The sequence below is a fragment of the Cenococcum geophilum genome, assembly GCF_001692895.1.
Source record: "Cenococcum geophilum 1.58 unplaced genomic scaffold K441scaffold_38, whole genome shotgun sequence".
Taxonomy (NCBI): Eukaryota; Fungi; Ascomycota; class Dothideomycetes; order Gloniales; family Gloniaceae; genus Cenococcum; species Cenococcum geophilum.
In genome coordinates this window covers 1508520-1565519 of record NW_027137596.1, presented here as the reverse complement: position 1 = coordinate 1565519, position 57000 = coordinate 1508520, and the positions used below count along the sequence as shown (strand labels likewise).

Sequence of the window (57000 nt, the reverse complement as noted above, 5' to 3'; positions counted from 1 at the left end):
TGCTCCAGCTGGTCAATAGCCTGTCTCTCATCTCTTGCTGTACCGTCTTCTACGCGCCGTCTTATATCCTTAATTATCCTACGGCGACGGCTATAAAACATAGCCTCGCCGTCAACCCGCCAGCGCGCCCCCCAGCAGCGATCAAGAGCTTCGATTGACGGCCCACCCGCTAGCCCTAAAGTCCACTCAGCCCAGAGCTAGAATACCGAATTGCCGCCCCGAAGCATCTTATATTTTCTTAGCGGCGCCTGCGGGTCAAGGATAAATAGGAGAGGTGGTTAAGTATCTGCTTGCGCCTGCGCTAGCGGGGGCGGCGCGGATATAGTAGACAGCTGAGCGGGGGGTGCGGATATAGCAGACAGCTGAGCGGGGGGTGCGGATATAGCAGATAGCGGAGCGGGGGGTGCGGATATAGCAGACAGCTGAGCGGGGGGTGCGGATATAGCAGATAGCGGAGCGGGGGGTGCGGATATAGTAGACAGCTGAGCGGGCGGTGCGGATATGGTAGATAGCTGAGCAGGTGGCGCGGATATGGTAGACGTTATGGTAGACGTTATGGTAGACGGTGGATGTACGGACTCCGTAGGCCCTATCCAGATGCCCGTCTTTCCTTGCTGGATCNATATAGGTGCAGGTGCGAATGATGCTGATGACCTTTCCATCTCGCTAAGGCGTTCTAAGATCGTATGTACGTGCAACTGAACCCCCTTAATCTCTGAGATTGCGGCCTCGTGTCTTAGCTTAGCTACGGCCTCATGGGCGGGCCAGTATTTCCGCATTATTAGTTCATTCGGCGTAACTACGTTAGCTAGCGAGCTTTCTACCCGCGCGGCGAACCTCTGGTACTCCTCGCAGCCAAAGAGGGAGTCCTTCCATAGGGGGTAGAGCGGGAACTGCTTACGTAGGATTACCGAGTCCTGTAATAGGATTACCCTAAGCGCACGGAGGAGGCGTAGAAATCCTGAGCCCGCAAGGTCAAGCCGTACNACCTCATTATCGGCCCTGTCTGGGTGGTAGGTCTCCATGCGTTTTAGCCAGACGTCAGTCTCGGGCCATATCTTTGAGCAGAGGGCCTCCTCTGGCACCTCCCGCGCGCGGGGAAGAAAGTAGCCCTTTCCCTCCTTTGGGAAGCCGGCGATCGACCGCATAAACGCACGGGGTAGGTAGCTAAGGTAGGCTCCCGTNATCGCGTCCGTATTNNAGCGTCCGGCCCGTCTAATTTGGGTCTCCTTAACGCCGCTAAGCTCGGCGTGCCGGACGCTCTGCTTACGGGCGCTATGGGTTTTCTCTTTTGAGTAAATCCCTACCCCCTGGAACATCTTCTTATTCCATTCAAACTGCGTATGATAGCTTAGCGGCCGTTGCGGTACTTTAATGCTGCCAGGGAAGACGTATAGGTTGTAGTAGTCCTCTGGCTGCCGAAAGGATGGGAAGCTCTCAGCGCCGTCCTTACCCCAGCGGTTAAAGAAGTAGAAGGCTATTGCAGAGAGAGGGCAGAGGATGGGGTCAGTATTGCGCATACAGCCCATATACTCAACCTTGCCGTGCTGATTCTGCTTCCCCTGTGTCATCGACATAATCATACACGGCGCTGGCTCGTCCGGTTTAGGCCCTTCGTTCTCTAGTTCAATAAGGACGAGGTCAGCAAGCTGAACGTCCCGTCTACTTTCACCCCGGGTAACGGTAGTATGGCCTAAGGAAAGGAACAGGTTAGAAAACGGTAGCCGTANGGACCAGTAATATACGAACCTAATAAATGCTCGGCCGCAGTTCGAAGGTAAGACTCGACTGAACCCGGCATTTTAGAGCCCGTCTCCCAGCACCAAGTGATCGCCCTTTTAAGCCCTTTAACGTCGTAGCCGCCAGTAATTGTAAATAGGCCTCGGTCGATAAAGTTAACGCGTCGAATCCGGTCCTCGTCGCGGCGGACGCTGTCTAGTATCGCCGAGAGCTTCGCCCCCCGCAGCGGCTGCGAGGCCTTGCCTTCCGATTGCCATGNATAGAGCTNAGTAATAGCGGAGACGTAGCTATTTANAACTGAGTATNGGACTGTCTCGTTGAAAAGGGCGTCTAGGGCCTCCTCGTCCCATATCTCTCCTTCCTCGTCCTTTATGGCTTCTTCCCCTACAGCTGCGGCTGCCCCTGCGGCTGCCTTCCCCCCTAGCTGCCCTCCCGCCTTAGCCGTCTTCTGCCTCTTCTTCGCCCGCTCGCCATCTTTCCACATCTCTTTCCGTTTCGACTTGCGTTTTTGATAGCCAGCGGCCCGTGATTCTCGGTTGACGACTTGCTGCTCTAGAAATAGGCAAAGCTTATCTTCCGTTACCCGGGCGCCGTCCGTATTGCCTTCCAGTCTCGCGCACNAGTCTTCCCACTCTTTCTGCTTTGGCTCGTACGCCCTCGTAGTATTCTTCGAGCGCTNGGCCTTATAAATATCCTGTAGCCGCGCCGTCTGGGCCTTNAATTCGCTCTGGAGGCTATAGGGGGGGGAGGCTGGGGGGGCTTCCTTTGGCCGTAAAGTGGACCGTAGGGTAAGAAGATTCTTAAAAGACTCCATATCCGCAAGAGGTAAGGGGGAGACGCGTNAGCGCGGCGCGGGTAAATAAAGCCACCGAACGCGTAAATATCACAGGAGAAGAAGAAGAGAGCTCTATATTATAGAATTAGAATTGCGGTAGGCCTTTCTATATAAAATCAGAAGCCCCGCGCGAGCCATCGCGGGCACGAGAACAGTAGAGGGTTGGAAAATGGATTGTCGAGGCGACGATGAGGTCGAAGGCGCGCTGAGGCCCTCCATACTAACCCAGTACTAACCTAGGCCTCAAAAACGCGTCCGAAAAGTAGGGGCCACCACCTAGGGGGGGTGCGATATTTGGACGATATGTCAAGGACCTTGGGGGCTCGTGCGTAACCCGAGGTTATGCCAAGCCTAACCCGGACCTCCGATACCTCATTATCACAAGACGACCCTGATCGAAATCCTACCTCAATTGTCACAGGACGAGATTCCACGAGATTCCACGAGATTCCACGAGACTCCACCTCAATCGTCAAAGGACGATCCTAATGACAAGGACGATCCTGCGACAAGGACGATTCTAACGACGAATTCCATCTTAATTCCCATCTGCCTATCAGTCAAATGACTTCACCGACGTCGAGTTCGTTAAATACGATCATCCTTAATAAGCTAGAAGACTAGGAGCAATGGATCTGGCAACTATAAGCCCTCGCGGATAAACGAATTTGGGCCTACGTTGACCCAGACAATATAGTACCTCAACGAGGTCTACTATAAGAACCACCCTATCTAGAAGTTATAGATTTTAATGAGAATGCAACCTTATATGCATAGCTCTCGACAAATTAACAGAGGGCGTACGAGAATAGCAGACGATACTACGACTAGGATATAAAGTATTTCCTAAAATAAGAAGAGTACCTTTAATAGATCCGTACCTAAATTACGTCTATAGTATTAATTTAGAAGAAGCTACTGCTTAACCCTTCCTTAATAGTTAAAGAATGGCTATTTTAACTAAAGGAGAACACGGAATCTACCTTATTATTTATTAGAAAGAAGATATAACACTAGTATATAGAAGCCCTTAAGGGGTTTAAACACTTATTAAAATTAAATTAATAGTTAGATTAATAGGAACATATAATAGTACTAAGAGAGAAGTATAAGATCCCTTAAATATCCAATAAAATCTAGCTTTAAGATTTAGTAAAAGTTATTTAACCTTTTAGCGACGCCTACTATATAAAGTATGCTACCGAGTTAAATAACCCGTAGAAGTTAAGATCTTCTAAATACCGTAAAGTAGTAAAGGAGCTATAAGAAGGACTTAGAATACCCTTAAAGAAAGCTAATACTACTATAAGAGGGAGTACCTTTAATGCAGACTTCGCAGAGCAAGCTATTAAGGATTACTCTAATACTACTAAAGGTTTATAAAAAGGAAGAGCCTTAGCATATAATAGACGCTTAAAGAGAGCTAGAATATTAGTGGATAAAAAGACGTCCTATAAGAAGCTAATGCCTAAGTACTTAGTGTATGGAATACAAGGACACTCTCTATAGGACTATTAGTGTTTATTTAAAGATAAGAGACCTGTAAAAGTTATAATAGGAGATGCGCGCATTAATAGGGCACTAAAGAAGGTAGAAAAGAATAAGAATTTTATTAACTAAGTTATAAAGATCAGACTTAAAGAATAGGAAGATAAGGCTTAACAATAATAGGACGAGAGTTAGGAAGTTAAGATTAAGGAAGAAGCTAATACGATATTCCTAGAATCGTATTATATAGGTTAAATCTATTTACTAAAGCTATTAACTATTCTTAACTTAGGAACCACTCTCTATATCTTTAATAACCTCTCTTATTTCTATAACTTTAGGAAAGCTTTAAGACTTAAATACGTCATCGCCGGTAGCTTAGAAGTGCCTATACTAGGCTATAGTAATATTACTATCTAAGTTACAAAACTAGACAAGAGTAAGGGAATCCTACGTCTTAAGGACGTTACCTTTTATATAGACTTTAATATAAATCTAGTGTTATTCTATCTACTTTAAAAATAAGGGTACTACTAGAATAATAAAGGAGAGAATAATCTTCTAGTTTAAAAGAATAACTTAGTCCTATATTAAATGGAAGAATGTTATAGATAATAGACTATTAAATACGTCTAATTAGGAAGTCTATTAGCGTTTAATATAAGCCAACTACTACACTAATAGAAGCGTAGAGCATTATTAAGAGACGCTTGTCTAGATTTAAAAGGAGATATATATTTATAGTATCTGCGTCTATGTTATCCAGGACCTATAAGCCTTTATTATTTAGATCTTAATACTTTAGGAGTTAAGCTTTAAGGCCTAAAGATAACGGAATATTAATATTACAGTCTCGCCAAAATTAAGCGTTAGGTCTTAAGAAGGTTCTTAAAATAAAATATTAATAAACCTTATCTTAACCTCTATATTAACTGGACTGACCTTAAGGAAGCATATACTGGATTTATATAAGTTATATTTATCTATAACACCTTCTTAGGAAGAACCTTCCCATATTTTATAATAACATATAGTAAAGAAAAGGAGACACTATAAGTGCTTAAAGATTTTACCTAATAGATTCGTCTAAGGTATAACCTTAAGGTTAATACTATTAGATTAGATAATAAGCTAGGGAAAAGGAGAACCCTTAAATAGCTACGGACTTAAGGAATTATATTTAAGCCTTTGGCGCTATATACCTAAGCTTAAAACAATACCGCCGAACGCTTAGGGGGTATAATCGTTAAGAGATTATAAGCAATAAGAATTACTGCTAATTTACTACACGACCTATAGAACGAGATAGTTAACTATATAGTCTACCTTTAAGATTAAACGCCACTAAAAAGCAATAGTTGGAAATTGCTATATAAGAAGTTCTATACCTTCCTAGCTAATAGGTTAAGAAAGCCGCAACTAGCGCACCTAAAAGCCTACGGCTGTAGGGCGTACGCGATAACGTTGGACGCCTAGCTAAAAAAGAAAAGGCTAAGTAAGCTAAATCCGCGAGCCTATATTGGCTACCTTATTAGCTATAACTCTACTAATATCTATAGGATCTAGATCCTATATAAAGGTATCGTCATCTCTACTAGGGACATTATCTTTAATAAAAAGATATTCTTTAACGGTAAGCGAACGGACATCTTAAAGGACCTATACGCTAAGTTAGATACGCTAATTAAGAAGATTTAACTACCTAATACCCAGACTAAGAATAAGGTCCTTCTAGAAGACAATAAAGAAGTATTTAAACCGCCAATTTAAAAGGAAGACGATAACGTTAGTAAGCCAGTTTAAGCCTTTAATAAGTTAGTAGATCTTAAGCTTGCAAGAGCTCTTAAAGATATATACTATACACCACCTCTAATAAAAGAAGACGAAGAATCTCTATATGCCTTTTACGTTGAGTATCTTATAAAGTCAGATATATAAGGTACTAATTAAAACGTCGCTTATTAAGCAGAAGATGCGTTTAATACTTAGGGGGTGTCTAATAACTTAGTTAAAGACTTATTTAAGGAAGCCAGCGATAATAGGTTTAAAGACTTTATTACTAAAAGGATCACGTTAGCCTATTACGGCGCCTTCTTAGCAGAAAGGAAGTTTAACCTTAATAGTTAACTTAACGATAGTAAACTAAAATTAGGTAAAATACGCGATGTTAGATTATATAGGAAGAACCTACCTCCGTTACCCTAGTTAATTTAGGACCTTAATACGTATCCTCTTTAAGATTAGTTCTAAGAGGCTTAATAAGCCTATCTCTAATCTCATTATTAAATGAGGTCGTTTTAAGAAATAGATAAGAAGTATGTAAAGGACAGTAGGTCCTTAGCTTAATATGGGTATTTATTTACAAGATAGATAAGTATAGATTTCTCTAGAAATGCAAGGTACGCTTAGTAGTCTACGGAAATTAATAAGCCCCAGGAGACCTACCTATAAGAGCTACTATATTAGCTAGTATAACCTTCCAAACCCTTATAGCGATTACTATAAAATTCAACCTAAAGATAATATAGATAGATGCAGTTAATACGTTTATCTATTATAATCTTAACGAGGTTGTCTATATAAAGCTACCGCTAGGGTTTAATAAAGAAAAGACAGATAAAGTACTACGCTTAAGAAAAGCCCTATACGGACTATAACGATTACCACTATTATAGCAAAAAAATCTCACGAGCTTATTAAATGAATTGGGTTTTAAAGAAGTATCCTAGGAGCTATATGTCATGCTAAAAAGTAAAATAGTAGTCTTCTTTTACGTTAACGATATTGTCTTCTGCTACTAAAAGATAGATAAGAAGAAAGCTTAAAAAGCAATTAAGGAGCTAAGCAAAGAATATTAGATAAGTACCCTTAGCGAGCTAAAATAGTTCCTAAGAATCTACGTACTACGCAATTATAGCTAGAGGCTCCTATAGCTATCCCAAGAAGCCTATATTAAGAAGATAGCTAACTAGTATAAGATAGATCTTAAAGGGCGTCTTTTGGACACTCCTATAGCAGAATCGGAACTCCTCCCTACTAATTACCGTATAATCTGTCTACCGCGTTCGTCCCCTAATATAGACCTATTAGTCCGTCCAATATCCCTACTAGCTTCTATAATGCTATATTAGAGAAAACTGGGTTTAGTACTCTATATAGCTACTACAACGCATTTAGATATTACCTTTGTAGTATTACGGCTAGTAAGGTTTAATTAGGACCTAAGCTAAGAGCACTATTAAGCGGTAAATAGAGTTATTTAGTACCTATATAGCATAAGGAGTAAAGCAATCTACTATAGAGGAGATAAGGAAGGAATAAACGGTAGAGGGAGAGATAAAGGAATACGCGATAAAGGACAAAACGATAGAGGAGACGGTAAAAGTAAAGCGCAATTATTTATCTATACTAGCGACGCATTATTTACGGACAACTTTATTAACAGAAAGAGCTTATAAGGATATATTATAAAGCTATTTAGGGGACCGATTGCCTGGAGAGCAAATAAGCAGGGTACTATTATAACGTCGAGTATAGAAGCCAAGTTATTAGCCCTATTATGGACAGTAAAGAAAGCTATCTTTATTAGTAGGTGTTACGAGATACCCCCGTAACACCTTACACACGTCCACCTGTTTCTACTAACTTAGCAATTAGAGACTAACCGCGAAATGGTAATCTAATGGCAATCTGATGGCAATCTAACGGTAATCTACGGCATTCTGCTATATTCTGCCAAGTTCCACCAAATTTTACCAAGTTCTGCCAGGACTACGACCTAAACCCTATTCTACCTATATATATATTGACTAAGTAACTAAGTTAACGATATATGCCCTTTCTTCCTATTTCCCTACCTTCTTTTCTTATACAACGTCTTAACTTTATTACGCAGTTTATATACATAGCTTAATAATACCTACTTCGCTATATATTATTACCGCTTATGCTCACTCCATAACACTACGTTGCGTTAAAAACTTATACTACCCTCTGAAAATGCAGAATGACCCTAAAGCCCCCACAACGGCCGACGCTATTATAGCCGTACTTTAAGAATAATTAGTAGGTATATAGAAGTCCTTTACAAACGCCCTTATATAGTACTAAGCTACTTTAACTTAACAGTAAGCTAAATAAGAAGCATAATAACAATAATTGATTGAAGCACTTTAAAAAGAAGTCCGCATCCTTAAAATGCCTATATTAAGGCCCTAAGACTAAACACTATCTCCGGAGATAAACACGCGAAACATAAGCCCCGAATTAGTAGTAGTTACTTACCCTATAGAGCCAACTACCGCACTAAAACGATCCGAGAAACTACTAGACCCCCTAGTATTTACTAGTAAATGATAAAAGCTTTGGTTATTTTTAAGCCGGCTTAAGAATAAGCTAACTAGTAATGCTAACCGCTACCTAACTAAAGCTAACCGACTCTATTACGCCCTAAGTTAACTAAGAGGAGACGTAGCTAACCTTATTAAACCTCTTTAACTAAACTTAGTATAAAGCCTAGTTATACTTCTTAAAGCTATATACGGTAACCTAAACCACTAAGCTACTACTTAAAGAAAGATAAACCAAATAACTTAAGAAAAGAAAAGTTTCCTAGTATACTTCTCTGAATTTAACCGCTATATAAAGGAAATAGGCTAGAATGACTCCGCACTAATTAACAGCCTTATTAAATCCCTAAGCCCTAAATTAAAAACCTCCCTAATAGGCGTAGACCTCCTGGAAACTCTTAACGCCTACGCAAACGTTATTAATAAACGGTATAACGATATACTACGCCTTATACTAAAGCCCGTTTATTAGTATAATATAATAACCCTATAAACGCCTACTAAGTTATTATCTTAACCTAAGCACCCCGACGCCATAGATATTAATACTAGGACCCTAGGATACGCCTTATTAGGGTCCTCTAAACGAGAATAATATATTAAGCTAGGCCTCTGCTTTAAATGTGGAAGCGGCTCCTACCTCTTAAATTACTGCTTTGTCCCTATGCCCCAAAACAATATATAAACGGCCAGCACTGGTAGCTGTTTACTATATTGATCTTCCGGTTACCGTCCCCAATCTTCATTTAGTTCCAGCCCTATGTCTAGTAAGAACTACTTACGAGGACGAAGCTCTAACTAATGTCCTATAAGAATCCCGCCCTAATTACCTCTAAAAGGAAGGTCCCGGAGCTAAGTCGCTCTCTAGGACGGCTTTGCTATAAGATCTTATTAAACGCATTTAACGTCACGAACTCTAACTCTTGGGACCATAGCATAACTATTAACTGCTGCCTTTGGTAGAATAGTTAAAAGGCTAATGTTTAAATCCTAATTAATACAGGAGCTAGCGGCATAGGATTTATTAACAGGATCTTTATATAAGATAATAGTTTTACCTTAACCCCCCTTAACCGGCATATTAATATATTTGGATTTAATGGCAAACGCACTATCTTAGGCCGTATTACCTACGTAGTAGCCCTAAGACTTTAATACCTAAACTATAAAGAACTAATTAAGCTTTTTGTTACTACCCTAGGTTACCTAGTAATTTTTAAATAACCCTAGATGAAGCTATATAAGGTAACTATTAATTAAAATAACCTTAAGCTTTTATTTACCGCCTTCTGTTATAAGCAGAAGTGTTATATAACGCACCGCCTTAACCCTAAACTGAAATCTAGGGAATCCGCTAAGATCCACTAGCCTAAGATTTCTACTAATGTCTACCCTACGCCTAAGGAATTCACTAGATTTCACTAACCTAGGAATTCCACCAAATTCCACCAGCGTAAGATTTCCACCAATATCTATTAAGGATCCGGGAATTCTACTAAACTCTATAAATTGGCCCTAAGCACTATACTGCCTAAAGACAGGTAGAAGCTTAAGCTTACTACACGAAGATATTAGAAGGACTGGTATCTAACCATAAAAAGGATTTTTAAAGAACCCAAACCTAAATCTAATACTGACTCTGTACCTAATACCGAACCTAAACCTAAATAAGAAACTATGGACAATCCGAGCGAGCTTGGTACCCTAGATATCCGCATAATTGGAGCTACTCTGTTAGCGTAACTTGCTAAGAAACCTGAATATACGATCTTTGCTATCACTATGGCTGATATTAAGAAGGCCTTAGCACCGAAGAAGCACACTGACCCTGCTATAAAGGTACTAGTAGAGTACTATAACCGCCTAGAGGCATTTTTATAAAAGGAAGTTGATAAGCTACCAGAACACCGATCGTACGACCATAAGATTGTACTTAAAGAAGGAAAGCAGCCTAGATTTGGACCCTTATACAGGATGTCCTAAAACGAACTCTAAGTACTATAAAAGTATTTAGATAAGAACCTAAGTAAAGGATTTATTAGAGCAAGCTTATCGCCTATAGCCGCACTAGTGATCTTTGTTAAGAAACTTGGCGGCGGTCTGCGCTTCTATATAGACTACTGAGCTTTTAACGCCGTTACTATTAAGAACTAATATTTGATCCTGTTGATATAGGAGATACTAAACCGACTAAGTAAGGCTCGCTACTATATAAAGCTTGATATTATCTCTGTATTTAACCGCCTCCGTATAGCAAAAGGAAATAAATGGCTTACTGCATTTCGTACTCGGTATGAACTATTTAAATACTTAGTGACGCTATTTGGCCTTACAAACGCTCCGAGCTTGTTTTAATATTATGTGAATAATACCCTGCGCCCCTACCTGGACATCTTCTGTACTGCTTATATTGACGATATTTTAATATATAGTAATAACCTGACCGAATATTGGAAATACGTTGATCTTGTCCTATAAGCCCTACACGGAGCTAGTCTATAATTGGATATAGATAAATGCGAGTTCTATAAAACGGAAGTTCTATACCTTAGACTCCTTATTTTTATAAATGGTATACGAATGGACCTGAAGAAAGTTGAAGCAATTATAAACTGGTAAGAACTTAAGAATGTTAAGGACGTAAGAGCCTTTATAGGATTTGCTAATTTCTACTAATGGTTTATTAATAACTTCTCCGCCCTAGTTTTACCCCTTGTAGCTCTAACCTAAAAGGATAAAGTTTTTGTTTTTGATAAGGAATATAAGAAGGCCTTTGCCTATCTAAAGGTTATGTTTACTACTGTGCCCGTGCTTTAATACTTTAACCTAAACTAAATAAGTGTTGTAGAAGCCGACTTATCTGACTATGTTACTAGAGGCATTCTGTCTTAATATAACGAAGATGGAGTATTATACCCCGTAGTATACTTCTTAAAACGACTAAGCCTAGCTGAATGTAACTACGAGATCTATAATAAGGAATTATTAGCCATTATTAGATGTTTTGAATAATAGCGACCCAAACTAGAAGGCACTGGATTTCTGATTAAGGTCCTTAGCGACTATAAGAACCTGCAGTACTTTATAACTACGAAATAGCTAAGTTACTATTAGGCCCGCTAGTTAGAATATCTGTCTTGTTTCCGATTCTTAATTACGTACTACCTAGGCGTTTAAGGCTAGAAGCCTAATACTTTAACCCGACGCTTATAAGACGCGCTAGCCTTAAAAGAAGCGTGCTTTTACTGAAATTAGACTCTACTTCGCCCTAAACTATTTGACCCTCCTACTGAAGATTTTACGGTATACGTCTTTGAAATAACTGATTGATTGATTGAATAGATTATAGTTAATGAATACCCAAATGACGAGTTTATCTAAGAGACGCTTAAGCTAATGTAAGATGGCATTAAACGCTCTAAAAAGATTTCTCTAAGTAAATATAAAGCCTGTGGAAACCGCTTGTATTACTAGAACCGTTTAGTTGTCCCTAATTATAATAAGCTTAAGCTTAAACTCCTTAAACACGTATATAATCTACCTGTCGCTAGCTACCTGGGCTAAGGAAAGACCTTGGAACTACTCTAACGGGAGTATTATTGGCCGAATATGTATAATATAATATGAAGGTACGTCTCTAGCTGCTATACCTGCTGACGAGCTAAAGCCTTATATGAGATGTATAATGGTCTTTTAAAGCCGCTGCCTGTTTTAGACTGAAGATGGAGGGATATTTTAATTGACTTTGTTGTTGACCTTCCTAAGAGTAGAGGCTGTATAAATATTATGGTAGTTGTAGACCGACTATCTAAAATAAGATACTTAATCGCCTGCCTTAATATATTAACGCCTGCCGTTGCCTAACTATTTCTAGATTATATATGGAAACTCTACGGACTCCCTAAAACGATTATCTCCAATAGAGGTAGCTAGTTTATCTTAGTATTTTGGAAAGAACTAACTACTTAACTCTGTATTAAAGCACTATTGTCTACTACGTATTACCTAGAAATGGATAGCTAAATAGAACGCGTAAATACTATAATAGAATAGTATATTTGGATATACACGTTATATTTGTAGGATGACTGGATTAACTAGCTCGCATTTACTGAGTTTACTATAAATAACTTCGTCTCGGAAACTATGAAAGTTTCCCCATTCCTAGCCAATTACGGCTAGCACTTATAAATGGGTTTTAAACCCTTTAGTAATGTTCCTTACCCCGCTTATTACGCCTTATAAGTTATAGAAGTAAATAAATTTATAGAGAAGATGGAGGAACTATAATAGTTTCTTACTAATAAGATAATATGGGCTTAATCTGTTTATAAAGCCGCAGCGAATAAGAAATAAACCCTAGTACTGGTTTACTAAATTGGTAATTTCGTCTAGCTAGATATAAGAAATCTGAATACGAAACAACTTATTAAGAAACTTAATTGGAAGAACGCTGGCCCTTATAAGGTTAAAAAGGTTATCTCTCCTTATACCTACTAATTGAAGCTCCCTAATACGGTTAAAATCTACCCTATATTCTATACGTCAGTCCTCCGCCCTACTGCCCCCATATTAGATGCCCTGCCTAGATAGATATAAGACCCTCCCCTACTAGTTAAAGTGGATAGTGAGAATGAGTACTTTATTAAAAGAATTAATAATATTAAGTATAATAAACGGAAACGCTAATATATATATCTTATGAAATGGAGAGGCTTTACCGAGTCCTTATGGGAACCTGTTAACTTTGTAGGACTTATATAAGCCATAGAAGACTTTTATAAACTCTACCTAGAACTACTATAGCCCCATCTTGCAGAAGCTCGAGTTTAAGGGGGGGGGTACTGTTATAGGATACCCCTGTAACACCTTGTATATATTTACCTGTTTTTACCGACTTAGCAATTAGAGACTAACCGCGAAATAGTAATTTAACGGCAATTTAATGGTAATCTAATGGCAATTTACGGCATTTTGCTATATTCTGCCAAGTTTTACTAAATTTTGCTAAGTTCTGTTAGGACCACGACCTAAACCCTATTCTGCCCATGTACGTGTTAACTAAGTAACTAAGTCAACGATATATGCCCTTTCTTCCCGTTTCCCTACCTTCTTTCCTTACGCAACGTCTTGACTTTATTACGCAGTTTATGTATATAGCTTAATAATACCTACTTCGCTATATATTATTACCGCTTATGCTTACTCTGTAATAGTAGGCTGTTTAAAGTAATAACGTTATACCTAAATAAGCCCTTAATTATTAACTGCGATAATATCTAGACACTTTAACTAATTATAAAAGATATAGTAAAGCTAATTATAAAGCTCTAATATATTAACATCTATTAATACTAGTTACGTTAAGAATACGTAATAAGACGAGTGCTATTATAATAGAAAGCGATAAAGGAAATAATTGCTAATAGACTTATAAAGGCCCTGCCTAAGTAGAGGTTTAAGAGCTTTATTAATATAATCGAAATAGTAGATATTAAGGAGCGGCTAAATAAGGAGAAGCAACTAGAGAACCTAAGGGAGAAGGTTAGGGCGAGAAGGAAGGATTTAGATAAGATTACGGTTTAATTAACGCATAGACGGATATAAGAAGGTAGCTAGCTTCGTCCTCAACTAGGTTAAAGCTAAGGGGGTATATTAGATAATCTGTATTCTTAGTGGCGTAGGATATACACTAGTTAGGTATATGGGTCACGTATATTATAAATATCTTTGTTTAAGCCTAAGGGCCCTAAGTTAAGACACAATTAAGATCATTAATTAATTAACCTATTTTATTAATAAATAGCTCTATATAAGTTATCTAATAAGAGGCTTCCCCTTTAACGCCTAAAGTAGATAGCTCTACATTTTATATAGTTATAATATAAATATATTTAAAAGTATATTATAGAAATCTATAGGAATATATAATAATTTGGTTATTATATAATATAATTATAATTTATATAGTTACAATTTATATAGTTACAATTTGTATAGTTTTTACAATTTATATAGTTTTTACAATTTATATAGTTTTTACAATTTGTACAGTTTTTACAATTCGTACAGTTTGTATAATTTGTACAGTTTGCGCACTATTTATTTATAGGGTAGCGTTTTACCGCAATTTACTATTAGATGCTGCAAACTTGTTATAAAACGCGTAAATTGCTATTAGGGTGCTGCAAACTTGTTATAAAATATGCGTTTTACGCAAATTGCTATCAACTATATACATCTACCGCGATTGTACGGTTTGCGGCAATTTGCCGCAAACCGCAACAACGACCCCAAAAAAAATTTCCTAATAGGGTATTATCCCTTAATACGCCAATTCGCGTCCTTAAGTTATCGATAAGGATAATTAATTAGATTAGCTAAATTTAGTGCTCGTACCTAGGAATATAAAGCTATTATATATATTTAAATCCTTTTAGTAATCTTTAATAGCTAGCTTTATAGTAATTTCTATATAAATAAGTACTCTAAAATACGCGTAGAGTTCCTGCCTATATATTAGCTACTATATATATAGGTATTTTACTTCCTTATCTAGCGGATAGAGCTCCGCGTACTTATTTATCTACTCTATAAGCTTATCTATAATCTCTTCCGTAAAAGACAGTTTAAATAACTTAAAAAGTTTATATATATTAACGTTAGAAGGGAGGTTTAGTAAGCTATAGTTGTCCTAATCGCCAATATAGAGAGGTCTAAATTTGGGCAATAGCTAGGGTTTAGGAGGAGCTGTTTTCGCCATCTTATTTAGGGAAACGTTATACCAAGTCTTCTAAATAAGGTTTATATCCATTCTAGCACAATTAGAAGGCATAGTAGCGGTATAATTAATAATTAAATTCTATATAGATATACGCGTTATTTTAAAAACGGTATTTTAAACGGACTATTTACTCTAAAGACTCTAACGTGTTAAGGGAAGGCAGTTTAAGGATGCTATAGTATATAGACTTACTATAGATTAAGCTATATATCTTCCTTAAAGGCCTAATCTCTACATATAGTGTCGGCCTAGTTAATAGTATTTACTTAAGGCTATATAAATTTTTCTATAATAATACTAATCTCTTTTATAAAGGTATTAGAGGTAAGTTTTTAGGCTAGGTAAGCCGTCTATCTTATATATTAAGCTATAGGCCGAAATACACTAGCTACTTCCTTTTTAAAATTATATTATAGCTTTTAAGGTCTATAATAAGAAAGGGGACATTATATTACCTTTATTTATTAATATAGAGGTAGATATATAAAATAGTCGGAAGGGAGACGCGTAAGAGGTTAGCAAAGACAGCAAGACAGAGAAAGGAGCCAAAGTAAAACACACAAGAACGCCGGGAAACCATCTACCGCAATGCAATACTGGTTGGACTAACGCTGGAGAGGCGAATAGGAGTCGAAGGTACAGAGGCTAACTCAGGTAAGACAAACCCAAGCCATAGCATGGTTAACGCCATGGGGGGTAAATACCTAAGAGCTCTAAGAAGGCCTAATAAAGGCAGAAAATATAATAGCAACACTCTTAAGAACAGGAATAATAGGACTAAAAGATTGGCTTTACTGGGTGGGTATCCTAGTAAGTAGCCTAAGATGCGAATATAGCTGGCCAAGACAGACACCAAAACACGTAATACTGCTATGCCCCCTACGCACCAATTAAGAAATAATACTCTTAGTAGCTGGCACAGAGAACTATAATACACTACTCTTAACACAAAAAGGCCTTAAGGCGGTTACCTAGTGGCTTATTAGTTAAAATGTGCTAAATCAGTTCCGGGTTACAAGGGAAATGGTAATAAAAGGCAAGGGGGCGAGCAGCAGGTGCCCCCTAGTAACTCTACAGTAGTAGAGTAATAGTTTATAATACTAGCGCGTCCGTAGGCTTGTTACAGCAGCAGTGGTTCCTAAAGAGGTCAAACAGTAAGGTAGTAGAGCACCATAGGCGACTTACAGGCGCTAAGTAGGCGAGTCCTAAAAGGCGGGGAGATGGATTATGGGGTTTTCTTATTTTTCTTAAATAGAGTTTTCTCCCTATATATAAATAAGGAGTAGTCTACATAGGCCCAATAGGGATCCGAATCGGACGTTAAGCAATAAATTATTATTATTATTATATAAAATAGTCCTAATAGGCTCCCCTATTTATCCATTATACCTATAAATTAAAATTAGTTTATATAGTTCTTCTAGAGGCGTATTAAAAAAAGGTAGTAAGTTTTATAACGTACTTAGTATTAATTAAGGTAAAGGTATTTACCCCTAAGTTAGCTAAAGTAATAGTTAAAACTTAATATCTATTACGGAATAAAGTATAAGGGATAATATAGCTCTTACTACTAATTAGCCGGCCTAGATTAATATACAATATATTAATCCCTTTTAACCCTAAAGAGGAGTCTTCCCCTAGGGTTTATCTTTTTCTATATAGCCCTATTTAGCGGCATTCTGGCACTAGTACTTTACACCTTATTTACTATATCTTACTATTATAGTATATATAACTTAAAGGGGCTATATACATCCTTACTTTCGCACTCCTACTCCTTTAGCGCACCCCTAGCCTACGCCTATCCCTTTTAATAAGCCCTACTATTTTACTAAGCTTTATACTAGACTAACTATATAAGCTCTTAATTTAAAATCTACTGTCGGGAATAAGGCAATCGGTCGTCACGTGTCGCCGCGGCACTAGCGTAGCAAGAAGTCTTAAGCTCCTCGCCTTTCCTTATTCCAAAAACAAGCTTTATTAACTAATATCACTATAACCTACTTAAGTAGTCGTTATTGGTAAGTTACCCTATATGACTAACACTAATTAGTAGTTAAATACATAGTCAATTATAGAGCAGCTAGGTTTTTAAATAGAAGAGACAGTCTTATATAGGGGTGCTATATGCGCTTATATAGAATAGATCCCGGCAATACTGTATTACCTTAAACTTGCGGAAAACTAGTAACAAAAGTGTTACTAAGTACTAGGAGATACTAAGTTGCGTCTATTATATAGAACAACCGCGTTTACAAAGATTTGGTTAAGTACTTTAGGTCAGAAGTGTTACTAAACCTAGGGTCCTAAGTTAATGTCTAAAACGCGTTAAAACAACTATCTAAATACCTTTAGTGTACCTTCGCAGACTATAGGATTACGATTACTGCCTAACTACATATTAAACAACCTTTATTTTCCTTAATTTTTTATTAAAACGCATTAAATAATCTTTAATAATAGCTATTATGGCGTTAACCTACCTGAAGAAGTACGAGGACAATATTAACCTAGAGATATAGAACACTAATATAACTAACCTTAAAGATGTTAATTAGTAAGACTTAAACGGATTCTTATTATACCGTATAGCATACTATAAAGATAGCGAATATAATAATACTATGCTATAGTACTATATAAAGGAGGACTTTATTAGATGGATAAAGGAAATATAGGCTCTCGCGAATAAGGATATCATACGGGACTTCCGTAACTTCCTTTGGGAGAATAGAGTATTTATCCCTATAAATAGGGGTATTATTAGAGACAATATTTAGGAGTAGGTTATTAATATAAAAGAAGAGCACGAATAAACTCTATAAGAGATTAAGTACCAACTACGCACTATAAGGAAGCTTAATTTATAATGGAATCTAAGTAATATACCTCTAGAGACGAATCTACCTTTGCCTTTAACTCCTCTGTATCTAATTTAACCCATAACTTTAACGTTAGATACTATACCCTAATAAGAGCAAGTATAGGATCCTATTGCTTTATAATTTACTAACCTTTAGACTCCACCGGTTAGACCTATATCCCTACTATAGCTTATAATATAACTCCTACCTTCTCTATCTTAATCTTAAATTAAAAGTAGTTTAAAATTGCTTATAGAGCTTATAAAGCTCTATTTGGATTAGGAGAAGAAGTTTAGTAGGGAATTATATAATATTCTTAATTCGAAACTATGTATCTTCTATAACTGTTGCTAGAAAGTAGGAATAGAGTTTAATTAATACCACAACGTCTATTTTGTTATGCTTAAGGGCCGAGCTAGTATATTTTATTATAATCGTTTAGTAGAAAAAGGATATAATTTTAACCGCATAATATATAAGTTAAAATGCTACTTTAAAACAGAAGAGAATAAATAGCAGTATATATTAGAATGGAGAGAGACTACCTTCTTAAGGATTATTACTACAAACCTAGGTATCCCTTTGCTTAATTATCTTTAAAAGCTCTTTAATTAACTTTAGATAATTTAGCGTAGTTTATCCAAATTATATTAAGAGGATTTTAGCCTATATAATTAAGTTATTAGCGTATATTAAGGCGTTAAAGAATATAACCTTGCTCTCTTTAATCCTGTAAATACTTATAAAGGAGTATATACTTAATTAAGATCTTTTATTAGCACCGCTTTACGCTCTTAAGAAGTATAGCAATTTAATACCTAACTCTAGCCTGCTTTAATTAACCTGGCTAACCTAGCTAACTAATATAACTATAACTGGACTAATTAAATATATAGTGGCCATAATAGGTAATATGGTAGAGGGTATAATTAATGACTATAAGATAAAGGTAAAGGTCCTTATAGAGGTTTATTTCGAAGTAATCGCCAGAAGAAGTACTACGTTTATAAGAAACCAAATTACTAGTTAACTAGGCATTCTTTTAATAAACAAAAGGAGGTATATAATAAGTTTCGCTAGAGTATAAGAAATATTAGAAATTATAAGGTTACTACGGCCTACTTCTAAAGCTTCTTAGTTTAATATAAAGGCGTAGAAGATCTTAAGGGTAAGGTTAATAAGGCCAAACAGCTCCTTATAGATATGGAAATTAAGGACTACTTACCTAACTAATACTTTACTAAGTATAGTAAGGTAGATGGTATATAAACTGTTACTATTCTTAATAACCAATCTACGCTCTATTCTATTATAAAGTCAGATATCTTTAATAAGCTAAAGGAGAGCTCTGTGTTCTCCTTTAACGACAGATACTTAGCGAATGTCTTTTATAGTATTATACTAGATACTAGAGCCGTAGGAGTATCTACAGTAGGAGAACCTTAAGTTTAAGCCCTTTAGTAGCTTAGTACTTCTATCTAGATTAACTAATTAACTGCAGGCCAATATATAATACGTTTTAGTAAGGGTACCACAATCTTTCTCGGCATAATTAGGGTCCAAACCCCCTTAGGATACATCACTTTTTATATTATTCCCGCAAACACTCCATTTTTATTCTACATTAGGGATATAGATAAATTAGGCGTTAAGCTTAATAACCTTAAGAATATACTCGTGTAGGGAGATAATTAGGTACCTATTATATGTAAGTAGGGTTACCCTTAGCTGCTCCTTTAATAACTAGAAGAGAGTATTGCTTAGAGCTATTTAACTAAGTTAGAGTTACGCCAACTACACCGTTGTTTTAGCCACCTATCCGTTTATTAATTACTTAGGGTTCTTTAGTAAGCAGGCTATAAAGTTAAAGTTAAGGCAATTAAGCATCTTATAAAGTACTACTACCACTACTAAATAAACTAGAAGTCCCCTAGCCGATTTAAGTTTACCCTTAAAGATAACTATAACTTTAACTTCTATATTATTGTTAACGTTATATATCTTAGCGGTAAGCTAGTACTCCAAGTTATTAACTTCTTAACCTCCTTTTAAGCTGCATAATTCTTAAAGGATATGTCAGCTAGGAACGTATAGGATACCCTTTAATTATACTAGATTAATATCTACCTAAGACCCCCTAATTAAATCGTCTATAATATAGGAAAGAACTTCTTATCTATAGAGTTTTAATAATAGATAAAGGCAATAGTAATTAAGGTTAAGGAAGTTTCTATTAAAGTATATAATAGCGTTAAAAAAGTAAAGCGATATTACGCGTCATTACGCCGCGTATATAAGATTATCTCTTTAAAACTAGAGAACGCTAGCAAAGAACTTACCTTATAAATGGCTATTAAAGCTGTTAATAATTCCGCTGGCCCAGATGGACTTATACCCACGTTGCTAGTCTTTAGAGCCTACCCTTAAATAACTAATAATTCTCTACTATTTCCTTTTGTTGTGTAATAAGTTAAGGCTATTTATAAGGCAACAAAGGAGGTGTAATATCTCTATACTATACGCCAGGTTAACAACGTACTAGGAATAAGAAATAGCCTAAATACCTTAACTATGCTTAATCTACTACTCTAGTCTAAGGTACGTGTATAGCGTAAAAAGGGAGGATAATTAGGCCCACATTAACTTATTATAATTAATAGTTAAACTTATACTATTTAGATGCCTTACAGACCTACTTAATTCCGTTTAACTGTTATTAAGTCTTATTATAAAGATAATAGTTTTAAGCCTTTGCAGGATACTATAAAAGATGCCCTAAAGGAGAGCTATAATTAATATACTCTAGAAGGCAACCACAATTCTAATACAATTATAGTAGATACGCCGCAACTATAACGCGGTAGAGGTCGCCCAAAGGAATTACAAAATCGCTAATATCTTATTAATTTTAAAGAGTAATTCGTTACTGCCATTAAGAATAGAGTTAAGCTATTAATGGCCTTTATAATAGCTAAGGAGAAGGCTAACTTTAAACTCGTAAAATAGCTCTAAAAGGAAGGTTGTATTATAACTTTAGGAGCTCCTTTTTAAGCATCTAATAAGCAGGAGATTGATAGTCTTATTGTAAGAGGAGTCTTTAAATTCGAGAAGTATAACCCTACTAAGTTTAATAAAGTCCGCATCTTTAAGTTAAAAATGGTTAACGAGATTAAGGGCAAAGCTACTAACGCCCTATTTAAGAATTTAAGGCTTATTATTTAAGGCTATAATAATAATAGTAAGGAGGTAATTTTTATATAATCTCCTATAATTCAACGAGCTAGTTAGCGAGTTATTATTATATTAGCTCCCTCCCTAATAAAGAATAGAATAGCGGTCTATCTATAAGATATTACTTAGGCCTATACCTAATTAGAGACGCACCTTTAGCGCTTAATATTAGCATACCTTCCAGAGTAAATTTGCTACTAGTATCCTAAGGATATAATTATGGTTATGCTTAAGCCATTATATAGAATTGCAGAGGTAGGAACTTATTAGTAGGCTACCTACAGCAAGCACTATAAAGAGAAGCTTTTAATAACTATTTTTATATTCGATCCTTACTTCCTTATTATAACTATAGGAACTCTATTTAGAATTGTTGGTATATAAACTAATAATATAATTATCTTAGGAGACAACTAATTCTTAGCTCTTAAAGAAGATAAGCTAGTAAAGGCAAATCTTATAATAAAGCCAAAGGAAAAGCTTAATTTAATAACACTATTACTCTTTAATAGATACATCCTCTCCCTAAATAAGGATTTTATTACTTTACGCTAGAAGGGTTAAGGTAAGAAGATCGATGATATTAACGTTAATTCTCTAAAGTAAGGATATATAGAGTAACGCGCTTACGGAGCTTATATTACTTCTATCTATTAACCTAAGGCTTTATTTAATCTCTCTATTGCCGCCTAATACTAAAAACTAACTAAGGATAACATTCTTGCCTTAAATAAACGTCTTTCCTAGCAAATAAACTATTTTAATTAGGGACTACTCTACGTGCCTATTAATCTTCCCACCGCTAAGCTCTTTGTATTTATTAATAAATCGTTTATAAATAATAAAGATTTTAGCTCCTAGTTAGGATATAAGATTATTATTATAAACGAATTTACTAGAGAAAATGACTTTACGATTTACGGTAATCTTATCTATTAGAGCTTAACTAAGAGTAAGCGCGTTACTTAAAGCGTTCTAGCGTTATAGATATATAGAATAGTTAGCGGAGTTAATATAGTAATTGCAATTGGAACTACCCTAAAGATAATTATAGATTAACTCGAANTTCCCGTTATCCCTATAATTATATACACCAACTTATACTCCCTCTATAAGTGTTTAGTTAAGCTTAGTACCACAAAGGAGAAGCGCCTTATAATTAATATTATAGCACTTTAGTAATCCTATAAACGGCGAAAACTCTTTAAAATTTAATAGATTAACGGCTAAAACAATCTAGTAGATATAATAACGAAGGTAAACCCAAACAAGGCTCTAGAGACATTTATTAATACGAATACTCTACGTATATAAGTTAAAGGTTAGGTTAAAAGGGAGTAGGAGCAAGACTTATATTATAATAGTAATAGTTAATAGGCACGTACTATACGCTATTACAGTTCTGGTAGAATTTAGTAGAATTTTATAGAATTTTATAGAATCCTATAGCTTAGTAGAATTTGGCAGAAGTCTATAGCTTAGCAGAATTTGGCAGAAGTCTATAGCTAAGCAGAATTTAACAGAAGTCTATGGCTTAGTAGAATTTGGCAGAAGTCTATAGCTAAGCAGAATTTGGCAGAAGTCTATAGCTTAGCAAAATTCGGCAGAATTCCATAGCCTGGCAGAATATAGCAGATTACGGTAAATTGCGGTCTTATGACTGGGCTTAATCGGTGGGCATATACAAGGTATTACAAAGTGGTCCTATAAAACTACGCTAGTCAAGCAGTATTTATATATAGATGGTAACCGCAAAAGAAGAGTTGCTAGTGTCGGGAATGAGGCAATCGGTCGTCACGTGTCGCCGCGGCACTAGCGTAGCGAGGAGTCTTAAGCTCCTTGTCCTTCCTTATTCTAAAAACAAGCTTTATTAACTAACATCACTGTAACCTACTCAAGTAGTCGTTATTAGTGAGTTATCCTATGTGACCAATATCTACTATTATTCTTATCCTAAAAAATTATAATAGTAATAACTCCTTAGATAAATACTAGCGCTAATAAGCTAAGTTCTTAGAGTACTTTAAGATATATATCGCTTATAAGCAGATTAGTAAATCGCACCCATATCTTATCCTATTTATTATCCCTTTATACTTTAATTATTCTATATACGTTGCTAAAAGCTATATACTAGATACCTTTAATAAGATATATAAATAGGCCTACTAGTCCTTATATATCCGTTAGGACCGCCACTAACTAATTTTCTCCTTTAATACTAGAAGGAAATATATCTAAGTAATTCTAAATTAGCACCCGCTACTATTTTAGGCCTATATTATCCGCTAGTACTTTAATAAGCGCTCTAGCTTCTTTCTAGGCTAAGATTTATCTATTCTTACGGTATTATCTTTAGCAACTTAAACCTCTTAGTTTACTAGCTAAATTTTAACCTATCTATTACGCTTATAGGCTTTGTCTCTGTATAGTTCCGCAATAGCTATAATATACTATATCTTAGATCTATATATTTAGGGGACTTATTTTGGCTTAGTAAGATATAGCGCTAGGTAAGTATTAAAAGCGACTTATTTAACTAGGCGAACTTAGTATTTTAGCTTATAATAAATTAAACGCCGGTAGAACCGAAGCAGCTATTTAATATAGTTATAGCACGGATAGTATAGTGGGAGTTTCTAGCTCTATTATACGAGTTAATAAGAAATATTATAGAAAAGTACTAAATATAGGAGTATAAGAGTATAGATAATATAAACCGTAATATAGAAGTTTATTTATAAAAGCACAAGTATAAAATTAAGAAGAATTATTTAAAGGAATTTAACCCGTCTTTAATTACTAGCATATAAACTAGAGAGTAGGGTATTTAGAAATATAAACATAAAAGCGGGTATTTATACTATCTTTAAATTAAGCTTAGTAAAAGTATATCATCTTATACCTATATAAGTTAAGTGCGTTAAAGTCCGTTAGTAATATAGAATATATACTCCGTGAGGCTAAGATATCTACTAAGTATATTATACTTAGCTCTAGTCTTTTTAGGATACTAAAAAGACTCTAAAACAATATCTTAATATATAGAATAATAAAAACCAAGTTAACTTGGCTTATATAATGCAAGGTAGGGGGGTTTAAATTTTATATAGCATATACTATAACTTTAGAGAGTCTAAAGTAACTATTTCTAGACTATTACGCCTTTAGCCCCACTTAATAGTTAGCAAGTTCTTAATAGTATATAATTTTGGATTTATAACTATTCTTAAATATCTATTTTTACTAAGTACCTAAATAGGACCCTATTTATATATAGAGTAACTATAATATATCCCGCCCTACGTCGCTAAATAGCTAAAAAAAAACAGACTGTACTCGCGAATATATTGCGACTGTAACGGGATCTAATATATATACTCTTACAATTGCCCTCCCTTCTGCGCGCTTGTCCTTGAGTGCCCTGCCATAAGGGGGTCCGCCTACCAAGAAGAAGCCCACATATATTAGCGTCTCCTAGTAACGTAGGCCTTGCCGGGTCGCAACCGCGCCAGACTCATCTAACGCCCCCTCGCATCTAACCCCTGTAGATGCGCGTTAACTGCAACTACCAGAGCAAAGTGCGACCGTCGGGAATCGCACCCTCGGTCTCCCGTGTTGGAATTACAAGGTCATGGGGTTACAGCGGAGCTATCTTGAGGGTCTAATTGATAATAGAGATGACGCAGACGATGAATATTGATTGATTCGTGATGCAGTAGATACGGTTGATGTCTATATAGATTGCATGCGGACTTCGGCCTCGCAATGTGTCCAGAGCTTAGTCAGCACCTCTCGCTTAATTCTGACACTCCCCCATGCTGACGACGCTCTCCTCGTCTGTCCTAAATAGGCAATTATGAGGCTATTCCCAAATACCTTGCAAGTGCCATTTGGCCTACGTACGGAGGGAAAACCTATAGTAGGCGAAAAACCTCTGTCACTTGCTCCGTTGCTTACTCCGTCAGTTACTAATTCCTAGCGTTATACAGTGCTTCGTAAATTGGTTAATTGGTAGCTGCTTTATGAGCATATCTTTAGGTTAATCTTTACCTGGTATATGTACCACTTTAAAGTAATCTTGCTAAACTATGTCGTTTTGTACAAAGAGGTATTAAGTCTTAATATGCTTGGCTTTCTAGTGGTGTTTCGTGTTGTATAAAAGGTTAACTATACCCTTATTGTCACAGTAGAGCGTAGGGATAAAAGGGTTGTTGTTGTCGTCTCTCTCCCCTAGATCTCTTATTAGCTTCTTAAGCTATACTACTAACCTTACTCCTTCTAACGCTGCTATAATCTCTACTTTTATCAAACTTAGTGCTATTAACTTCTGCCTTTAAGCTATCTAGATTACGGCTCCTCTATAGCGTATAACTGCTATACCTTAAAATAATATCCGATCGTGTTCTGTTCCCTATATAGCGTTAGTAAAGATACTATAGCTAGTAGGTAAGTTAGTTAACGTAAGCTTATATAAGGGGAGGTAGATCTTTTAATTTAAGTAATTCCAATTTTAAGAGTGCCGTTTAGATACTATAGCAGCTGCTTACTTAAACGGTAATATAATTCTCCTAGTGCTGCTATAAATCTAGCTAACTAACTAACAGCATAGCTAATATTAAGACGTGTATAGTTTAATAGGTAGATTATAGAGTTAATAATCTATCGGTATACTGTCGTATTATCGTACTTAAGGGGACTTTTAATATTAGGTTTTAGAACAGTGCTAGCTGGTATTAGTAGCTTAGACGGGTTATAGTTGTCTATTTTTAGCTATTTAAGTAGCTTCTTGGTATACATCGTTTAATATAGCTTAAGGGTTTAATTTAGAAGCCTATAAATACCTCTATAGGACCTAGGTCTTTATATCTCCATTCTCTTAAAATTCTTATCTTTATAATATTAAGGTATTGGTACTTTCCTACGATTAGTATATTATTAATAAATAATAAGATATATACTCCATTTCCTATAAAGAGATTAGGGTCAGCCTTAGCTAATTTTAAACCTATATTCTTAAAGAACTTCTTAACTATTTAAAACCATTCTCTTAGTGCCTGATTTAGGCCATAGAGTAACTTATTTAGCTTTAAGTAGACGTCTTTTACCCCCTTAAGGTTAGGTTTAAAGTCTCTTAAAAGGTTAGAAATCTATATATAAATCTATTCTTATAACGGCAGGTTTAAGAATATAATTTTGACGTTAATATAGTCGAGCTTAAGGTCTTTAGCTGTTATCTTTACTATTAGAAACCTAAAGGTGTCGTATTATATAATAGACGTAAATATCTTAAAGTAGTCGATATTAGGGGTCTGCTTATCTCCCTAAATATATAGTCTTACCTTCTTACAAATTACTTCTCCCTTAGTGTTATACTTGTGCTTTAGAACTAGCTTACTTAAGAGTAATAACCTTCCTTCTAGTACTCTCCCCTTTATAGTAATATAGGTGTATATTCTTTTAAGAGGGAGAAATTTGTTAAAGATAGCTTTTATTTAGCTAAGAGCGTCCTCCCTTAAGGCCTAATCTAGCTTAATGGCGTTAAATGGTGCTATAGGTGCTCCTAAGGAGGTAGTGTTTTTAGCTTTTAGGTGGATAGCTTTTATAGCTATTACTAACTAAACCACTATATCGTTAAAAACCTTTATATTTAGTAACCTTTTAGACCTTATTCTCTGCGTATAAAGAATATGTATTAACGTACTTTATATAGGCGTTCTACCCTTAGCATTACCTTATAGATTTAAGTATCCTACTTAATTTAAGCGGCCTACTCGGTCTTAACCTGGGCTTCCCACTTAGCTTAAGCGGCCTACTTAGTTACTATCTAGCCTACTCTTAGTTCTCGCAACTAGAGTCTCTGTCGGCCCGTTTAAGATAGTAAGGGAAGGTCTAAGTTAGTTCGCAGCTTGGCTCATAGCCTATACCTAACATACTCTATAAGGGAACCTATATTTATTTACTTTAGCATCTCTAAAGAGCTTAATTTCTTAGGTATATAGGTTTATTATTTTAAATTAACTACTCCCTTTTAATCCCATAAAAACGTAGTTAGGCTTTATTCTTAAATTATACTTCCTAGGGTGTTTCTTAAGTATATTAATTGGGTTAGCGTAATACCTAAAGATAACTAGATTCTTTAAGTTAGGGACTCGTTAGGTATATGCCTCGTACGGTATAATAGCACCACTATACTTAAATTCGTTAAATGGAAGTGCTAAGGTCGGTACTTAATTCTTAATCTAGACAGCGTGTTCGACTGCATAGCACTAGAGTTTAACTAGTATATTTCCTTAAAATAGAAGTGACCTTGTCTTATAGTCGACTATATAGATTGCGCGCTTAATTACGCTATTGTATAAGTGCTTATATAGCGGGCAAGGCTTAAAATTAATACCCTAGGGTATTAATTTGTCTTAGAATCTATGGCCGAACTCCCCCTTTCCATTATCCGCTCAAATCTATGCAGCTTTAGTCCCTATAAACCTCTCTACCCTTATAATGATCTTTTTAATATACGGTAGTACCTCTTTGGTTTAGAGGGTCTTAAGAGGGATAACCTAAGTATAGCGTGTGGCGTTATTTAGGGCTAGTAGGTAGTAGTTATAGGCTCTAATTAATATACCGATTTGTCCTATAGTATTAAAATATAGCCCTTAACCAGGTATCTTCTCGCACTTAGTTATCTTCTTATTTAGTATTTCTCGCATCTTCCTAGCTAGATAAGCTTTGTATATACTTTTACTAACTAGCACTACTTTCTTCCTAAACTATATACCTAGTAAGGAGTACTATAGCTTAAGCAGATTACTATAGTTTGTGTGTCTAGTTCGGCGATGCTATAGTTTAGTATCTATTTTATTGATGTTTAATTATAAATTATGTGCTTCCACTGTCGCATTAAATGCTCCCTAAGGCTTTTATAGTACGTAGAGGTTGTTCTTTATAGTGGCCTTAAATGTCGCCCCTAATTTATACTAACTAGTAGCTTAATTATCTATATTAAAGGTAATCGAGTAGCCTTCCTAAGTAAGAGTCCTTATTAAGATTAGCTTGATTGTCTTAAATAAAGGTATAAGCTAGACGTCTTTTAGCCTTAGGCTGTCGATTTAAACTTAGCTATAGCCTATAGCAGGGATAATAATCTTATTTGCAGTACGGACCTAATAAGGTGTATTCCACCTCTTTAAATATACTAGGTCTAATTAGTTACTAATAAAGTGCTTAGTTACTCCTAAGTTAAGAGCCTAAGCTAGTAATATTGTCGTAAGCATAGCACGTTTAGGGTTAGGGTTAAGGTTAAGGTAGATTAAATTACTATTAAATTCTTCCTTAGCTATAGCTATATTTCCTACTTCCTTTACCTTAGGAAAACCTTAATCTTTCTTCTTGGCGTTATTAAATCGGAATTGTCTAAGCAGGGGATAGTCTTTCTAGTAGTGACCTTTTTGATAATATACTTGACACTCGTCTCTTTCTGGTTATCTTAGCTCTTTGCTGACTTAAGACGACGAGCTGTAACGTGAGGAATGATCGAATCTACTAGCACGACCTCTGCCTCTTATTCGACCTTGGTTTCCCCTTCTCCCCCTAGGTTTGTCTTTCCTTTCGTTGGCGAGTACTATAGTTTGTGCTTGTGTAGGGAGAGCAGTCTCTTGTTCCTAAAGAAGGGTAATGCAACTCTTAAGGTCTTGTTTATCTCGTAGATACTAGGTCTTCGCATTCTACTATATAACATCGCTTAGTAGGGCTAGGAGGAGTTGCTCTTTAATATCGTCGTTAGTAAGTGCTTGAGATATTAAGGCTAGATTAATCTTAAATTGATTTAGTATATAAAGGAACTCGACGATTTGTATCTTTATAGGGTTAAATATAGTGCTGTAGAACTCCCTATAAAGTCTAGAGATATAGACCTCGTTATTGGCCTTATTAAACTTCTTTATTCCTTCCCACATTCCCTAAATATTATACTCCTTTATTATTGTATGTATCTCTTCCTAACGGTCGTCTCCTATAGAGTTAAAGATAATCTTGTTCGCTTCCCCCCTTTTTCTTCTCCTATTAGCTAAATTAACTTAAGCTAGGTCCTCTGTACTAGTGATAAAATCCTATTCTTTTGCTATAATTAGGGCTGCTTTGCAGGTGCGCTCCTAATCTGCGAAGTTGTCTCTATTAAAGGTGATGATTTTACCGGCCTTGTAATCGTATATAGGCGCCGTTGAGGTTAAGGTAGATGAGGTCATTTTAGGGGTTAATTTTCAAGTTAGGAGAGGTGTTGCTATCCGGGCTTATAACCTGTTAGAATTACAAGGTTATGGGGTTATAGCGGAGGTATTTTGAGGGTCTAATTAATGATAGAGATGACGCAGACGATGAATATTGATTGATTCGTGATGTAGTAGATATGGTTAATGTCTATATAGATTACATGCGGACTTCGTCCTCGCAATGTGTCCAGAGCTTAGTCAGCACCTCTCGCTTAATTCTGATATCTTGGCAGCCTCTGAACACCTAGCTCCAATATATTTGAGGCCTTACTTCTAAATAGCTTTCTTAAAATTATTATAATTTTCGGATTTTAGTATATACGAGCCGGCAGTGTGTACGAAGTGGCACGAGCTTCTAAGAGCTATAGTGTATATAATTAGTGGCGCCCTTAATTTATTATTTAAAGTTAATAAAGGGATACTATATAACATGCGGAACGTTAGTCCCCTAATGTAAATTTTAATCTAAGTTTATAAGTAATAAGCTAATTAATTTTAGAGCTTTATTATATAGACTTTAATTAATATTTATAGAGATAAGGTTTTCTAGGGGGAGACCCCCTGGGACCCCCCTATATAGAGCTTTTGCTTAATTTAGAAGTAGTAGTAAGATTAAGGCGCCTTAGTTACTACTAGGTAAGAATCTACTACAGTAACTAAGGCGCCCTACTTAAGCTAGGCTTAAAGATTATATTGGTTACGAATCTAGTATTTATTTAGACTGCAGAGCTTTAATATGGAGCCCTCTACGTAGGATCTAATATAGTAGATTATAATTCTAATTTAAAGCTTTATATACTAAATATTTTTAATGCTTAATAACTAAATCGCCGCATAGCTGGAATTAAAGTAAGTCTACTACCCTAACTTAATTAAATACGCGTATAAAAAGAGATATAACTATATATAGAGACGTCTAATATAATTAAGTAACCACGTTATTGCCTACCTAGTTTGGACGTATAATAACGCGATAGCTTAGCGATAATATAATAGCTTAGCGCCGAGTAATGGGAGGAGGGAAGAGGGGGAGGAGATTAGGGGTAGCTTGGCCACTGTAAGAAGGTTATAATATTAGTATAGTATTAAACTTTAAAAATTATATCCTAGGAGCTTAATTAATGACCCCTATATAAAACGTTAATAACGTTTAATTATAGAGCTTTAAACTAGTAGATCTTCTTGGAATATCTATTATAAGTAGCTCCGAGTATAAAATTTAAAATATTTAGTGGTGGTGTAAGTATGGGACGGGGGTATATATTTGCGTTCCTAAATATTATTATATAACGCAATTTTTGGGTAATAAAAACCGCTATTAATATTGCTTGACTAATACCTACCGAAGGTTCCTCCGTCCTTCCTATCTTCTCTCTTACCTATCTCCTTATCCGATGCTATCTATATCGCTATATTAATCAATAGATCCCTTAGTGGAGATTAAGGAGTATTAAAGCGCCTTTAGCTCTTATAAGGAAAAAGAAAGAAGAAGAGAGAAAGGTATAGAGGAGGGAGTATTTATAAATAGGAGGAGGCCTATAAACAGGAGATTAGGCAGCCATAATATAGCTATTAATATTGCTTAACTAACACATACTAGAGGCTCCTCTATCCTTTCTATCTTCTCTCTTGCCTATCTCCTCGTCTAATACTATCTATATTACTATGTCAACTAATAAATCCCTTAGTGGGGACTAGGGAGAAGTATTAGAGCGCCTCCAGCTCTTATAAAAAGAAGAAAAGAAGAGAGGAAGGTATAGAGGAGGGAGTATTTATAGATGGGAGGAGGCACTATAAGTATGTAATTTGGTAAGTACTAATAGTATAAGATTCTTATATAAGATGGGCTTAATTGCTTACTAAGATATAGGGTATCTCTATTACTGCAGTGGCTACTATAGTCGTAGAGACGCCTTAAATATTTAATATACCCAACTACTAAGGCTGTCGATAAGTGGAAGGTAGGCTACCAATATTAGTGCGAACAATATAGTTGTTAATATCGTTTATAGCCTGTTTTTGCTTCTAGTGTATATATAAATTGTCCTTATATTTAGCGTAGAGCCGGTTATAAGCAGTGAGCTAGATTAGGTCTAACTTTATTATTAATATAGCCGTAGGTAGTACGTCCCTTAGTATAGGCCGACTTGGTAGTTCTAGCTTTAGAAGATTATCTTTCTTCTTAAATAGGTCGATATACTGCTATACCTAGTTAGTTTAGCTGTGTCTTAGATAATAAAGAACTATTAAATCTAATCGAATGGCTTATTAAGGATAAGGTTAATTTTTAATTTAGTAGAGGTCGTTATTTTTAGAATTTAATAGGTTAGGAGGGCTCCAGGTTAGGGTTTAGCTAGCGTCTTAGTAAAACCTTATTTAGACGTTTAAACTTTTGATTTAATTCGTTAGTTCGTTTATTAGTTAGGTACATTCGTTAACTAGGGTTAATTGTCCGTTTATTTAATAGGTAAAGAAGCTCGAAACACTATAAAGGTAGTAAAAGTAGTCTAAGTAAAGCTATAAGGTTGGAAAGAGGGTTCTTAGTTAGGAATTGTTGCAATTGTCTATATATTCTTAAAGGTTACATAACTTCTTATATAAGTGACATTTCCGCCCTTTAAAAAAATTAAAAAATTCCAAAAATTGATTAATGCTACGGATAGCAGCAATATTAATCCGGTAATACTGCTAATTCTCCCTATATACTATTATATGTATATCTAATAGCTCCAGAAGCGGTAAGAAGGTAGGATAGATAGGGGGGTTAAAATTTAGAAAATTAGATTTCGCGGTTAAGCTGTTTAAAAGTTAGGAAACTAAGATAAATACCGCATTCTCTACTTACCTCTAAGCTAGTATATAATTTCCTAATTAGGAAAAGTCGTTTATAAGTAGTTACTGCTGCCTCTGTATAAAATCTTCTTCTTATACCTCTTTGGTCTTACTTATAGATAACTAAAATCATTCTATATTAAATTTACGTTTAAATATAAGCCCTAAAAGCTTCTTAACTTGTGAGATTGCTATATAGGTTAACCTAGCTATTTTATCCTTTTCCTTAATATCTAGAACTACTTAGTTAAGTATTAGGCCCTGGCTTTTATATATAGTAAGAGCAAAAGCTAGAGTAATTAGAAATTAACGCTATAAGCAGGAGCCTTTTATACCTTCCTATTTACGAAGTATAGAAAATATAGGGACGACTTTTTTACTATCCTGCTAAGTGAAGAGGGCAGGTCCGTTATACCTATCTACTATAATTAGTAGTAACTAAGGCTGATCCTTTTTAATATCTGTGTGTCTCTTCTATATAACATCTTTAACTATACTAGTAGTACCGTTTACTAAGCCTAGTTTAACCTAGATATTCTATATTAGCATTACTTTTACGCTAATATATAGGGCTAGATTCTCTATAGTATTGCACTAATTAGGAGTGACTTTTTGTACACCTACACCAGTGTTAACTAACTTAATAGCTACTACTAGCTGTAAAAGGTTGCAAAGCTAAGTAGCGTTATACTTACCTATAGTAGCGCGTATGCTATATAGCCAAATTATATTATTAAAGCCCGCAACCTTATTAGTAGATAGGCCCTGCTTATACCTAGTTAAAAAAAGCTTTTAGGTCAATTTACTTATAGAATTACTACGTAGCTTTATAAGGGCGGTCCTAAATACAGAGCTTTTAGCGTTATTACCGCCCTGCCGTATAACTTAATCTAAGACAGCTATTTGGTTAATCGCCTTATAGGCTCCCTTTCTATAGCTGGCGAGCTCTAACGGCCTAGCGGGTAGATTGCTATATAAGGCCGCCTAACCTATAGGGGGAAGCTAATGGAAATCGCCTACTAGCAAGATATTTAAGCCTTTAAAATAGTCGTTATTACGCGTAGGGTAGATCTAATAGAGGTAGCGGTTAATCTAGGCTAGATATACTTACCTAATTATAGATTTCTCGTCAAAGATAAGATAGTAAATATCCTTAAAAGCTTATTGTAGAGGCGTAAGACTAGTAACAGGCAATTTCTTAAACGGATAGTTTACTAGCAACCTTAATAGATTATATATAGTTCTGCCGTTAATACTAAAGGCAGCTACCCTAGTAGGGGCAGCTTAAGCTAATAGCAATGCCTTGCTATTAGCCCTTACTATATTATAGAGCGTAGTAGAGAGAATAGTAATAAGATGCGATTTACCGGTTTCTGCCTCTCTATTAACGTTAATCTATAATAGGGGGGGGCTAAGGCCCACTTAGATCTGCCTATAGTAATTAACTATAATATTATAAATATAACGCTGACCTAGTTATAAGGAGGACGGAGTTGCTATTTAGGATAGGCGGCTCTACGATAGAGGCTATAGCTATACTTCCTGCTAATAAGTCCTCTTATTAAGCTCCAGGTACGTACCCTGATGTATACTCTAGTTATAGTTATAATTAAGCTCCCTATTACCAAGCCTATTAGGATCCTTAATTTTAACTTTATTAGTATTTTAAACGCAGGTATATAGGGCCTTAAAGAACTAATATAGCTCTAAGTTATCTGCGAAATCGTCCTTAAACTTATTAATATTATTAGTAGTTTCGCGACCTTCCTCTAGTTTCTAATTATAGAAGTAGTTGGGTAGGTACTAATAAGAGTTAACGTAAGCCTAATAGGAAGCTATATAATTAGGGGCCCCAAATCTATTAGTATAAGTAGCTACTTTCTTATACTCCCTCTACGGGTGATAAAGAATGAGCTTTATATAGTAGAACTTAGGATACTATAGATAGGAACGATCGCCGTTATATTGCGGAAAGTATAATATAACTTAAGGCCTTGCTCTTAGCTGACGCTTATAAATAGAGTAATTAAAATAGAGTAGAAAATTGAGGAAAGTAACGTCCTCTACCCTATCTAGGCGGCGCTTATATTTCTTATAGTTAAATAATCCGTACCCTCTTAGTTGCCTATTATTAAGCTTATATATAGCGCTTTAATCGTCCTCCTAGTAGTAGTCTAAAGTTATTATATTTTTAGAGCCTTTGTAAAGGGGAATATTAAAAAGCAGATAGTATACCTCCTACGCTAACCAATTGCATTTAATAATAAGCTTATTTATAAACCTAACTATAACCGAACTAAAGGCATAAAGGCTATTAGCGTACGGCTGTACTAATTAGAGTAACTCCTAGTAGGAAGTTAACTTCTTCTCTTCCTTGCTGCAATATTTGCCTATATAGTTAACTATTACTAATATACTTGTAGTGGGTAATATATTAATATTCGCCTTCCACGCTAATATTATAGCTGCATTATAACTATTAAGAAGCTTATTATTACGCTATGGATAGAATATTAAGTAATATAGATTTTAATCCTTTAATACAGCAGCCTTATTATGGAGAGACCGTGGAAAATAGAAGCGGCACTCCTTTACTCTAGTAGAGCCTTTCTTTAATCTTAAGCAGTAAGATTTGGTGCAATTGTAGTGCTGTTAAAATCGATTAAGGTAGGTAGTAAGAAGCTTACTAGTATTAAGCTATTCATTATAGCTGAGAGTAGAAGGATATTAAAGATTGGGAGGCCTAAATTAATTAGGATTAATTATAGATATAAAAGTAGCCTAGTACTTAGTAAAAGCCGCCCTTAATTTAATAGCTAACGGATCTAGCCTTGGGGCTATTAAACTCTATAAAAAGCTATATATATAGCCGCTACCTTATACCTACTACTTATATTAGGACTAAAAGTCAGTACTATTAAATAGGCCTATAAGCACGTGCTTCCTAAACAGATTAAAGCAGCAATATAGCCAGTAAGCAGCAATATGCGGATTATTATTAAGGTTTTAAGAAGCAATCTAGTAGCGCTAAGCCTTATTAGCAGCCTTATATTTGTTAAATAGAGGTATATAAGAGTGTAGATTATGCTAATGTAAATTAGTAGCGCTAAGTGTAAAGAATAGAGACCCGCTTTTAATATTTTTAGTATAAGCTGTAAGCTTATTTCTCTTCTGCCTCTAGTAAGGTCTAGTGCCCTTAAGGTTTTATTTATACCGTATAATTTTATTTAGCAACTGGCTACCCCTATTGCTATTTATAACATTACTAAGCTTATTTAAAGATAGACTATTCTTATTTAATTGGCCGTAAAGGAAGCGGGTGGCGTTAAGGGCTTACTCTCTTATAATCTAATTAAACATAGAGTAGCGAAATAAGGGGTAGCGGCTAAACTAACCGTTCTAATACTTAAGTATATGCTTGGCGTATGCAGCTAGGGTAACTATACGGCTTTATAGTATGTTAAAATCGGCTTTACTATAAGGAAACAGGGTAAGAAAGGCGCTGCGTATAATAAAACTAGCTAATCGCTTAGAGAGAGGTGTCTATCGCATAGTAGGAACCTCTAGGCCCGCTTATAGGTCTTATTAGTGTTAAACCTTATAACCTAAAAGCTCTAATTTAGTAAGGTTAGGCACTAGATTAGGAACTAAAGTATCTAGTACGTCGTTATTAAATTCGCTGTCTAGTATATTACTGCTAAGCTCGGCAGGTAGAGGATTAACAGCAGGAGGACGTTATATAGGAGCAGTAGGGTAAGCCGTTGGGCTACTAGAATTAGACTCTAATTTATTAATATAAGGTAGCTAATCTAATAGAGAGCTATTTTTAGGTAAGCTGGTAAGCCGGGTGCTATATATTTTAACGCCGCGATAATTAGGATAATTGACCTTTAGAAAGTAAAGCCACTATGCTATAGCAGAGCGCCTTATAGTATACCGCTTAGTAAACCGCCGACTTAGGTATTCGCCACCCTCTACTACTATAGGCCTTACGACCAGTATATTAAGTTTAGTAGGTAGCCGTAGTAGCTACCTTTAAGTCTTTAGTGTGTTCTGGCTAAAGTAGCAAACGTAGCTAGTATAGCGATATTACTAACCGCGTATACGTATAACTTGTAGATAAACGTATACGCGTGCAATTAGAAGCTCCTCTACTGTAGTAAGTATAGGTAGGAAGCCAGGAATAGGCCCCAGATTAAGCCTATTACTTTTACCAAATAGGGGAAGAAGGGTTGGATCTTTAAGGCTATCGGCGTCCTTAATATAGGCTTTATATACACCTCTATTATCACCCTCTATAGCTAGGCCTATTTGGAACCACCGCTCCTTATAACAACTACGCGTCTCTATATATTTAGCCTATAGTATACTCCTAAACTTCTTAATTTACTTCTAATTAATAGCCAAAACGGGCAGTAATATAGCCGTAGTCGGAGCTTGCCGCGAGAAAGGTGGTATTAGTGGTAGGGTAGGTATTAGTAGTAGAGTAGGTATAGGAGCTAGTTCCTATAAGGACGTATTTAGGCTATTTAGGGTGCCTCTTTTGCTGTATAAAGCTTTATCTATAGTATATAGCAGAGGAGTAGGTAAGTAAGCTTTACCCCACTAATTAAGAATGCGATGCTCCTGTTATATTGTCCTAATTATCTTCTGCTGTTAAGCTATTTTAGGGGTATCTTGACTGTTTTGGCCGTGAGGCAGGAACGTGTTCTCGGTATTATTTTTAGGTGGAGCAGTTCGCTAATACCTTATAAGATGATTCTTAGTAGTAGAACCTAACTCTATAAGAGCTCTCCGCTTATTTAAAATATATTTAGAGGCCTAGAAAAGTAAGTAGAAGTAGAAGTAATATATAGAGAAGACGCGCCTTTAACCGATATAACTAGCATAGTGTAAGGCAGTATTGCTAGGGTATACGGTAGGGAGCAGGCAAGCCGAGCATGAGTCACATAGGGAGTCGATGGAAGAGGACGATATGGTAATAAGGGTAGGCAATAGCCTAGGTACAGAGAGAGACGAACCGATGGGGAGGAAGGAGGCTGCAAGCCCGAGGAGCTTATAAGGGGTGGCCAAGGCCTAGCCGAAGGCTAGCCTTGGCAGCCCCTAAGAGCTCCCGGGATGTAGCCGAGTAAGGGACCAAAAGTACCCTTACACATAGCTTTAAAAGCTTTTTTAAAGGGCCGTCTTTAATAAAGTTAAGGTGGAGCTTATAGATATAGCACTTGCTATACTTAATTATAGTAGAATCTGCTATATTTATAATGTATATAGTGGTATTAATAGAGGTGTTAACAAAAAGGAAGGTGTTTTAATATTTATAATATTTTAATATTTGTTATATGGATTCTGCTATAACCTACTACCTATAACATTTTTTCTAACTAATTAGGAGCCGGCTTAGCGGGAGTTTAAAATCTAGGACCTAAAAGTATAGACCACTTATACCTCGGGTCAATAAGCATAGCTTTTTATATAGACTTATAAATACTAAATTTGAAATCTATAATAGCAATTTATAAGTTCTACTCCTTTAGGTCCATATTAATTGATTCGTTATATAAAAATAGGGTAACAAATTAGTAATTTAATTTTAATAATATGGACATATCTATGTGGCTAAGCGAGCACTATAGCAGCACCCCTGTATCTTAGCAACACTAACATTATTAACATTTACAAAATTGAGCCTTGCTTGCTTGCTTTCTATATTAGTCTCATTTAAGAGCCAATATCTTATTTACTCAATTTCTAATAATTAATTATTGCTGTTAATGACTTAATAACTTATACGCTCGTCTAAACCTTCGCGAATCGTCTATAAAAACCTTAAAAACTTAACTAATAATAATACACTCGACGAGCTAAACTCCTTAGAGGTTACTTACCAGTCTCCCTTACCTTCCCCTATACCTTTAGGCGATACGCCAGCGTTACAGTCTCTATTCTCTATAATGGCGCCTCTCTCCGCGGCTTAATGTAAGACTTTAGCCGCTAAAAAAGCCAAAGAATGGCTTTAGTAACTATATAAGGAGAACCTAAGGATTAGAAGAGCTTAGGTAAAGAAGGTTAAGGACTAGGCAACTAACCGGAAAATAAGACTTCTTTAGGAACAGGAGGACCGTACCAAAATACTACGCGTCTAAAAAGAATAGGAAGATTAGGTAACTAAACTCTATATATTAAGCCTCGCTACGGTAACAGCGAGATTAGCTACGGCAGTGTTATCCTTAACCCTAATTAATAAATTAGGTAAGTTGCTCCCATCTATAGCTAATATCCTAAATACCTTCCTCCCTAGCGTCCCGAATAAAGAGATACTTAAGGTATTTTAGGGTACTTTCTTGCCTAATAACCTCTCTTGCCTCTAGATACACTAGCTCTAGTCTAAGCCTTAGAATAATATCCTTATCGTTAACAGCGTCCTTTCTATAAGACCAAAAGAAGGGATAATAAAGGACTACCCGTCCGTTAAAGTGTGGGTAAAGGGCTTCCTTAACTATATAATGATTTTAATTATTATATATAAGAATCTTTTAGTAGATCTTATTCCCTAAATGCTTGCCTTTTATAATTAAGTTATCTAGATATCTACCACCTACTAAATTGCTCCCTTAATAACTATGGCCTTAGAGCACCACTCTATAGTTATTTAAAAGAACTAGTTAGAGCTAGCTAACTAGAAGATCTTTAGTAACTTCCTGGATATCTATTATAATCCTAGTACTTATAAATCCGCATCTATCTTAAAACGCATGTAAGTAAGTACTAATATCTTAAGGACCTATTATAGCTTTAATAGAGGGAAGTGTGACCTAGGTAAGGATTATAAGTTCCCATATACCTGTAACAAGTACGGTAGCCCGTATGCTATAAGGAATTGCAAATAGTAATTACTAGAGGAAAGTGTTAATAAGGAAAAGGAAGAGGAGGAAAAGGATTTTATTAAGCTATACCTACACTCCGCCGAAACCGTGCTCTACCCTTATAGTACGGGTAGGCTAAATACTATACTATTATTTCTAGTCTTTCTACCCTCCTCTCCTCTATAGGACTCTCCCTCCCCCTTAATTATTTAAGCGTGGGGGCGTTATCTATCCCTGTACCCTGGCAACCTCTAATGTAATATTATTAGTATCGTAAAGTTCGGATGCCAGATTAGGGTAGACTTAGAAATTAAGCTCCTCTCCTAGAAGAACTAAGCCTTAATAGCCGTAAATACGGTCCTAATCTTAGAGAAGATTAGCGCCAATCTAGACATAGGCAGGATTATAATGGCAACGTCTCCCGTTATATTCTTGCCGCTAGGTTTAGTACCTAAAGCGGATAGGAAATAGCGCTATATTTATAACTTATTCTTACTATTTAGCCGATCTATTAACGACTTAATCCCTATAGCATTCGCCACACTATAATATTTAATAGTTGATTAGGTTCTCTAATACGTTATATATATAGGCTATAGTTATATAATTATTAAGAGGGATATTAAGGACGCCTTTTAGAATATCCTACTTTTTATTAAAGCTTAACGCCTTATGGGGTTCTCCTAGAAGGGTGTAGTATATTTTAAACGTTGCCTCTTATTTGGCCTTTAAACTGCACCCTTTTTATTTAATCTTTTTATGGAGGGATTCTACTGGATACTTATCTAATATATCCTAAACGCCGCCTTAGAGCACTATTTAGATAACTTTATCTTTATACTCTCTAACGCTTCTATCCTCCCTTAATTGCTTAGTGTGTATAACCAATTAAGCGACGAATTAGGTATCCTATAAAACGAATTAAAGAATATTAAAGGCACTATAGCTAAAGTCCTAGGTTATATTATAGATACTCTAAAGTTTAAGCTGCGTCTTTCTCCTTTAAAATAGGCCACTATAATTAAGGAGATTAATAAAGCGTTAAGTGGTAGATCCCTAACGCTAGTTTAGAGTTAAAAACTAGCTAGTAGACTTGCTTAAAGCGCCCGGGTAATTAGGCTTAGGCGTTTATATAACCGCTCTATTTAGGAGTTTATCTCCACTTTTATAAAGGCAGGTAGTTATTCTTGCTAACGGCTAATAGCTGAACTTCGCCAAGACTTATTATGGTAGAGGGATACTCTTACCCTTTTAAATAGTATCCTCTTCTTTAACGATACGGATTAAAAATAATTCTATCTCTTTTTAGATGTATCCGGGATTCTTAGTTATAGGGCCTTTTTCTTCCTTAAGGATTCTTAAGGGACAACATAGCCGCCCTATTTAGTATTTTTACCCTAAGACAATTCTTTAAGCTACTACCCTAATGTAGAATACCGCCTTGCCCTAATTAATAAGCGGGAGGTCTAAGCAATTACGACCTTGTTCTAGCTCTAGGCAACGCGGTAAAAGTATAGCTTAATCTATATCTATATGGATAACACGGTAGCACTCTTGGGATTCTAAAATATAGTAGTAAAAGGACTGGGTAATTACCCGCTCCGTAAGATCCTCTAACTAGCCGCAGCCTATAATATTACGCTCTATATAGAGTAAGTTTCCTCTACAGAAAATAGGCTAGCTAATACTCTATCTCGTTTTAATCGCGATAGGGTGTTATTACTATACCCGTATTAGGATACTTCTAATTTACTGTTACTATATACTTCTTTATTATATTTAATCTAACGCCGAAATAGGAGACCTGGTCCCTCTTAAAGACCCCCTACCTAATTTCTAGATTAAGGTAAAAGCCCCCTTAGAATACTTTGGCTAACTATTATGGCACAGCCTCTCCGATGGAATAAGAGATTTATACTATCCCGTAATTAAGAGTTAGGAGGGCTACTATAATTTTTATAGAGCGGTAAAGTACCTAGCGCCTCTCTACTACCTAGGAGAATAAATTACCTAACGGATCTTTGGTAATGCTAGTCTAGGAATAAGCTATATTAAGCCTGCTATAGTTAGAGCCTATATCTCCGCAATTCAATCTTACTATATTAACGCTAATTATAACACCTCCGTCTTTAATAATCCTATTATTAAGAGGATCCTAGACGGTGTAATATCTATAAATCCCTCTACTACGGCTAAAAGATTACCAATTACTAAAGACATTTTTACCTAATTGGTTACCCTAAATGCCCAATCCATTAAGGATCTTAACTTTAACGCTGCCGTCACCACGGCCTTTACGGGATTCCTTTATCTAGGCGAGATTACCTATATTAAGGCTTAGAAAGATAGCTACGCCTTTTTTACTATAAAATATACTAGAAATGATATAACGCTAGTAGAGGACTATATAATATTATGTCTAAAGTGTAGTAAAACGGACGTTAATTACCAAGGAGTCTTAATTATAATTGCTACTTTAGGGCAACCTAAATGCGTAGTTCGAGCTATAAAACACCTATTTAAAAATAACCCCTAACCCGGAAACGCCCCTCTCTTTTACTTTAAGAGATTGGCCTTTATAAGCTACGTGGTTAGGAATAAGCTAAAGTATAAAGTTGCCGTTCTTAGCCTTTACTCTAAGCTCTATAATGGACACTTATTTTAGAAAGGTGCTACTTAATACGCTTAAGATAACGGTTTTATGGACGGCTAAATATAGTAACTGGGCCAGTGGTCCTTATAAGCGTTCTAGCTTTACTATTTATTATCCCTAAAAGACCTATTCCGGCTAAGTATAAACTTCTAACGTAAAACGCCAATACCGTTCTTATTATTACTCGCCCTAGATATAATAGGCGAAGGTATTTAGGCACAATGGCGTGTAGGAGTGCCTATTTTAGCACTCTAATATATTAACTTAAATCTCTTCTTTCCCCCCCTTTTTTATTTTTTATTTTTTCTTCCCCTTACTCTACCTTATGTGGTACGGGCGCTGCGCTTCTAGGTCTATGGGCATCACGTTTAGTTAAAGCAGGGCAATCCCTTATAAATGGCCTTGCGAATATACCCATTCTTAATTAATGCCTTTAAGCCCGTACCCACTAATTAGATTAATTAATCCTCTTCTCCGCAAGCGTGTAAATAATAGATAGCGGTATTTAGCGGGTAACCGAGTTCTAGGAATCCGAGCTTTAACGAAATCGGCTTCACCCCTTAAACGCGCAAAAATGACTCCGCCCCACTAGTTGTATAGGGTATAACTTATACTTAACTTTACACAACTAGTGTATAAGTAGGGGCTTAAAAGTTAATCTTAGCCAAGATTTATGCTAGCTATGCTTAGCCTGTTTTAATGCCCCTTCTAACTTATAATTTATTTACTTGCTTATAGAGATAGAGATATATTCTAATATATTGTATTAAAGGGTATAGGCCCAAGAAAAGGGTAATCATTTTAGCCTACTGTATTGCATAGTAGGTTCCCTACTATCTTAAGCAGTGGTAGATAATTACACACTTATTTCCCCCCTTAGGCCTACTATAAGCCTAAAAGGCTGCAAATCTATTTATAGGGTAGAGGGTGGGAAAGCGAAAAGCCAAAAGGCTGATTGTAATAGATATTAATGTTGCTATTTAGAGGAGGCGTAACTTCGCTTTAAATAGATATCTTTATCTATTTACTTGCTTGTAGAGATAGAGATATATTTTAATATATTATATTAGGGGGTGTAGGCCTAAGGAGAGGGTAATTATCTCAGCCTACCGTATTATATAGTAGGTTCCCTACTATCTTAAGCAGTGGTAGATAATTATATACTTATTACCCCTATAACGCGTACCGTAGCGAGTTCCCGATATTATTGAAATGGCTGTTTCATGACCGGAATCTCGACACCTCCCAACCCTCTGGCCCACGTGACCCCGCGCCGCCTTTGCTCAGGCGGCTCAGGCCTGGCTCAACTTCGGCTCAAGTCTGCTCAGGTCTGCTCACCCATCTCACCAGAAATCGTCAACTTTTAACGAGGAGCCCGAAAAGGCCCCCTTTCCCAGCCGGGGGTCCCAAATCTGTTTCCACTGTACGCTCATTCCCAGACAGTTATCCTGGTCTGCCTGTCTTCATGCGTGGGACCTTTTTCTGCCTTCAGGTTGTTTTACGCCGTCCTCTGCGTTTTGCCTAGGGCTACGTATTCTATAAATGACCGGTTCCCTCTTGTCTTCACCTCTCTTCTCGCCCATCTTCTCACCCATCTTCTTACCCATCTTCTTACGGTCTTACCTATCTTCTCACATATCTTTTCACCCATCTTCTTACACACCTTCTCACACATCTCCTCACGCATCTCCTTACATATCTCCTCACTTATATTCCCTCCCCCTTCTCTCCTCTCTCCAATCCCTCTCCCATTTCTCCAGAAAGACCTTCTTTTCTTGTCTCTACTCTAGATATCTATATCCGCATATACAGAGTTCTGTAAGCCATGAGCACTAAACAGGTAAAAGGATATTAGAGAGAACTAAATCTAGACGAGCAGATAGAGGTAGCCCTGAGGGATGGGCTCTCCGAGGATAGGTCTGGGATCGATAGCAATCCCGTTTATAGAAAACTAAATAAAAAGACTAGCTAACCACGGTACGACGCGATATGGGATTTTTGGGAAGCGTACGTTGCTAATATTATAAAGCTAAGTCCAGAATAGCAAGCACTGACACATCTTAGGTATAAAAGGAAATATCTAGGATTGGACTTACGCAATATAGAAGACATAAAGCATATTACTAAAGCTGTCGGATACTTAACCCCCGGCAGACTAGATAAAGAGACGGGAAGAGTAACTGTTAAAACGGTACGGAATAAGATGCGAAAACTTATGTTAATATAGCAGCGCAAGACCAACTTTACCATTCCTCCAAAAGTCCATAACTTAGTAGCTCCTATAAGTGTGCCTACGGGCTAGCCTACTCTAAAGTATTACTATATGATGCATTTACTAACGAGAGAGAAAGTATATTAAAGACGTGCTTAGATATACGATTCCGCTGTTAATAGAGGAAAAGGCACCCACGTTCTTAATAATAGAGAACTACGTCGACATAGAGGAGCTCTTGTGGCAGTATAACTACCATAACTACGTCTATAAAGGGTGCCGTGTGGATTTAAGTGCCCTATTGAAGATGCATTGCTATACTTCTGCAAGGTTACAGGAAATATGCAAGGCGACGTATAAGGTGAGATACCAAGTCTAAGGTGGAAATGAAACCCTAATTTTCGTGCTAACTATTACCAACAGGACCTCGTTTGTATGGTTGTATGGAAAGATGGAGAGCTAGAGATTAAGATAAGTTTTAAAAGAGAATTTACTAAAGGAATATAAGACACGCCAAAAAAGTAAGTCTAAAGTGGTTCATTCCAAGGCTCGGGTGGGTTGCTAACAGCTTATACACAGACCAAAACATCCATTGTATGAGAGGTTGAAGCCCGCGCCTCCTCTTTCTGCCAACGGCCTCTTGTTTCTACTCGCTATTATTATCTCGGCTGGCGCGTTTAGGGACTACAGTACTATTAAGGATGTCCTCGCTGCTAGACCGCCGCCGGGCAGAAAGTACCGGATCATAGATTGGGCGGATAGGATGTTGGACGATCTGGTTTTTCTGGAGATGTCTACAGATAGACCAACCGAGAAGACTAAAAACGAGACCGTGTGGGGCCACTAGTGTTTAGACTAGGCGAAAAGGGCCGGTTTTACAGGAGGGATGGGGCTCTATGCCACCCGTCGTAAAGCGCTTATTAAGGTAGACGGTAAGGGGTACTTACTTTGAATAAGTTCATGGTATAGCAGGCTAATTAGCAACAGACAGCGGCTATTTACTAGGGCAGGTTATAAAGTTCGCCGCGCATAGGAACTTAAAGTCTCTTGTCGGCCACTACTTAAATAATATAAGTAATATGGACGGTGCAGCAGTCTTCCTCGGCCTGGAGCCGCGGCGGGATCTTATAGAAGACTTCCGCTCTGCGTCCATAAGGAGAAACCCGGATCTCCAGCACTTGCTTCTAGGAAAGTGCCTAGATGAGCTAAGACAGCGCTAGGACTTTACCAATCTTGGCGAGCAGATTAACAACCTCTCCGCTTAGATTACGGCTGCTATTATAGAGAAGGGGCGCCAAGAGCTCAAGGCTTAACGGCTATGTCTATGATCAGCGTTAAAAGCTCATTAATGAAGAGTTGGCGAACTACCGCAGGACGCAACGGCGAGTATACACCACCCAATGTGAGGTAGACGACCAGGGCGAGTGGCACCGCAGTTACTTTGACCGTGTTGTCCGCCGCATGGTTCCCGAGCGCGATCACCTCGCTCGTACTTTACCGATCGCCGCCCCGCTACGGAGTCCAGAAGGTATCTCCGCCCTCTAAGACCTTATTGCGCTTCGCACAAACGATTCCCGTGTTGCGTACCAGGAAGCGTTACGGCCCATAGGAGGTTGCTATCCAGTACCGACCTACGGCCAGGAGATTGAAGAGTAAGGATAGTCCCCCCTCATTAGTGCCACTTCTGCTAATAGAACGCCTCAGCATCGTCGTGAAAGAGAGGTGGAAGCATATATACCGGTGCTCCAAAGACTACCATAAGAAGCAATCTGGCTTCGCCGAATTTTGCTTCCGGTGCAGTAGGTGGATAACCAGCGAGACAGATTAGGAAGCCTACTGCCAAGATCATATCGATAATCTTAATGTGCCTTTCCGGTACGAACTAGTTACTTTCCGCTACGCCGTTGCCTGCGCCGGATATTGCAGTGGATGTCTGAGGAAAAAATGGCTACTAGCAGCCGTACGGATGAGACAGTTCCATGATTGGACAAGCTGGCAAAGATATATCTCTAACTGCATCTCAGAGTATGTTGAGAGTCTAGATAGCAAGGACTCTATTCCATACCCGCATTTGCTATGCACTGTAGTGCTTTATTCGGAATCTAACTTATGGAACCACCTTGGAGACATATATAGCACTTACAAGCTAGATGTATGGAAGAAGCGCCAACGTTAGCAAGAAGAGGGCGATGATGAACGAGCCGAAATGTCGGGTGCCGCTAAGAAGAAGCGGCCTCGACTCTAAGGAAAGCTAGAAGATAAGGACTGTAAAGTACCGGGTGGTTAAAAATCTGCCCCCAAAAGTCGCTCTAAAGATCCTCTTGACCACTTATTTATGAATATCTCGGCAGTGGAATTTGATCCATGCCTAGCGGATAGCGTTAAGATGGCAGCAGTGTCTAGCGGTTCCTTATTACGTCGCAGCACCCCAATTGGCAGCGCCTGGGATAATCACGAGGACTGTTATAGTACGGATACTTCGCTCTCGTCTCTGTCAGACGACGTTCCCGAAGCAGTTCCTTAAACTGGAGAGGAGTGCCGTTCTCCCTAGACAACTCCATTGGAAGCTACCACTGTTGACCTCCTTAGTGATTCTGAACCTTGGAACTTTAACGCGATCACCGATGCTATCTTTTCTCCTGTTGAGTCTTAGGAGGACTGGATTCTGTCCGGCCCCGAGACTCCTCCATTATATCCGGCCAGGATCCGGGCAGTAACACTTGGCAGTAACTTTACTGCCCGAATCTCTTGCCAAGTTTCGTTCTGCCGGTGTAAAATCAGTGGCTTGGAGCTTGTTTTTAGTGTTGTAGATCTAGATTTTAGAGCCGTAGATCAATCGATCGGCGTAGAGCCGTTGCATCGCAGTAAAGCTATGTCTAAGTAATCTACATCGTAATCCTTAGCATGGTGTTACATGTGGAAATATTTAATCGTAAGGGGTTTATATTTTAATTAAATTTATAAGATTACAACTAAAAGTCCTTGCGGCGTAGTGGTATAGTATATTCTACGGTTGTATTGATTTAGAGCTAGCCTAACAAGATTTAGGGTTACTCGGTCACTAGAGGAAAGTCATAATACTTAGCATAGTATTAAATTTAGGGTGCCTCTGCTACTGTAATAGTAGAGACGCCCCAAATTTCTAACAATTAAGATTTTAGACTGCAGTAGACTAACTACTCACTAAAATATAGGGTGTCTCCGTTACTATAGTGGCTACTGCAGTAATAGAGACACCCTATATTTATAAATTTAGATTTTAATCGCAATTATATCCGTGCAAATATAGAAGCCAGAGGCAAATTAACGTGTAAAAGTAATTTGTTTAAGAGTTATAAGTTACAAAGGTAATTTAAACAAGGACTTAAGAGGGAGGGTTACCTTAGGAGAAGAGCAAGCAGATAGTAAATAAATATCCCGGGCGCTTTAACACCAAAGTACTCCAAGACACACCACCGCACGGTTATATTATTGTATTTGGTGGGTCCCACAATACTAATTTATAACTTAGACGTGCTAGAAAATACTACATTATCTATACTATTGGGAGAGGGGCTAAGGGAGGGGAGGTCGTCGAATCTACTACGGCAACTTATTTCTTTCCTATTCTTTCTTTAAAGTAATAAGATAACTATACCCATTTGGAACGCTAGAGTGCTTACCAGCTTCTAGCTTGAGTAAGTGTTTAGGAGGGATTGGTTAAATAGCTGCCTGCGTTTCCGCGATCGCGTTCTCGTTTCTTAGCTTCTTATAGGCCTTCTATTTGGCTGGCTGGGTTTTCTAGGGCGCGGCGGCGGCGGTAACAGAGGTAGAGGCATCTATTTTGGGTAAGGGTCTTGGTCTAGAGCGTAGGGAGCCATTGCCACGTATTTATATAAAGCTTGGGTGGCGATTAAGCGGTGTTGAGAATCTTGGCGGTAATGTGTACGTCCGTTTAACTGTGTAGCAGCCTGCGGGGCATGCCGGGGTAAGGGGGTATTGGTGAACATTGCATTTGTATGGCTTTTACTAGTAAAATAGGTGCCCGAGTAGTGCCTTGGCTACCCTGACCGCCTGCTAAGCCGCCGCCGATCAAAAGATTCGGGCAGTAAAGTTACTGCCAAGTGTTACTGCCCGGATCCTGGCCGCATTATATCTGTCCAGTATTCTGATGGATTTGGTTGATCCGGAGCTCCGAGATGCTCTTCCTTCTTCTATATTAAGTCTACTAACTATTGCAGACTTAGTCGAGGATGCTCACAGAAGCATACCGATAACTACGCCAGGGCACATCGAACGCTCGGTGATACAGCCGCCTTGTAACAGCTAGCCAGTTGCAATTAATGCCAAGAGAGGGATATAGGAGGCTGAAGCGTTGCTTGCCAAGTGGAAACGAGGCAAAACGACTTGGTACCTTATGAAGTGGAAAGGATTTCCGCACGAGGGCAATACATAGGAGAAGCGGAAGGACATAAGCCCAGAGCTTGTCGAAGGGTTTAAGGCGACCTATTAAGGGAACCATTCGGGCGTGCGACTGCTTAAGAAGTAAGTGCTGCGCAAAAGGGTCGAATACCTTGTTGGGTGGAAGGGTTGTCTGGAGAGCGAGAATTCTTGGGAGAAAGAAGCTACCGTAAGCCGTGAACGAATTATGGAGTTTGAGGCGAGCTGAAGAAGGAAACTATTACATTGTACAATATTATTCTTAGCTGGTAACCCGGCCCGTAATCTTATCCCCGCATCCATTTGAAAGCATATTGTGGACATCCGTCACATGATGATGATGATGATGATGAAGTTTATTCCGCCCGGAGGCACTAAGCCTAGAGGGCACTAGTACTATATTACATAACTTCGCTTCTTTTAGTCTTGCCATATTCTCGCATAAGCCCATACATATGCCTTATTTAGTACTCCCTAGTACTATTTATGCCTTATTCTACGAGATCTCGTGGGTAGTTAGTAGCAGGTACTCCTGGGGGGCCGTTCCTCCAAGTATTTAGTGTCCTATCTTCGGCGACTAAAGCGGGATCTGCTGGTAGCACGAGGGTGCGTGGGTTAGTTACAGTGTAGGGGTATAATATCGCTTAGACCACGTCCACTTATAAACGCTGGTAGTATATATAATAGGAACTATGCAATCAACTAAGCTGCTGGTAGTAGTAGTGGTAGTTGTGGTTGTAGTTGTGGTTGTAGTTATAGTTGTAGCTGTTGGAATTAGAATTGGAACGGAGACGGTTTACCCCAAAATCGTGCCATAAGGTCTTAAACTGTAAGTACTAGGCCTAGTGGTTTCTAGTAAGGTTGAACTGGTTGTAGGGGTGAGGATGATGCTAGTACTAAGGCGTATATACGTGGTTGTAGAGGTAGTAGGTAAGGCGATTATGGCGATTAAGGTAGTGGTCTGCGTTTTAGTAATAGCCAAGGTACAGGGCTTAGAAGCGGTTTCTGAGGTATCTAAGGTATCTGAGGTGTAGTAGGTATAGGCGTAGGCTTAGGTAATAGCTGAGGTATATCAGGTGTAGTAGGCGTAGGCGTAGGCGTAGGCTTAGGCTTAGACTTAGGCTTAGGCTTAGGTGTAGGCGCAGGCATAAGATAGTTATGGAAGTCGGCTTTAAGTTTTGGCCACAAGCAATCGTTGTTATGCTCTGTTATTAACTCTTCAATAGAGTAGTCTATATCATTCCAGCTACACTTCTATATACCACAGAAAGGGCATTGCGTAAAATCCTCATAGTCATCGTTAAAGATTAGATGGTAAAAACCGGCACTAGCGAGTTTTATTGGGGAGAGACGTTAATGGGGCCAGTTCGTGTATAAGCTTATACGGGAGGATATCGTTATAAAGCTAGGGGCTAGGTTTGGTGAAGGCGGAGGCGAAGGCGAAGGCGAAGGCGAAGGCGAAGGCGAAGGCGAAGGCGAAGGCGAAGGCGAAGGCGAAGGCGAAGGCGAAGGCGAAGGCGAAGGCAAGGCGAAGGCGAAGGCGAAGGCGAAGGCGAAGGCGAAGGCGAAGGCGAAGGCGAAGGCGAAGGCGAAGGCGAAGGCGAAGGCGAAGGCGATGGCGAAGGTATTGATGGAGGAGATGCAGCTGGGCATGGTGGGAGCGGCGATTTAGGGGGGGGGGTTAGAGTTGGAGTTGGTGAACGAGACGGTAGCGAAGGCTGTAAAGGAGGCTGTAATAGCGGAGAGAAAGGATTCAGGTCGTCTGTAAAAGAGGTCCGTTCCTTCTTCTTTCTCTTCCGTTCCTTCCTTTCTGTAGTCGCCCGCGTCTTTAGAGCCATCTATCGCAGAGTAGGGTCCGCCTCCGTCACATGGCGAGCATGTTAAAGGCACTAAATGTGTGATTGGCCCGGAATAATATAGAGCCGCTCCCGCAATCTAGAAAGTTCTGAAAGAGGCACTACTTTTAGGCGAGAATGTTCGCCTCCCGAGATCTGTAAATTATTGACCCGAGGTACGAGTGGTCTATACTTTTAGGTTGGGTATTCGAATTTTCAAACTCCCGCCAAGCCAGCTTTTGATTGGTTTGAAAGTTGGCTTCTAATTGGTTAGAAAAAAACTTGCGGGCGGTAGGTTATAGCAGAATCCACATAACGAATATCAAAATACTATAAACATCAAAATATCTTAGTATTGCACCTTCCTTTTTGTTGATACCTCTATTAATACCACTATATACATTATATATATGGCAGATCCTACTATAATTAAGTGCAGCAAGTCCTATATCCATAAGCCCCGCCTTAACTTTGTAAAAGACGGCCCTTTAAAGAAGCTTTTAAAGCTATACTAGTTATATTAGTTAAAGGTACGTCTTCCCTATTTATTACTTCTACTTTTACTTACCTTTCTAGGCCTCTAAATATAATTTAAATAAGCGGAGAGCTCTTATAGAGTTAGGTTTTACTACTAAGAATTGTCCTATAAGGCGCTAGCAAACTGCTCTACCTAAAAACGATACTAAGAACTCCTCCCTACCTCGCGGCTAGAATAGCTAAGATACCCCTAAAATAGCTTAACGGTAAAAGACAATTAGGGTAATATAACGGGAGCACCGCATTTTTAATCGGTGGAGTAAAGCTTACTTACCTACTCCTCCGCTATATACTATAGATAAAGCTCTATATAGTAGAAGAGGTACTTTAAATAGCCTAAATACGTCCTTACCGGAACTAGCTCCTATACCTACTCTACCACTAATACCTACTTTACCGCTAATACCTACTCTACCGCCAATACCTACTCTACCGCTAATACTACCTTCCTTACGGCAAGCTCCCTTGCGGTAAGCTCCCTTACGGCAAGCTCCCTTGCGGTAAGCTCCCTTACGGCAAGCCCCCTTACGGCAAGCTCCCTTACGGCAAGCTCCCTTACGGCAAGCTCCCTCGCGGTAAGCTCTAACTACGGCTACATCCGTTTTAGCTGTTAATTGGGAGCGAATTAAGAAGTTTAAGAGTATACTATAGGCTAAATACATAGAGATGTGCAGTTATTGCAAGAAGTAGTAGTTCTAAATAGGCCTAGCTACGGAGGGTAATAATATAGGTGTATGTAAAGCCTGCGTTAAGGACGCTAATAGCCTTAAAAATCTAACCCTTTCTCCCTTATTTAGTAAAAGCAATAGGCTTAATCCGGGGCCTGTTTTTAGCTTCCTACCTATACTTACCGCGGTGGAGGAGCTTCTAATTGCGCGTGTATACGTTTATTTATAAGTCGTGCGTATACACGGCCAGCAATACCGCTATACTGGCTACGTTTGCTGCTTTAGCTAGAATATACTAAAGATTTAGAGGCAGCTACTACGGCTACCTACTAAACTCGATATACTAGTTGTGAAGCCTATAGTAGTAGAGGGTAGCGAATACCTAAGTCGGCGGTTTACTAAGTGGTATACTATAAGGCGCTCTGCTATAGTATAATAGCTTTACTTTTTAAAGGTTAATTATTCTAATTATTATAACGTTAAAATATATAGCACCTAGCTTACTAGCTTACTTAAAAATGGCTCTATATTAGACTAGCTACCTTATATTAATAAGTTAGAGTCTAATTTTAGTGGCCCGACAGCTTACCCTGCTACTCCTATATAATATCCTTCTACTATTAATCCTCTGCCTACCGAGCTTGGTAGTAATATACTAGATAGCGAATTTAATAATAATATACTAGATACTTTAGTTCCTAATCTAGTGCCTAACCTTAATAAATTAGAGCTTTTAGGTCGCGAGGTTTAATACTAATAAGACCTATAAGTGGGCCTAGAGGTTCCTATTATGCGACAGACACCTCTCTTTAAGTGATTAGCTAGTTTTATTATGCGCGGCGCCTTTTCTACCCTATTTCCTTATAGTAAAGTAGATTTTAATATACTATAAAGCCGTACGGTTACCCTAGCTGCGTACGCTAAGTATATACTTAAGTATTAGGATAGTCGGTTTGGCCGCCACCCCTTATTTCGCTACTATGTGTTTAATTGGATTATAAAAGAGTAAGCCCTTAACGCTACCCGCTTCCTTTACGGCTAATTAAATAAAAATAGTCTATCTTTAGATAAGCTTAGTAATCTTATAAATAGTAGTAGGGGTAACTAGGTTCTAAATAAGATTGTATAGTATATACGGAAGCTTAAGGGTACTAGGCCTTACTAGAAGTAGAAGAGAAATAAGCTTATAGCTTATACTAAGAATATTAAGAGCGGGTCTTTATTCTTTATACTTAGCGCTGCTAATCTATATTAGTATAATCTACACTTTTATATGCCTTAATTTAATAAATATAAGGCTGCTAATAAGGCTTAGCGCTACCGGATTACTTTTTAGAATCTTAATAATAACCTATATATTGCTGCTTACTAACTATATCGCCGCTTTAATCTGTTTAGAAAGCACGTACTTATAGGTCTATTTAATAGCACTAACTTTTAGTCCTAATATAAGTAGTAGGTGCGAGGTAGCGGCTATATATATAGCTTCTTATAGAGTTTAATAGCCCTAAGGCTAGATCCGTTAACTAGTAAATTAAGGGCGGCTTTTACTAAGTACTAGGCTACTTTTATATCTATAATAAATCCTAATTAATCTAGGCCTCTTAATCTTTAATATCCTTCTACTCTTAGCTATAAAGAATAGCTTAATACTAGTGAGCTTCTTACTACCTACCTTAATCGATTTCAACGGCACTATAATTATACTAAATCTTACTGCTTAAGATTAAAGAAAGGCTCCGCTAGAGTAAAGGAGTGCCACTTTTACTTTCCATACTCTCTCCGCGATAAGGCCGCTATATTAAAGGATTAAAATCTATATTACTGGACGTTCTATCCGCAGCGTAATAATAAGCTTTTTAATAGCTATAATTTAGCTATAATACTAGCGTAGATAGTAAATATTAATACATCGCCCGCTATAAGTATATTAGTAATAGTTAACTATATAGGCAAATATTATAGTAAGGAAGAGAAGAAGTTAACTTCCTACTAGGAGTTACTTTAATTAGTATAGCCGCACGTCAATAATCTTTATGCCTTTAGTTTAATAGTAGCTAAGTTTATAAATAAGCTTATTACTAAACGCGATTAGTTAGCGCAGGAGGTATACTATCTACTTTTTAATATTCCCCTTTCCGAAGGCTTAAGGAATATAGTAACTTTAGACTGCCGCTAGAAGGATAATTAAAGCGCTATATATAAGCTTAAGGATAGGCAACTAAGGGCACGAACTGTCTAACTATAAGAAATATAAGCGCCGCCTAGATGGGGTAGAGGACGTTACTTTCCTTAATTTTTTACTCTATTTTAATTACTCTACTTATAAGCGTTAACTAAGAGCAAGGCCTTAAGTTATATCGTACTTTCCGCGATATAAAGGCGATCCTTCCTATTTATAGTATCCTAAGTTCTACTATATAAAGCTTATTCTTTATTATATATAGAGGGAGTATAAGGAAGTAGCTACTTATACTAATAGATTTAGGGCCCCTAATTATATGGCTTCCTATTAAGCTTACGTTGACTTTTATTAGTACCCACCTAACTACTTCTATAATTAAAAACTAAAGAAAGGTTATAAAACTGCTAATAATATTAATAAGTTTAAGGGCAATTTTGTAGACGACTTGGAGCTATACTAGTCCTTTAAGGCCCTATATATCCGCGTTTAAAATACTAACAGAGTTAAAATTAAGGATCCTAATAGGCTTAGTAATAGGGAGCTTAATTATAACTATAACTAGAGTATATATTGGGGTACATACCCGCAGCTTAATAAGAGGACTTATTAGTAGGAAGTACGGCTATAGCTATTCTGCCCAATACCGGTACACGGCTTATTCTGGAATATTTCTACCTCATTCCGGAACAGATCGTCCTTAAAGAGGAACAAATCGTGTATCGCTTTGAGCTGCTTTATTCCGGATTAATTGCTTTATTCTGGAATAGATTTAAAGCTATATGAAGCTTTTTGACGTGTTCTGCCTAATACCGGTACACGGCTTATTCCAGAATATTTCTGCCTCATTCTAGAACAGATTGTCCTCAAAGAGGAACAAATCGTGTATCGCTTTGAGCTGCTTTATTCCGGATTAATTGCTTCATCCCGGAATAGATTTAAAGCTATATAAAGCTTTTTAATAAAGCTTTTTAGTAGATTTTAGCTGTTTCTATGAGTTGATTTAGGAAGTATAGTGTAGTTAATGGTTATAAATAAGGACTAATATATAATCTTATTAATTTTGGGCGTAAAATAAGTAATAATATATCCTTAATATTATAATTAATCATCTGGTGGAGCATAATTATATAAAATCTTAATTTTTTAATAAGATTTTGTAAGGCTTTAGAGATTAAATTTAACTACCCCCCTAAACCACCACAATACTATTAGATTCCATCTAAACTAGGTTACGCTGTAATTTATAAATATATTTAAAGGCTTTTCCACGTTGTGGATATAGTCTATAGGTAGTAGAAACCAATTAGGTGGGGGGCGGTTAATCGCGTTCCCTAATACTAAAATTTGCAAATTATATAAAGCCTTAAACCTACTAAGATCTATTAAAAGCCGGGCTTTTTAATGTTCTGCTAGCTATAGACTAATTGCCTAATTAGGTTTAGTATAGTTATAATTTAGATTTCTCCTGCCTGCGCTAGCCTTGCCTGCTCTATTATCCTCCTCTCCTTTAACTTCCGCAGCCTTTATAGTAGGCTTAATTAATTACTTTCCTTATTTATTATTGCCGATTAAGGTTATATAAGGCTTTAAGGTTGTGTAGAGCTTTAAGGTTATATAGAGCTTTAAAGTTATATAGAGCTTTAAGGTTGTGTAGAGCTTTAAGGCTTTATCTTCTGCTAGGGGCGCTTTAGCTAAAAGGTTATCTAAGAACTAGCAAGTCTCCTATAGCTTATAGCTCTTAAAGGTAGTTTGCCAAAATCTTCGGTTAGTTAATTTATATAAGCTCTCCCTCTATAGCAGTAGAAAGAATACTCTATATTTCCTTTTTAATAGCTATATCGCTAATTGCTATATCCTTACTTATACCCACAGCTAATAGGTCACGCAGTTATTAGATAAGCTTTTACTATTATAAAAAGCGGTATAACTTTACCAATACTTATAGAGATTTAAGCATTATAAGTCTCTCTTGGTTTAATTAACTCGCTGCTAAAAAAGGGCTCTTTAACGATTCCGTACTAAGTGCGAATTTTATAGTAGCTACGGTTTTAAATCTTATATATATAGCCGGGTATGCGAGAGATCTTAGTGGCCTTTTAAAGCTTTCTAGGAATTAGAAAAAGGACGAAGTTGCCTATATTAAATGTAGTAATAGAATGCTACGTACTATACTTCTTCTTTATCCGTTCTTAAAAGCGAGCTAATTATTATCGAACTCTCTTATAAATATTTAATATATTATAAAGGGAGCTCGACCCTACAGAAGGCCTCTGTAGCCGTAGTTCCTTTTAGTGCTCTTCTAGCTTTTTTAATACCCGCTGCTTAAGCTCTCGCTATAGTGGAATTGCGTGTATAGGATTATTAGAGTTCTTAATTGCCCAAACTAAGTTATGCCTATAGGTAGGCTTAGTAATTCCACAGACCAGATTTGGCTCTATAGTTTTTACTATAGAGAGCGAAGAAAAAAGACAAGAAATCCTTAAGCAAAAAGAGATATCAATTGCAGGTACAGCTACTAAGGTAGTAAAATACCTCGAAGTCTCTCCTACTACGCAGTGTACGAGCTGCCAAAAATTTGGCCATATAGGAGACAGGTGCTCTACTAGGGCCTGCAGATACTGTGCGGCTGCACATTTATCTAAAGACCATTCCTGTTCTACCTGTATAACAACAGGCAAGCCTTGCCAGCATACCACCCTCTTTGCATTAATTGTAAAGAAAACACTTTGCTAATAGTAAAGACTGCGAGACTCTTAAAGCTGCTAAACTAGTACGCGAAGAAGATTCTATGGAAGAATAAAAACAGATAGGATTCTAGAAGGAGGCAACTCCTACTAGGCTCTTAAAAAGATATTAGAGAGCAAAAGGACAGAAATAAATTGCAAAAGGACAGGGACAGGGGTTAGGATTTCTTACAGTTTTTCTTACCATTTTCTCATTCCCTAGCAGTTGTAGTATCTTAGTATTTTACTAGGAAACTATAAACTCCTAATTTAGGGTTTATAAACTACTAGGACATAGCTACTAGTACATATTAAGCTGCCTAGAAAGGATTTATGTATATAGAACTATAGCGCCATAGCCTAAGGCTGCATGCGCAGTATTGTACGTAGTATAATACAATGGATAAAAAAAAAAAGGCTTAGTAATATCGTGATACTTACTAAGATCTATAGGTGGAACGCTAGCTCCGCCGGCTTCGCGATAGAGTTATACTTATAAAGCTTTAATTTAAATA

The 57000-nt window shown here is 37.2% G+C and overlaps 3 protein-coding genes across 3 annotated transcripts; 2 read left to right on the top strand and 1 right to left on the bottom strand.

Annotated features, from left to right (window-relative positions):
* Positions 1-28977: 28977 nt before the first annotated feature.
* K441DRAFT_205610 (uncharacterized protein) lies at positions 28978-29331 on the bottom strand. The gene has a single exon (XM_067640511.1). It carries the CDS (start codon positions 29244-29246, stop codon positions 29019-29021), a length of 228 nt encoding a protein of 75 aa, XP_067501135.1. The 5' UTR covers positions 29247-29331; the 3' UTR covers positions 28978-29018.
* Positions 29332-44257: 14926 nt separating this feature from the next.
* K441DRAFT_574046 (uncharacterized protein) lies at positions 44258-44625 on the top strand (the record flags this gene model as incomplete). Its single annotated transcript, XM_067644086.1, has 2 exons — positions 44258-44479; positions 44542-44625. Coding segments are annotated over 2 exons (306 nt in total), but the record flags the coding sequence as incomplete, so codon positions are not given.
* Positions 44626-56184: 11559 nt separating this feature from the next.
* On the top strand, positions 56185-56529 carry K441DRAFT_729043 (uncharacterized protein; the record flags this gene model as incomplete). The annotated part of the gene is made up of 1 exon (XM_067654186.1): positions 56185-56529. A coding segment is annotated over one exon (311 nt), but the record flags the coding sequence as incomplete, so codon positions are not given.
* Between the last annotated feature and the right edge of the window lie 471 nt (positions 56530-57000).

Excerpts from the sequence above, each read along its gene's own strand:
- K441DRAFT_205610 (XM_067640511.1), bottom strand. The coding sequence starts at position 29,246 with ATGTGGGAAGGAATAAAGAAGTTTAATAAGGCCAATAACGAGGTCTAT.